Here is a 69,316-nt window from a genome sequence, read left to right as displayed (position 1 = left end):
TGCGGGGCTCAGAACAGACCAGGGGAGAATCCAAGTCCTCGCCCGCGGCATGGCCCCTCCGCACCCGCCGCCCCACGCACACAATCACCTCCTTGTACATGCCCCGCCGGAGGCCCCCACTCTCCTGCAGCCTCCCCTCCCCAGCCAGTTCCTTCAGCTCCAGCCGCGCAGCCCCAGAGAGCTCTGCAATGTCCGCCTGCACCTCAGCCAGCTCCTTGGGGGTCAGCAGGGCCAGGCGGACGTGCCCCAGCAATTCTGGGAGCAGTGGCAGGCGCTCGGCAGGGTCAGCCCGCACCCAGCACCCCATAAACCCATAGACAGACAGTTCGGAAGCCACCGCAAGGCCGTCTGAGGCGATGATGCCGATCAAGGTCTCGGGGTCCAGGCGCAGGAAGGCGTCGTGTTTGCAGAGGGACCAGAAGTGCAGGCTGACGTAGCGCCCAGCCGCGCGAAGCAGAGCCAGATGCTGGTGGGCGTGAGACAGTGCCTACAGCCGGAGGCAGGTCTCCAGGGAAATGGTCTCCGTGAGGAACCTGGCCAGGAGAGCCAAGGGGACATAGGCGCTGACTCAATGGGCGGCCAGGGACTGGAGCACCCAGGGGAAAACCTAGTGGGTGCTCAGTGCTCACCGGCCACCTGCCGAGCAGATGTTTGGCAGAGGGTGGGAGGAGGGGGTAGAGCAGGGGCAGGAAGAAGCAGGGCGAGGGCAGGCCCTTGGGGAAGGGAAGGAGTGGGGATGGGGCTTCGGGATGGAGCGGGGGTGGAGCATCACCCCGCTAGAAGAAAGTCGGTGTCTGCGTAAGGGGCCACCTGTCACGGGAAGCCCCGGGCAGAGTCCACCTCTCGCTCGAGTTAGTATTTTCTTTAACCTGGCCAGGCTGCTCAGCAGAGCTGCAATGCAGTGAGGGCCCTTCCGTCGGCCCAGGCCCTCAGAAGCCCGCCCCGGGGTCCATCTCTCTCTACGCCAGAAACAGAATGCTCCGGGTGCAAAGTCAAGCACTCCCAAGTTAGGAAATGCCAGAATTCAGGTGGCCCGTGAAACCTCAATTCTACCTCCTTGCGCCTCAGCGTCAGGAGAGTCACTAATCGCTCCCTGGGGCAGGTGCAAACTGAGATTTGCAGTCTTAGAAGGTGCCCAAATGTGGGCAGATTTTCCCAAGGCTCAGCCCTGAGCCTAGGCAAGCTCCCTGTAAAACTGCAAGTCCCCGCTCCAGGCAGGCAGAGCTTTCCTGTGGAATGGTTTGAGAGCTTTAAACTTATCACATCCCAAGGCAGATGGCTGGCCTGGGACATCTCAGCCCAAAGGGTTAAAGTCCGGTAAAGTTATAAACAGCTGAAAACTAGGGGCTTATAATGAAAAGGGTTGGGGGACCAAAGCTCCAGGGGGTGCTCCCATCTCTGCCTGTAGAACCAGGGCACTCTGGGGCTGTTAGGACAAGACCCTGTGCTGCGCGTCTGTGCTGAAACACAGGGGCACTCGTTCATTTTGACATTCCCTTTTTATCCACAGACCACAAGAGCGGCCAGACTGGGTCAGACCAATGGTCCATCTAGCCCAGTGTCCTGTCTCTGACAGTGGCTTGTGCCAGGTGCCCCAGTGGAAATGAACAAACCAGGGCAATTATCGAGTGATCCATCTCCTGTCGTCCAGTCCCAGGTTCTGTCAGTCAGAGGTTTAGGGACACCCAGAGCATGGGGTTGTGCCCCTGGCCATCTTGGCTAATAGCCATCAATGGCCCTATCCGTCATGAACTTATCTCATGCTTTTTTGACCCCAGTTATGCTTTTGGCCCTCACAACATCCCCTGGCAGTGAGTTCCACAGGATGACTGGGTGTTGGCGACAGAATTACTTCCTTGTGTTTGTTTTAAACCTGCTGCATTTGCCCCGGCACTGCAGGATACCTCCCCCACCCTGGCTGCCTGAGCCCACTCCTAGCTGTAAGAGCAGGATGAGTCTCCATGGGGGCAGGTTGTGGGCTGTCCCACTCAGAGCTGGGATGAGCCCCCCACCCCTTTCCCCAGAGGCTGGCAAAGCACTGCTGATGAGAGGGCTCCGCCAGGGGAGCTAGAAGTCGGTGGCCGGGGCTTCCCAGGTGACTGGGGTCCCAGTCTGGAACCCGCAAAGGGCCTGATTCTCAGAGGGCATATTCCGAGCCAGGCCCCTTCGAGGTGTGTCAAGCGGGGCCCCAGAATCTTTGGGGAGTCTTGGCCCACGGTCCCGTTGATCCTGTTTCCAGCTCCCCAAGGCCCCAGCTGTGCGGCTGCAGAGACCCTTCGTGCTGATGTGGCAGGTTCATGGAACTGATTGCGGCCTGGCTCTAGTGTGTTTCGTAGTAGCCAAGGAATACATCCAGCCCCTCGCCATAGATCCCCCCGACCCCACCCTCTGTCACTGTAGGTCCTGTGTCACCTGCCAACCATCTCCAGGAGTTGGAGGATCTGGAGCCTGCTGGCCATGACGAACAGCTCCTGGGTGCGCTCCTCCATGTACAGATACCGCAGGATGCTCTGGAGGACAGAGGGCGACACATCCTGCAGCTGAACCTCCCCATCCCGGGACTCCACGGAGGCCATCCGGTCCCGTAAGTAAGGGCTGACCGAGCCCAACACCAGCCTGCAGGGAGAGAGGCAAGGGCTACTCCACCAGCTCCTGGCATGGCACCATCCAGAGCCTCCGTGTGCTGGTCACCGCACATGCCAGCGGGCATGGTGTCCCCCGGAGAGCCTGCAATCCCACCGGGGCAGCCAGGGTGTGGCTGTGGGACAGGGATAAAGGGCCAGCTAGTGCTTAGTGTGATGGGTTCAAACCATCTCACAAAAATACACCAACGTCCCCTTATCTCCCCAACCGCAGCGCCTTGATCAGGGCTGTGATCCCGATGCACTCCTGGCCCAGACAGCACTGGGAGGGCCCTATGGAGTCATTCTGGGAGCGGCATCCCATACAGCGGATCGGGACCAGTCTCAGCTAATGTCACTGTTTGAATGGGGCATAGTCAAAGGAAAGCCCAGGGGCTGTGGAGAGCGGGGCGGCTCTCCCCTCACTGTCACTGCCCAGCACTGTACTGCAAGGAGCCATGTTCTCTGGGGAGATGTCCAAAGCCCTGACTGGGAGTGGGTTCCACAGGCACCAGCAAGCAGGAACCAGCTTTACTCTCTGACCCCAGTGCAGTTTGTGGCACAGCAGATGGGGGGGAAACACTCCACATTTTCCCTTGTAAATGGGGCAGATCTCACCAGCAGAGAGCCAGAATTCCTGGGGCCCCACAGGGCCAGCATGGCACGTAGAATATCAGGGTTGGAAGGGACCTCAGGAGGTATCTAGTCCAACCCCCTGCTCAAAGCAGGACCAATCTCCAATTTTTGCCCCAGATCCCTAAATGGCCCCCTCAAGGATTGAACTCACAACCCTGGGTTTAGCAGGCCAATGCTCAAACCACTGAGCTATCCCTCCCCCCCTTTTCAGAAGCAAAATTTTGCTTTAAAAGCTAAAGCCCCTTGTCTGCCTTGCACAGATATCACAGATCCCAGGGATCAGAAGGAACATTTTAGCCAAAGACAGAGACAATCTGCTATAGCAGGACTTTGTGCTTGGCACCCATCAGCTGCTGCCCTCCACCCCAGAGGTGGCTGCATTTCAGCTCCAGGTGAAGCAATCCCTGCAGAACCCTTGGGCCCTCCCATGCTGCTCTGGGCTCTCTGCACCAGGCCAGGCAGTCTCACCTTCCCAGGCAAAGAGCCTCTGCTGCCCCACAGCTGACACGGGGTGTCTGGTCTTTCTAGCAAGGGGGAGTGTAGAGCAGAAACCTACCTGTGAGAGGGGAAGCACCGTCCTGCAGCCACCAAGGCAACATCGCAGAGCTGCTGGGCCTGGTACAGCTCCTGGAAACCTGCAGGGATGGGGAGACAGAGCCCAGGCTCCTGTTAGACCTGGGGGGCGGGAAGCAGGGAGACAGCGCCATCAATGGGGTGGGGGCGTTGTCTCAGGGAGAGGGATGGATGGTGCTGTCACCATCCCAGAGGAGCCAGGGGTGGTTGTTCCCGTCCAAAAGGCCATGTGTGTGATGAGTTTGGGAGGCCAGGCCAGGAGAGGGTCACGTGGCTCATGCTGGTCCTCTCCTGTGTCTAGCAGAGCCCTCCAGACTCCAGGGCCACCAGCCGAGCTCCGGCACCAGGTCCAGGGGAGAAACAACGCCTGGAAATGCTGTTCCCCTCCCAGCAGCTCCCGGGGCGCTGGTCGCAGCTCCAGCCTCTCCCCTGCTATGAAGGAGCCCACGGAGTGCTCCTGCAATGCTCCAGAGCAGGGACCCATCCCCTTTCCCATCTCCCTGGACAGCAGCCGACCTACCCTGCCGCATGCAGCGCCCCAGGGACACAGGCGTCGCTCTGGGGTCGGCCTCGGGCTTGGCCATCGGGAATCCAGGATCCTAGCCACGGAACCAGGCTTCAGAGTTTCCAGGAAGGAGATCAGCCTCGGGGGGACCCTCCGAATCGGGGCCAATCCTGCAGGAGCGTCCAGTCACCCTGCCTGGCCCCAGGACAGACAGCTCCTTCGACACCCCCCCGAGGGCAGGTGAACATGGCAGCAGGTGCCCTCAATATCCCCCCTCCTTCCTCTGTCCCATCAACACGCTCCCCGCGCCCGCCCATGGGCTCAGCCCCCGCGTCTCCCCAGGGATCCTGCAGGGTAACGGGCAGCTCCTTTGATTCAGGATCGGACGCCAACTCGCTTAGCAACCAGCCTGGTCCTGGGCCTTGCTCAGGTCAATCCCCGGCTACACAACACTGTTGTCCAGTTGCCGCCAAGACCCGGCGCCCTCACTCAGGTGTTGGTGAGGGGCAGTGCCCGAGCAGAGTCAGGTGCTCTGGGTTTGGCCACGGGGCACTGGCGTCTGTGCCCACATCGCCCCTCGGGGCCACTCGAGTGATTGATTCTGGAGGTTGGGATGAATTTGCCGGGCACCTGCCACCTGTTCCCTTTGCACCCACGCTTGCGCCATCCCTGCTCGCTGGCACGAGGGCGTTGGGAGCCTGGACTGAATTCGCTTTCCGATGCTCCTCCCACATCCTGCGGCAGGCGGGTGGCGTGTGCCCATGTGCAGCGTGGCGGCAGGCTCTGCGACTCCGCCGGGGGCAGGGACATTCCCAAAGCTGGTGACCCTGCACCCTGTCTGGGCCCCTGCGTCAGGAATGGGGGTGACAGGTGCTAGGCCTGACACACCACCTGACCCCAGCCCTCACCCAGCACCTGCAATCGCCTATTGCTGCTGGGCCCCTGCACCACCTCCCTCTAGTGCAGGAGGGGACGTAACTGCCCGTCGCAGGCAGGTTCCCACTGCCCCCAATGGAGCCCCCAGCCTCACACTGCCTGGGTAGCTCTTAAAGCAACAGGGCCTCTGCCCTGACCCCCCACTGAGATCACCAGGCACTGCCCGACCATCACAAGAGATGCCCCTTCACCATACAGCCTGGACAGACACGGCAGAGAGAAGCGGGGAGCATGGTCACCCCCTTTCCTCAGAGCCCTCAGTGAAAGGGATTGGAGGCCCTGAGGAGGGGATTGCTGCAGGGTGGGGTGGCCCCAGGGCTCAGGCCCCCGCAACTCTATGCACCTACTGCTCCCCCCAGGAGGGCTTTTAATTCATGTTATCCCCCAGACATGGGTCCATGGCCACACACCAGCCACTGGGTTGGAGCAGTCGGGGGGGGGGGTTGGGGAGGCAGCTCCAGCCCAGCAGATGCCCTGCCCCCGAGGAGGAGGAGAGCAAGGAGAGTGTGGCAGAGGGGGAGAAAGAGGGGAGATGCCTCCCCTACTATGCCCAGTGCAGGGGCATGAGGGGAGCTGACCCCCACCCATAGCAGGCCTAAATGATATCAAGTTAGTTTGACAGGTTCTATTTACTATAAACCCCTGCTGATTGGCATTGATTATATCACCCTCCTTTGGTTCTTGATTAACCAAGTCCTGCATCAGCTGCTCCATTATCTTGCTCGGGATCAATGTCAGGCTGTGTCAGGGTTCCCTCCGCATTCTGAACTCTGGGGTACAGACGTGGGGACCTGCATGAAAGACCCCCTAAGCTTAATTCTATCACCTTAGGTTAAAAACTTCCCCAAGGCACAAATTCTTCCTTCTCCTTGGATTGTATCGCTGCCACCACCAAGTGAGTTAGACAAAGATTCAGGAAAAGGACCACTTGGAATTCCTGTTTCCCCAAAATATCCTCCCAAGTTTCTTCACCCCCTTTCCTGGGGAGGCTTGAGAATAATATACCAACCAAATAGGTAAACAAGGTGAGCACTGACCAGACCCTTGGGTTTTTAGGACACTAAAAACCAATCAGATTCTTAAAAACAGAACTTTATTGTAAAGAAAAAAGTAAAAGAAGCACCTCTGTAAAATCAGGATGGAAGATAATTTTATAGGGTAATAAGAATTAAAACACAGAGGGTTCCCCTCTAGGCAAAACTTTAAAGTTACAAAAAACAGGAATAAATCTCCCTCTTAGCATAGGGAAAATTCACATGCTGAAACAAAAGATAATCTAACGCCTTTCCTTGTAATTACTTACAATTTGTAATCTTAGATGCTTATTTCAGGTAGGATTTTAGGAGTTGTGTTTTTCCTGCCCTGGTCTCTTTTTGTCCCGGAGAGAGCAACAAAAGACCACACAAACAAAACTTCCCCCCCACAGATTTGAAAGGATCTTCTTCCCTTATTGGTCCTTTTGGTCAGGTGCCAGCCAGGTTATTTGAGCTTTGTAACCCCTTACAGGTAAAGGAGGGATTTTATGCTACCCTTAGCTATATGTTTATGACAGGCTGACAGGCCTATAATTACCCAGGTCACCCCATTTGCCCTTTCTAAATATTGGCACAAGATCCACTTTCTTCCAATCTCCTGGAACTTCCCAGTGCTCCAAGACTCACTGCAAATCCACATTACTGGTCCAGGGAGCTCCTCAGTCAGTTCTTTTAAATCTCTTGAATGTAAGTTATCTGGACCTTTTGATTTAAAAATGCCTATTTCGAGTAGCTACTGTTTAACACCCTCCAGAGATACGAGTGGAATGATGGACTGTATCATCTGTTCCCCCCTCCCAATACAGAACAGAAACATTGATTGAACATGAAGTCTGCCTTTTCTGCATTATTATTGATATTTCTCCCAGGTTCTCTCAATATTCCCCACCTCTTTCCCCTGTCTCACCATCTCACTCACCACTCCCTGCTCCCCTCCCCGCGAGTGGCTCAGTCCAGGGGTTGCAGCCACCTGGCCTAAAATCACACTTGGTTTTGCTAAACAAGAGCCAAGAATCCCAAGCCTGCATGAGCTTCAGGTACCACAAAATTACAAAGCTGTTTGCTTCGTCAATATCTAGGTACAAAACTTCAAAGTTCAGTTCTGATTTTAGAAGTTTATTGGCAGGAGACACCTGTTGCACCATCTGTGTGGGAATTAAATATTATAAATAAAACCCTGCCTTCTAGGTTGGCTTTTTTTAGATCCACAGCATCACCAGAACCTTGAACAGCGCTGCATGATAATTATAGAACAAATATGGTTTCAACTCCATCCTTAATAGCATGTTTTAATGAGAAGGTTAAGAGGTGACTTAAGTAGGTGGGAAGAGAAATTGTGATAGCGAAGGCTGTTTAATCTGCAAGACAAAGATATAATGAGATCCAATGGCTGGAAGCAAAAGCAAAACAAATTCAGATTAGGAATAAAGCCCTTTTTTAAAGCGAGGGTAATTACAGAACAACTTCCCAAGGGGTGTAATTCTCCATCACTTGTAATGTTAAAGTCAGGGTTGGGCTCCACTTCAACCCGAAGTTAAGGACTTGGTACAGGAATAAAGGTGAAATCCTACAGACTGCCCCGCAGTAGGTCAAATTAGATGGCCATATACTCCCTTCCGGTGTTCGAATCTATGAAAAATACTATGAAAATCAGCTGTCGCGAGACTCACAGGACCACAGGGGATGGCAGTGTGACATCCCCAGCAGTCATGGGCAGGGCTGGAACTAGCCCCCTGCCCCAGAGGCAGATTGTTCCAAGAGAGTTGTAAAGCCAGGCACCAGCATTGGGTAGGGCGGTAGCAGCCAGGGGTTATTGCTGTTCTTTGACTGCAAAGGAGTGAGGGGCCATTGGAGACCTCTGGGTCAGCCAGGCCCTGTCCGACTGATCTCAGCCCCAGCCCCCCAGCTTTGAGTTCTGCGTTTTGAGGCAGTAACAGTTCATGAGGAGGCCTGGATTTGCTACCTTAACACCAGAGCTGCTGCTGCCACAGCTCTGCAGGGACAGACCTCTCCTGGACAAGGGCCAGTCTCACCCAGTTGGGTTTGTAACAATGGTTATTTGCACACGTCCCATTAACGCCAATGTCACAACTGCCCCCCAGCCAAGGGCTCAGCCTGGGAGCCGAGTCAGGCCTGTGGCATCGGTGGAGGCCCCTTCTGGGGCTTTAATCAGGATTTACCTGGGATTGCTCCAACAAAAGCTCTGTCCAGCCAGCCAGCTGCTGTCCTTTGGAGTCAACCCAGCAGGGAAGGCCTGATCCCCCCACAGCAGGGGAGGGCCCTTATATAGCAGCGTTAGGAGGTGGAGTTGGGAGGAAAGGGAAGGAATCACCTGAGGGGGCAGAGCTGCAACAGGCTCATGATGGGACCTGGCTGGGGGGGAGCTTGGACTCCAGAGGTAGCAGTGGGGGGAGGCCCAGCGTCAGGCTCTGCAGACTCATCACATCACTCGCACTCGAGCCCCGTGTGCAAAGATCTCTCCGCAGCCCCGAGAGCAAGGAGCCCCTTTTCTTGTAACTGGAAGCAGAGATGCTGGAGCGTCTGAGCATGGGAGGCAGGGCACCGCGCAGGGCAGATCCGGCCCCAGGCCACGTGTCCCGTCCTCGCCGGAGGGCCGCTCTCACAGTGGCTGCCTCACCAGCCCAACCTGAACTGTGCCAGGAACGCCCTTGCCCCCTCATGGACACACATGACCCTATGCTCACGCAGCTGCAAGCTCTGTGCTCTGAGCTCCCCCAGCAAGAGCCGCCCACCTTGGGTGACGCCACCCCTTTCCTTCCCGCTCCACTTCTTCACTCTCCTTTATAAGTGCAGAGTGGGCCCCTTCCTCCCCTATTAGGGGAGTCTGTCTGTCCGTCCTGGTTGGGAAGGGCAGAGCCTGTATCCGAAGGAGACCGTCTCGCAGGTAGGAGTTGGCCTAGGGTGCCCCAGAGATTTCCCCCAGCCCTGCAAAAATGGCCTCTCTGCGGGATGGTCTGTGTCAATTATTTGATAGGTGTTTTTGCATAGAGACATAAACCGCAGCTTCTGGTCAATACAATCTGGCCCCAAGCCGGGTGGTGGGTGGCAGGGTAGAACTGGTCTCTCCCCTTGCTGCTGCCTGCTCTGACTGCCATGGTCAGGGAACCAGTGCGATGGGAGCCGGGAAGGCTACCCGCTCAGCAGCGGCCCCCATAGCTAACAGAATGCTCGGAAGGAACCAGTCGGAAAGGGACAGATAAGACAGTAAATATCATAATGCCAGGGATGGCAGGTTTGTATAATTTCTGGGGGTGCCCAGAACGGATCCAAGTCCTGCCTCCGCCACACCTGCCTAAGGCTCTGGGAAGGAGTTTGGGTGTGGGCTCTAGGAGGGAATTTGGGTGCTGGGTGCAGGCTCTAGGCTGGGACAGGGGGTTGGGGTGCAGGAGGGGATTTGGGATGCTGGGTGCGGGAGGGAGTTTGGGTACTGGGTGCGGGTTCTGGGAGGCGGTTTGGGTGCTGGGTGCAGGCTCTGGGAGGGGGTTTGGGTGCTGGGTGCGGGCTCTGGGCTGAGACAGAGGGTTGGCGTGTGCAGGGGGTGTGCGGAGCATGGGGCTGGGCCATGGATGAGGAGTTTGGGGTGCAGTAGGCAGGCTGCTCTGGGGCTGGAGTGGGGGGCCAGAGAGGACGACTCCCCCCCAGCCCTCTCCCTGCCAGCAGCAGAGAGCTCCGAGGGGGAAGGGGGCATCTCCCAGGTTACTGGGTGGGGGCTCGAGCCGGTTCTGTGTTGAATCAATGGAAAGGAACCCCTAGATACTGAACCCGGCCCTGGCTGCTGCTGGCTCCACCCTGCAGAAGGGTTACACATATGAGGAGAGATTAGAAAGACTGGGGCTGTTCAGTTTGGGAAAGAGACGACTAAGAGGGGGTATGACGGAGGTCTATAAAATCATGCCTGGGGTGAAGAATGTGACTAGGGAAGTGTCATGTCCTCCTTCACATACCATGAGAACTGGGAAATTATTAGGCAGAGGGTTTAAAACAAAGAGAAGGAAGTACATCTCCACGCAATGCACAGTCAACCTGTGAAACTCAATGCCAGGGGATGGTCAAAAGTATAACTGGGTTCAAAAAAACATGAGATAAGTTCCTAAGGACAGGTCCATCGATGGCTATTCGCCAAGATGCTCATGGATGCAACCTCATGCTCTGGGTGTCCTCAAGCCTCTGACTGCCAGACACTGGGACTGGACAACAGGGGATGGATCACTCACTAATTGCCCTGTTTTGTTCATTCCCTCTGAAGTATCTGGCACTGGCTACTGTCAGAAGACGGGACACTGGGCTAGCTGGACCATTGGTCTGACCCAGTCTGGCCACTGTTATGTTCTTAAGTAATTGCTGGCCATTCCCATGGCCCTGCTGTATGCTTGAGCTCTTGGCTGGCCTGGGGGATGTGACAGTACTGCCAAGCACATGCACTTGGGGATGCTGGAAGCTTGGCAGTCCTGGGTCACACCCAGTGGAATCCACTGTTTGGGATGGGTTGACTGGGATGGACCAGACTGAGAATGCCCACACAGGGCAGCTGTGTATCTTGGGCGAAGGTCCCGAATATGAAGCCATTCACTCTGCCTATGGCTCAGATCCCTGTGCTGACACAGAAGGGGTCAGAGTGGCTGGGGCTGGCATTCTCCAGGATATCAGCTTTGATGTCTCTTTGAGACAGGATCCAGCCCCTGCATCTGTAACAGCCAAGGATTTGAATCCAGGGAGCTGAGGCTGAGGATACCGGGTAGTGTCAGGCTGGCGGGGAGGGGACAATTTTTCCCCTGGCTGGTACCTAAAAGAAGAGCTGCTAAGCTGAAGCTCAAGACACCTGACACACCAGAGCCCCAGAGATATGGCCCGGTTAAGATCATACGCTGAAGGGATCACCCCCTATTCTAACCCCAGGATACCCCAGGCTGTGACAGGACCATTAACACATGGTGGGATGTGGGCTCGCAGCCCTACCACTAGCTGGCAGACAAGAGAGAGGAGGCTGTGGCAGGACCCTATCCCAGTTTGAAAACCAAAGGTTTTGGGGTGGCAATAGGACACAGGGCCTCATAAAAGCTCTCCATGTGTCCCCTGTGAGTGTCATCACTGGCAGACCAGACCTAAGGGAGGATGTGCAGCTGCTCTGAACTGTGTATTGTAAACTGGAATTGTAACTGCAAAGGTGCTGAGGAAATCTTGAAAGGGCCTGATATAACAACTGCCAAGGGAATGGGAAAGATGCTGTGGCATCTATGGGTAACATTGGTGGGTTTGAACTTCTCCTGGTCACTGGCTAAAGTGACCCTGCTCAGTTCAGTCTCAAAGGGGAGAGAGCTGCGAGAAAGTGGGATATTTTCAGAATATTTTGTATGAATATTGTGTGTGCCTCGGTTTCCCCTATGTGTTGCATGATTAACTAGGGGTGTAGGAGGGAGGTGTTTTCTTTGCAGAAGAAACCAGAGGTCCAGGTAGGGCCTGGGCCCAGACAATGGCCAGGGGATTTGTTACTTTGAAACTGACGACTCTGGCCCTCTGCAAGAAACCAACCAGTTTGAGCAGCTAGAGAACAAAGAACAAGTCAGGAGGCGACCAGGTGACCCTGTTTGCCCAGGAAGAGGAAGAAAAGGCTGAGCAGGAGCCGGGGGTGACGACGTATGGGCTATTGGCTGCTGGAGACACACTTCTGGACTGGGGGAAAAAAGAGGGGTCTGAGTACACCTGTACTCTGGACCCACCAGATGGACTTTGCTGTAACTTTTCCATTCTCTGTGTTAACCATTATCAGGGGCTACATGGAGGAACAGATCAGTCTGGGACAACCTCTGCAGGGTGAGGCCAGCAGAACAAGCCCAGAGCTGCTGATCCTGGAGCTGCTGCTGCGGCTGTTTGCTGGCAGGAACCGGGGGGCAAAATCCGTAACAAATTCTCTGATTCCATTTGCTACGGGGAGCCTGGAGCCTCCAGCTGGATGCAGTGCCAGGCAACCCTCCAATGGCCTGCTGGGACATATTCAGCCAGGCATGCAACTGTACATTTTGCATGCAAAATAGTGTCCTCTGCACAGCGTGACCTCACATTTCCCATCCATGTGAGGTCGTGCTGTGCAGAGATGTCCCAATGGGGTGCAATCCAGAGCAGCGAGGATTGCGTCACTGCCTGCCCTACAACCCTGGGTGCCTTAAATTGCTCTGCTGGTGCAGCGCCCTGTCTGGATGCTCCCAGTCAGCAGACAAGCATGCACCGAGTGTCTGGGTGATAAGTAAACTGGGCCCAGCAACTCTGATACCAGCAGCCTGCTAGTTGCACCCCAGCCGCACTCTGGTATCCACGAGCTTTTTGGTTATACCTGGCAAGGTGACCCCAGCACCGTCTAGTCCCGAATGTTCCCCAAACCCTGTGCTCTACAATGCCCAGCCCTCTGCTGGACTAATCAGAGGAATAATTTGTTTTGTTTGCTCCTCTAAAGAGACAAAGTGCACAACTTAGCACTGGAACTGGAGTTCTCCATCATTCGGTTCAAACCCAGCACTGGGCTGCTTTAGATTAAAAATAAGACAGGGTGTGAAGCAAGTTCAGGTATGAAGGACAGAGTTAGAAATGGTCACGAGCACCATAAAAGTAAAAAACACTTTCTAGAGACTAAGACATAACAAAACCACAGTCCTGGTTCAAGGTAAGATTCTTACCACATCTCCAGCAAGATGGCTGATCACCCTCACAAAGTGCTTAGTACCTTTGTTGTCTGAGGTGAAAGATAACTTGTGGGGGTTTGCCCCTCTCTTTTAGGGTCCAGGGAAGCTTTGGAATGGATTCTTCGGAAGGTTACCCCTACACAAGAGTAAAGTTCATTCAAGCTGTGAGGAAGGAGACTTGGTTTGATGGTCTCCGGGTGAAGGAAGTTCCAGACTGATTTCTTTCTCGCTGGTGTTTGCTAAAATGCAAAATGATTTGTTCCTGTAGTCTCCCTCCGCTGCCATGAAGTTGACTGGTGATCTCCTCCCCTTGTTAGCTTGATGGTTTTGTTTCCCTTTTATGTAAATGCATTCTCATTGCCTTTTAATGTATCTTGAAAGGTATCTTAAAGGGGGCAGAAGCAGAACCATATTTCTTTGTCTAGGGTGGGGTAACTTCAGAACTTCCTTTTGGACCCCAGTTTCAATAGTGAAACTTGAGTCCTGCTTAGCTCTACCTTAACCAATCGTTATACTAACCAATCCTAACACAGTGTAACAAAATTCTCTAACCAGTCCTACCCCACCACCTTAATTCATTTACACCTAGCAAAATTAATTGTGTAACAGACAGAAACAATCAAAGAACCAGACAGAGACCATACAGACAAACAATAGGGAAGTGGGGACTATAAACACAAAACAATAAAGAAATGAGAATTTCACAACCACAACTATAAGTGATTGCTTGCCAGACAGGATGCTATCAAACTAAGTTTTCTTTAACCGTCTTAAGATCTGTTTCTTTACCTGGTGATAGTGGGGGCCATTAGGACGGGGTCTCCTTCTTAACAGCCTGATATTACATTGTTTTAATGCAATTTAGATGGAATGTGAGGTTGTGACTTCCTGCTTCTCAGCTAATGGCTGCTGCTCTTGTAAACTGGCTGCAGACGAAGGCCTTACAATATGGCTACAGGAAAAGGCCTTATGCTTCCAAGTTTTCTATTGATTTTCTTATGTGATACCTTTTAGATACAGGTTCTGACATTAAGTTGGGGTACACTGAACTGGTCAGGCTAGTTGAAACTCACTAGCCAATAGCAATGAGCCCAATGCCCTCTTGCATTAGGATCCTGGTAGGGTCACAAGAGGGCGCCATGTTGTTCGTGCATTGAGGGGCCGGACAGAATCGTCCTGCGGGCATGAGCAGTCCTGGAGCGTGCAATGCATGCCTTGCATACGATATCATCCCTGTTGTAGTTGAGGGCTCCGACCCAGCTGGGGACACTGACAGGTTTGGATGTGTGGCAGCGTGCAGAACCCAAAAGCACATCCCCTCCCCTCTCCAAAGGCCGCCTGTAGCTGTTGTGGCTCCCAAAGTGGCAGAGAGCTTGCTGCGCTCCAGCAACACTCGCAGCCAGCACTGAAACGCCTTCCTAGAGATAATCCCTTCCTGGAGAAAATATCTGCCCTTCCTACCATGGGCCTGTTCCCCTGGGAGCCAGAAGCTGCATTTGAAAGGGAGAAACAGCCCAGTGCATCAGCCAAGGATAAACCCATCCCCATATGTTTGGACAGTGGCTTTATCTCCTCTAGCCCCATTAATTAAAGGATCCAGGCTTGGTCTCCCTCTTCCAACCTCCCTGTCTTTTTCTGTTCTCCCTCCCTGCATTTGAAAGGACAAGAGTTTCTGCATCAAATCCTCTCTGGTGTAACGGCTGTGAATCACCAGAGGTGAACTTGGCCCAGTATCCCCTGGGGCATAGCTTTGCTCCCCCATATCAGTGTAATTCTGTCTCTTGAAATGATTCCCAATAAAATCTGCCGGCTGCTCCCTGTTGGACCTTGTAGCTCTTGGGCCAAGGCAATGTCCGCTCCCAAGTGCTGTTGGGGATTCTGCTGCCCTGAGATACGAGCGCCCTGCCTCATAATGGTCAGAAATAAGGGTCTGGCAGGAGCTGCTGCTGCAAGGGTGCAGCTGAATAAAGAACATTATCGAACGGCCACGTCTCTTTACTTGAATCACGGCACTTTGGGAACAGGAGTTGGAGCCCTGCAGGACCTGCTTCCCCTGTGTGCCTGAACCACCAGGACTGAACTGGTCACAGAGGCCAAAACCTCTTTCCTGGCCTCTGCTGCATGCCCTGCCCATGGGAATAGGGGATCCACCAAGCAACAGCACATCCCACAGCGCCTCGGAAGGGGACGGCCCGTGCCTGTAGGGTCACGCCAACAGAGGCCCCGGGAAGAGACCTGGCCCGCGCTGCCTACTGGGAGCTGGCCTGCAGCTTCCTGGAGCACAGGGTCTCGGACGGGGGGTAGGAGAGTTGGGTGCATGGGGGGAAGTTGGGGTGTATAGGAGAGTTGGGGGTGGGTGCAGGGCAGTGGAACTGGCAGAGGTGTAGAGGGGAGAGCTGGGGGAGGGTGTGTGTGGTCTTGGGGCTTTTTGGGATGCTGTGGGGGAGGGGCAAGGTGGGGGGAGGAGTGCTGGGGGGTCTCTGGGGTGCTGTGGGGGAGGGGCAATGTGGGGGAGGGGTGTTGGGGTCTCTGGGATGCTGTGGGAGAGGGGCAATGTGGGGCAGGGGTGTTGGGGTCTCTGGTGTGCTGTGGGGGAGGGGTGTTGTGGGTCTCTGGGTGCTGGGGGGGAGGGGCAATGTGGGACAGGGGTGTTGGGGTCTCTGGGGTGCTGTGTGGGAGGGGCAATGTGGGGGAGGGGTGGTGGGGTCTCTGCGATGCTGTGGGGGAGGGGCAATGTGGGGGAGGGGTGTTGGGGTCTCTGGGGTGCTGTGGGGGAGGGTGAATGTGGGGGAGGGGTGTTGGGGTCTCTGGGGTGCTGTGGGGGAGGGGGAGGGACTTGTAGGAGGTCTCGGATGCTCGGGGGAGGGGCAGGGGGTTCATGGTCCCGCCGAAACCCCCGGAGCCTGACAGACCCACTCCGCTGCGGGGAGGGCGTCAGACCCTTTACGAGCCGGCGCAGAGGCCGGGCTAAGCCCCGCCCCGGCTGAGCCTGACTGGCAGCGGGTCGCTCCAATCGGGACCTGGGATCAAAGCAACGCGTGGCAGTTGGGGCCGAGGGGAGAAGGCCCCGCCCCGCCCCGCCCCGCAGCATGGAGCCGGCCGCACGCGCGGGCCCTCGCGCAGGTGAGAGAGCGGCCGGGGGCTGCGGTGCGCGGCAGCGTGACGTCACGCCCAGCGGTGGAGTGACGTGGGGAGGGGCAGGCCCAGGGAGGGTAGAGACAGGTAGCGGCCCAGGGGCAGGTGGGGATAGGGGCAGGCAGGGAGTAGGGGCAGGGGCAGGTGGGGATAGGGGCTGGCAGGGAGTAGGGGCAGGGGCAGGGGCAGGTGGGGATAGGGGCAGGCAGGGAGTAGGGGCAGGGGCAGGTGGGGATAGGGGCAGGCAGGGAGTAGGGGCAGGGGCAGGGGCAGGTGGGGATAGGGGCAGGCAGGGAGTAGGGGCAGGGGCAGGTGGGGATAGGGGCTGGCAGGGAGTAGGGGCAGGGGCAGGTGGGGATAGGGGCAGGCAGGGAGTAGGGGCAGGGGCAGGGGCAGGTGGGGATAGGGGCAGGCAGGGAGTAGGGGCAGGGGCAGGTGGGGATAGGGGCTGGCAGGGAGTAGGGGCAGGGGCAGGTGGGGATAGGGGCTGGCAGGGAGTAGGGGCAGGGGCAGGGGCAGGTGGGGATAGGGGCAGGCAGGGAGTAGGGGCAGGGGCAGGGGCAGGTGGGGATAGGGGCAGGCAGGGAGTAGGGGCAGGGGCAGGGGCAGGTGGGGATAGGGGCAGGCAGGGAGTAGGGGCAGGGGCAGGTGGGGATAGGGGCTGGCAGGGAGTAGGGGCAGGGGCAGGTGGGGATAGGGGCTGGCAGGGAGTAGGGGCAGGGGCAGGTGGGGATAGGGGCAGGCAGGGAGTAGGGGCAGGGGCAGGGGCAGGTGGGGATAGGGGCAGGCAGGGAGTAGGGGCAGGGGCAGGGGCAGGTGGGGATAGGGGCAGGCAGGGAGTAGGGGCAGGGGCAGGTGGGGATAGGGGCTGGCAGGGAGTAGGGCAGGGGCAGGTGGGGATAGGGGCTGGCAGGGAGTAGGGGCAGGGGCAGGTGGGGATAGGGGCTGGCAGGGAGTAGGGGCAGGGGCAGGGGCAGGTGGGGATAGGGGCAGGCAGGGAGTAGGGGCAGGGGCAGGTGGGGATAGGGGCTGGCAGGGAGTAGGGGCAGGGGCAGGTGGGGATAGGGGCTGGCAGGGAGTAGGGGCAGGGGCAGGGGCAGGTGGGGATAGGGGCTGGCAGGGAGTAGGGGCAGGGGCAGGGGCAGGTGGGGATAGGGGCAGGCAGGGAGTAGGGGCAGGGGCAGGGGCAGGTGGGGATAGGGGCAGGCAGGGAGTAGGGGCAGGGGCAGGGGCAGGTGGGGATAGGGGCAGGCAGGGAGTAGGGGCAGGGGCAGGTGGGGATAGGGGGCTGGCAGGGAGTAGGGGCAGGGGCAGGTGGGGATAGGGGCTGGCAGGGAGTAGGGGCAGGGGCAGGGGCAGGTGGGGATAGGGGCAGGCAGGGAGTAGGGGCAGGGGCAGGTGGGGATAGGGGCAGGCAGGGAGTAGGGGCAGGGGCAGGTGGGGATAGGGGCTGGCAGGGAGTAGGGGCAGGGGCAGGTGGGGATAGGGGCAGGCAGGGAGTAGGGGCAGGGGCAGGTGGGGATAGGGTATAGGTGCTGGCAGGGCTGTGGGGATAGCGGCTGGCAGGAGATGGGGTTGGGGTAGGGACATGTGGGGATAAAGGCTGGCAGGGGCTCAGGGGTAGGAGCAGGTATGGATGGGGTAGGTGGTGGCATGTGGGGATAGGGACTGGCAGAGGGGTGGGAGTAGGGGCACGGGCAGGGGCACGTGGGGATAGGGTGTAGGGGTTATGGCGTAGGAATAAGTGGAGATAAAAGCAGGCAGGAGATGAGGTTAGGGGTAGGAGCAGGTGGGGATAGGGGCAGGCAGGGCCCAGGAATAGGGACAGGTGGGGATAGTGGCAGGCAGGGATTGGGGTAGGGACTGATAGGGGCATGTGGGGATAGGGTATAGGGGCTGGCAAGGGCTCTGGGGTAGGAGTAGGTGGGGATAGGAGCAGGCAGGAGATGGGGGTTAGGGGTAGGGACATGTAGCAATAAGGGCTGGCAGGGGCTCAGGAGTAGGAGCAGATGACAATAGGGGTGGGTAGGGGCAGGCAGGGGCCCAGGGGTAGGACCAGGTGTGGATAGGGACTGGCAGAGAGTTGGGGCAGGGGGGTGGGATTAGGGGAAGGTAAGGGCATGTGGGGATAGGGTGTAGGGGCTATAGGGTAGGAGCAGGTGGGGATAGTGGCAGGAAGGGAGTGGGGTTAGGGGCATGTGGGGATAGGGGTTGGCAGGGGCTCCAGGGTAGGAGCAGGTGGGGATAGGGCCAGGTAGGGGCAGAGGCAGAAGGGATAGAGGCTGGAAAGGGCCCAGCCCAGGGGTGGGGGTATGTAGGGGCCCAGGGATAGGCAGGTAGGGGGCATGGCCCAGGGGAACACTGGCAGTCTCTGTGGTGGCTGTGCAGTGACTGAGGGGCGGCACAGGGCTCCCTGCTAAAGACTCCAGGGATGGTGCTGCTCCCTGGGCTGAGTCTGCTCCCCTTGGAACACCAGCTCAGCACCGGCCTGAGTGTGGAGCCCCCCCGCCCCCAACGCAAGCTCGGAATCTCTTGGACAGCAGCATTTGTAGGGGTTGCACATGCACTGTGCACTTGTGAGATCATAAAGGGTAAAGTGGCTACAATCGTTCCTCAGTTTCCTCTTCCCATACGTGGCAACAAGAAAGAGCTGTTGAGTTTGCCTACTACCCTGTAATAGGTTTCAGATTAGCAGCCGTGTTAGTCTGTATTCGCAAAAAGAAAAGGAGTACTTGTGGCATCCGATGAAGTGAGCTGTAGCTCACGAAAGCTTATGCTCAAATTTGTTAGTCTAACGTGCCACAAGTACTCCTTTTCTTTTTACCCTGTAACAGTTTTTCTCTGAGCTCTCTTTGGATCAAGACCTATCCTGTATTTTGTCTTCTGTTAATGATGTTGAATTGTGTTTTACTCTTTCTTTCTGATAATCTTAAAAACAAAACAAAATATCCATTTTTGTTTTGTGCCCTGTCCACATGTAATGGCAAACTTGCAGGCTTTGGGCTACAAAGCCTGTCCATCCTGTGATGGACTCATCCTGTTAGCTGCCAGCCACAGCTGGTCTTTTTTGCCTCAGGGAAATACATATACCTGGCCGGTGCTCAGTATGAATATGAAAATCCCATGATACCTGCCTCAAGTTTTACCTGCTGGAGAAATCCATGTGGATCATCTTCGTTCCAGAAGAGAGAGGATCTTCCTCTAGATTGAATCAGGCTCCCATGAAGTCATCCTCTGATAGTGCCCATACTTGCTGGCACACCACTCCTATAACCACTGTGGACAAGAAGTTGATACCAGAGAGAGACTCCGCACTAGTGACCTCTGCATTTGTGACCCTGGTTTCAAATCCAGCACCAAGAGACAAGGGAAGTCGGAGCACAGAGGCAGACATGGATCCAGGAACCACTCGGTGTCCTTCCATAAGGAGAGGTGGAGACAAGGATCAGCCCTCCAGGGAGTAGACTACTAAGCTCTCTACAATTGCAAAGGCTAGTGAACCTCTCTCAGTCATAAGCTTGGCTCTGGAGAAACATGTCCCAGTACCGATCTTAACACCATCCATAGGACTGGTACTGACATCAGCAACACAGTTGTGAACGGAACCTGCGGGCTCCTTATTAGAGGAACCAGTACTGACGATGTCCCAGGTACCACTGCCTCAATTGGCACCAATGGATACTCCCAACACGGCACTGAAATCGCTGAACAAGTTGGCACCAATCATTGAGGACATTTCTTCATCATCCCTATCTCCAGGGCACTCATGCTTGCTGATCTCATAAAGAACCCTTTCCTCTGAAAACTAAGGAAGGCTCTATAGAATGGTCTAGAGGCTTGTCCCTCCAACCTCTCTATGGGTGGCACTAGACTGGCCAGCCACAAGCAAGCTAGCCATATTGATATAACATGCCACCATGGACATGTTGGGGACCCCCATCCCATGCCTCTGGGAGCTGTTCTTCCCACCCTACAAAAAGGAAATTAAGGTCCGCCTGTGCACCCATAGTCAGATTGCTATCACCTTTCTTGGGAGAAAAGAAGCAAGGAGTTGAGGTGAGTGCATCTGAATGGGGGCACCCTCTCTTCCTGTCCAGATGAAGCTGTCATCTCTGCCAACATCAGCTCTGGACAACTTCAGGGCTTTCCAGGAGCTGCTTTCCAGAATTGCAGAGACCCTGGATACAGAAGTCTCTTTAGATGTTTGACAACCTGTGCTCAGCTACACCAACCAGAGTCACCCTTCTGATTAACGAGAGTATCCTAATAGTCACAAAGTCACTGCGACAAACACCTGCCACCGTACCCCACCCACAGCCAAACAAGCAGAAAGGCATTGTGAGGTGTCACAAGAGGGTTTTGAACAGTACTTTACGCACCCAGTGCAGTGACCCGAGCCTCAGCAAGTCTATGCCTACTGTGAGGTAAGTGGAGGCAAACCAACACACAGGAGGTTACCTTAAATTTTAAACTGTCTAACTGAAAAATCCCAGAAATTTGGCAGGAACAGTAATAGAATATAAATAATTAATGTAAAGTAGCATCAAATACTTGCTGAGGAAAATAAGAAACTTTAAATTACCATCACAATAAGTTTTTTTACAACATGCTGTGTCACTCCAAGAGGGAATTGATGACTCCTCTCCCTGGCGGCAAAGTCCAGCTTCACCCCAGCTATCCCATCTTTTCCTCTCTCTGGCTTTTGATGCTCCATTACTTGGATGCTACAGGGACTGCATTTCTTTCCAACAGATGCACCCGCGAACAACAGCTCCTCAGCTGGAGGGCCATACACCTTCCCAGGCACCCAAACAGTACCAATGTGGACACAAGAACAAATGGATATAAACTGGCCACCAGGAAGTTTAGACTTGAAATTAGACGAAGGTTTCTACCCATCAGAGGAGTGAAGTTTTGGAATAGCCTTCCAAGGGAAGCAGTGGGGGCAAAAGATCTATCTGGCTTTAAGATTAAACTCGATAAGTTTATGGAGGAGATGGTATGATGGGATAATGTGATTTTGGTAATTAATTGATCTTTAAATATTCATGGTAAATAGGCCTAATGACCTGTGATGGGATATTAGATGGGTGGGATCTGAGTTACCCAGGAAAGAATTTTCTGTAGTGTCTGGCTGGTGAATCTTGCCCATATGCTCAGGATTTAGCTGATCGCCATATTTGGGGTCGTGAAGGAATTTTCCTCCAGGGCAGATTGGAAGAGGCCCTGGAGGTTTTTCGCCTTCCTCTGTAGCATGGGGCACGGGTCACTTGATGGAGGATTCCCTGCTCCTTGAAGTCTTTAAACCACGATTTGAGGACTTCAATAGCTCAGACATAGGTGAGAGGTTTTTTGCAGGAGTGGGTGGGTGAGATTCTGTGGCCTGCATTGTGCAGGAGATCAGACTAGATGATCAGAATGGTCCCTTCTGACCTTAGTATCTATGTATCCCTCTGTCTGTGTCTCAATGGTCACCTCACTGGCCTTACGCTCTGTGCCCCTTGTGGCCAGGCTACTTGTACACTGCCTTTCATGGTCCAACTTCCTCTCCCCAGATTCCTCAGCAAATCCCGTGTTTGCCTCAGTGCAGTCTCTTTTTACCTCCTTCTTCTTGAACTGCCTTCCCACTGCCAATTCTACGGCAGATTCCAAGCCCCTTCTCAAGCTTGAGCAGCCCTCTTGTCGACTGTCTCTTCCCCCCAGGACAGCACTCTATGCTGCTGCGTAACATATGCAGGCCCTAACATTTCCCTGTTGGTCAAAACTGCAGCAGGTGCTAGTGCCAAGGCCAGGATTATTACATCCAGCACTAGGCTCATTGGTAGTATCTGCTGTTTGTGAAAAAATAAAAAAACAAACAAAAAGTAGCCCCCAAGATGAGGATCCAAAACAGCTGGACCTTTTTGGGAGGAAGGAGCATAGCTCTGCCTCACTCCAACTTCATATTTCAAACTGCCACTCCACACTTGGTACCAGGCAACAGGTTTGAAATGAGAGTTGAATGTCACATTCACACCAGTGGAGAGTTGACCCCTCCTTTGAATGTCACTTTTCCCCATTCCATTGAGTTTGGTCTGTCATAGCAACAGACAGATGGATGCCAGACATAGTTGCCTGTGGCCACTCTGTCCAATTCCAACCTCTGCCCCTTTCCCTGTCCTTCAGGGACCCGTCTCATAAGAATACTGGGGAGAGGGGGACCCAACAGATTGCCTCCAGCTTTGTCTAGAAGCCATAGATGAAGTACCTCGGGAGTACAGGGGAAGAAGCTGCTATTCCTGGTATTTTCTTATCCTGAAGAAGAAACGGGAGGTCTGTGTCCTATCCTAGACGAGAGAAGATTGCAGATGGTAACACTTGCCTTCCTTGGCCCATCCCTTCAGGCTCAAGATTGGTTTGTGGCTCTATTACAGTGTGGTCTTGGTCCATGATTAGGGATCTAGGTGCTACCATAAAACAAATTATAATAATACTTACAAAGACACTATAATAGAGGCTCAACTTAAATGTATGCCTCAAATTAAAAAAACACAGTAAAAGAACTAAAAAAGAGCCACTGTGGCTTAACAACCATGTAAAAGAAGCAGTGAGAGATAAACAGGCATCTTTTAAAAAATGGAAGTCAAATCCTAGTGAGGTAAATAGAAAGGAGCGTAAACACTGCCAAGTTAAATGTAAAAAATGTAATAAGAAAAGCTAAAAAGGAATTTGAAGAACAGCTAGCCAAAAGGTAATAACAAAATGTTTTTTAAGTAAATCAGAAGCAGGAAGCCTGCTAAACAACCAGTGGGGCCCCTGGACAATCGAGATACAAAAGGAGCACTTAAAGACGATAAAGTCATCACAGAGAAACTAAATGAATTCTTTATTTCAGTCTTCATGGCTGAGGATGTTAGGGAGATTCACAAACCTGAGCCGTCTTTTGTAGGTGACAAATCTGAGGAATTGTCACAGATTGACGTGCAACTAGAGGAGGTTTTGGAATTAATTGAGAAACTTAACAGTAACAAGTCACCGCGACCAGATGGCATTCACCCAAGAGTTCTAAAAGAACTCAAATGTGAAATTGCGGAACTATTAACTATGGTTTGTAACCTGTCCTTTAAATCAGCTACTGTACCCAGTGACTGGAAGATAGCTAATGTAACGCCAGTTTTTAAGAAGGGCTCGAGAGGTGATCCTGGTAATTAGAGACCAATCAGTCTAACATCAGTACCGGGCAAATTAGTTGAGACAATAGTAAAGAATAAAATTTTCAGACACATAGAAGAACATAAATTGTTGCGCAAAAGTCAACATGGTTTCTGTAAAGGGAGATCGTGTCTTACTAATCTATTAGAGTTCTTTGAGGGGGTCAACAAACATGGACAAGGGGGATCCAGTGGACTTAGATTTTCAGAAAGCCTTTGACAAGGTCCCTTACCAAAGGTTCTTATGTAAATTAAGTTGTCATGGGATAAGAGGGAAGATCCTTTCATGGATTGAGAACTGGTTAAAAGACAGGGAACAAAGGGTAGGAATAAATGGTAAATTTTCAGAATGGAGAGGGTAACTAGTGGTATTCCCCAAGGGTCAGTCCTAGGACCAATCCTATTCAACTTATTCATAAATGATCTGGAGAAAGGGGTAAACAGTGAGGTGGCAAAGTTTGCAGATGATACTAAACTGCTCAAGATAGTTAAGACCAAAGCAGACTGTGAAGAATTCAAAAAGATCTCACAAAACTAAGTGATTGGGCAACAAAATGGCAAATGAAATTTAATGTGGATAAATGTAAAGTAATGCACATTGGAAAAAATAACCTCAACTAAACATACAATATGATGGGAGCTAATTTAGCTACAACTAATCAGGAGAAAGATCTTGGAGTCATGGTGGATAGTTCTCTGAAGACGTCCACGCAGTGTGCAGCGGCGGTCAAAAAAGCAAAGGGGATGTTAGGAATCATTAAAAAAGGGATAGAGAATAAGACAGAAAATATCTTATTGCCCTTATATAAATCCATGGTGCACCCACATCTTGAATACTGCATACAGATATGTTCTCCTCATCTCAAAAAAGATATACTAGCATTAGAAAAGGTTCAGAAAAGGGCAACTAAAATGATTAGGGGTCCCATATGAGGAGAGATTAAAGAGGCTAGGACTTTTTGGCTTGGAAAAGAGGACACTAAGGGGGGATATGACAAAGGTATATAAAATCATGAGTGGTGGGGAGAAAGTGAATAAGGAAAAGTTATTTACTTGTTCCTATAATATAAGAACTAGGGGTCACCAAATGAAATTAATGGGTAGCAGGTTTAAAACAAATAAAAGAAAGTTCTTCTTCACTCAGTGCACAGTCATCCTGTGGAACTCCTTGCCTGAGGAGGTTGTGAAGGCTAGGACTATAGCAGGGTTTAAAAAAGAACTGGATAAATTCATGGATGTGAAGTCTATTAATGGCTATTAGCCAGGATGGGTAAGGAATGGTGTCCCTAGCCTCTGTTTGTCAGAGGGTGGAAATGGATGGCACGAGAGAGATCACCTGATCATTACCTGTTAGGTTCACTCCCTCTGGAGCACCTGGCATTGGCCACTGTCCATAGATCGGATACTGGGCTGGATGGACCTTTGGTCTGACCCAGTCTGGCCTTTCTTATGTTCTTATGCTGCCATCCACCTGGCTCACAGGAAGTACCTAAGGAGACCAGTCATTACAAGTGAAAGGGGCCAATTTTATGGCTTTGCTGAAGTGGCAGGTAAATGTTAAAGCTGAAATCTAACAAATTAGATTTGCCAATTTGATAAATGTTATGCCAATATTTTAATGGAATCTAATGAAGATAACTCCTTTTCATTGAGTCTGGGATTTACTAATTTTAACATTGGGTTTTTCTCAGATCTGTATTTACCTTGTACAGTACTTTTCAAGTCAAGACACTTAGTTATTCTTAACCAATCAACAAGTTCATTAATTCATCAACAACCACATAGATATGCAATCAATAGTTTTGTAGATTAAGTTCAGATATCAGAGGTTCTAGGCATATAATGAATAAAACAGACTCTCCTGCAAATGTTTTATATAAACAGCATTGAGGCCATGCAGTTATAGTAGAGAACAACACAAATCACTAAGATATCTTATTACATTTATTTATCAGCAATCAGTTCTTTAGTATCTCTAATATGTTTATCACACTTTAAATAGTTCTCCAAGGAGTAAGGATGCACTTAGGGCACGCTTATGGTGAGGTCCTTGCTATTTCTAGTGTTTGGTTTGGAGTAGTATAAAACATCGAAAGCAATTACTTAAAATTATTGTTTGTGGTTTTTGGACCAATTTACTTGGTCTTACAAAGAAGAAACATACATAGCATTACTTAATTAAAATCCAACATATGGTTCTTTAGGGTCTTACTTGAAAGAGAACATATTGCAGCCTGCATATATGTGATGCTGCTTGGCAGACTTCATTTGAGGCCATTGCAGGCCTGGTTGAGATCTGCCTATTTTACTAAACACAGCATGAGGAAAAGGTGTTCCCCCACATGTCCTGTCAGCCTTCCCCAAATAATTCCTAGAGCAGCTCTTTTAGAACAACATCCAATCTTGATTATAAAATTGCCAGTGATGGAGAATCCACCATGATCTTTTGGTGAATTGTTCCAGTGGTTAATTATCCTCATTGTTAAAAAATATATATATATATATATATACACCTTATTTCCAGTCTGAATTTGTCTATCTTCAACTTCCAGCCCTTGAATTGTGTTATAGATAGGGCCCTACCAAATTCACAGCCATGAAAAACGTTTTCACGGACCATGAAATCTGGTCTTTTGTGCAGGGCTTTGGAGCAGAGCCCGGAGCTGGAGCACAGAGCAGCTCCAGAGCAGTGGAGCTGCAGGTTTTTGCCTGGAGCTGGAGCGGAGCCGGAGCACAGCTCCAAAGCCCTGCTTTTGTATGCTTTTACCCTATACTATACAGATTTCATGGGGAAGACCAGTGTTTCTCAGACTGGGGATCCTGACCCAAAAATGGGGTTGTGGGGGGTTGCAAGGTTATTTGGGGGGAGGGTCATGGTATTGCTACCCTTACTTCTGCCAGCAGCAGTGCAGAAGTACGGGTGGCAATATCATATCATGTGACCCTTACTTCTGCGCTGCAGTCTGCAGAGCTGGGTGGCCAGGGAGTGGCGGCTACTGACGAAGGGCCCAGCTCTGAATGCAGTGGCGCAGAAGGGTGGCAGTACCATACCAGGCCATTCTTTCTTCTGCGCTGCTGCTGGCAGCGGTTCTGCCTTCAGAGCTGGGCTCCCAGCCAGCAGCTGCTGCTCTCTGGCTGCCCAGCTCTGAAGGCAGCACCGCCGCCAGCAGTAGCGCAGAGGTAAGGGTAGCAGTACCGCAGCCCCCTACAATAACCTTGCGATGCCCCCATCACTCCTTTTTGGGTCAGGGCCCCCTGTAATTACAACACCATAAAATTTCAGATTTAAATGTCTGAAATAATGAAATTTATGATTTTTTAAATCCTACAACTGTGAAATTGACCAAAATGGACATGAATTTGGTAGGGCCCTAGTTATAGAATCAGGGTTGGAAGGGACCTCAAGGGTCATCAAGTCTAACTCCCTGCCAAGATGTAGGATTTCTTATGTCTAAACCATCCTATCCAGCCTCTTTTTGAAAACCTCCAGTGAAGGCGTTTCCACGACTTTCCTAGGCAGTCAGTTCCCTTGTCCTTCTGTTCATACAGTTAGGAAGTTTTGCAGCTGGAACCAATAAATTGACAAGAATGACAGCCAACAACCCATGTAAGTAACGCAGTGTCTACACAGACACTGCATCGCCCTACCTACACTGATGGAAGCCCTACGCCTCTCGTGGAAGTGAAGTTATGATGTCAGTGGAGTAGGGCACTTACATCAGCAGGAGAAGGCTATGGTGTGGGCACTGATATAATTAGGTCAATGTAAACTGCCTTACATCAGCCTAACTCCGTAATGTAGACCCAGTCTAAGTCTTAAACTGCTGTGCTGTAGTTTGAACCCATTGACTCATCCTGCGAGAGAGGACGTCCAAGAGAGAATAATTTTTCTGCATCTTTTTTATTGCAGCCTTTCAAATACTTGAAAACTGCTATCATGTCCCCTCTTAATCTCCTCTTTTCCAGACTAAACATACCCAGTTCCTTCAGCCTTTGTTCATATGCCTTGAATTCCATCCCTTTGATCATCTTTGTCGCTCGCCTCTGGAGCCTTTCCAGTTTCTCTGCATCCTTTCTATGCATTGGTGACCAAAATTGGATACAGTACTTCAGCCGAGGCCTAACCAGCACCTAGTAGAAAGATACTGTCACCTCCCGTGACTTGCATGCTATGCCTCTGTTAATGCAATCCAAAATTGCATTTGCTTTTTTTGCAACAGCATTGCCTTGCTGACTCATGTTGAGGTTGGGATCCACCACAACTCCTAGATCCTTCTCAGCAGTGCTGCTGCCAAGCCAGTTATCCCCTATTCTGTATTTGTGCATTTGGTTTTTCTTCCCTAAGCGTAGCACCTTACAATTGTCTTTGTTGAATTTCACTGTGTTGTATTTAGCCCAGTTTGCCAATTTATCAAGATCCCTTTTAATTTTAGCTCTGTCCTCCAAAGTGCTTGCAATTCCCCTTAGCTTTGTGTCATCTGCAGATTTGATGAGTATGCTCTTTAGCTCTACATCCAGGTCATTAATAAACGTGTTAAACAACATCAGACCCAGAACAGATTCCTGAGGAACCCCGCTTGAGACCTCCTTCCAGTCTGATATCATTCCTTTGCGGTTACTCTTTGTTTGTGATTGTTTAACCAATTATGTATCTACTTAATGGTAGTTCCACCAAGCCCGCATTTCTCCAGCTTACTTATCAGAATGTAATGTGGGACTGTGTCAAAAGCCTTGCTAAAGTCCAGGTATATTATATCCATTGCATTCCCCATGTCCTCCAAACCAGTTACCCTGTCAAAGAAGGAAATTAAGCTGGTTTGTCATGATTTGTTCTTAGTAAATCCGTGCTGGCTGCTATTCATCACCCCTTCATTCTCCAGGTATTTGCCAATGGAATGTTTTAACATTGCTCTAGTAGATCCCAGGTATTGCAGTCAGGCTGACTGGTCTGTAGTTCCCTGGCTCCTCCTTTCCCCCCTTTTTTAAAGATGGGCACCACTTTAGCCCTTCTCCTGTTTTCAGGACCTCTGCTGTCATCCGTGAGTTTACAAATATTATTGCCAGTGGCTCCGAGATTTCTTCAGCTCTTTCCTTCAGCACCCTCGGGTGAATAGCCTCAGGCCCTGCTGACTTGAATTCATTCAAATGAGTCAGAAGATCTCTGCCATGTTCTTTATTTATCCCAATCTGCATCCCTTTCCCTTTATTGTCTGTGATAACTTCACTAATCATCCGGTCACATTATTTTTTGTGTGACGACTCAAGAAAAGTAGGCATTGAGCAGCTCTGCCTTCTTATCATCTTCCATTACCAGTTCACCTTCTCCATTGAGGAGTGGGCCCACACCATCCCTGATCTTTCTTTTTGACTGACACATTTGTAGAACCCCTTCTTGTTGTCTCTAATATTCCTTGCCAGCTGTAACTCATTCTTTGCCTTGGCTTTCCTGATTTTGTCCCTATATGCTCATGCTATTCCCATATATGCTTCCTTGGTGACATGTCCCTCCATTTCCTGTAAACATCCCTTTGGATTTTAGATAGCTAAAATGTCCTTGTGCAGCCACATTTGTCTCCTGTGGCTGCTCTTATCTTTCCTTTGCATTGGAATAGCTTGCTGTTGAGCCTTCAGTATTACATCTTTTAGGAACTGCCAACCCCCCTTTGACTCCTTTTCTTCCTAATTGATCTTTTCTATTTCTCTCAGTTAGTTGAAATCTGCCTTTCTGAAGTCCAGTATCCTTGTTTTGCTGTTTTCATGTCTTCCTTTCCTTAGGATCTTGAATTCTATCAGATCATGGTCACTTCCTCCCAAGTTCCCGACCACCTTCGTGTTCACAACTAATTCATCAATGTTGGTCAAAACCAGATCCAAAATGCATGACTCCCTAGTTGTTTCCTCAACTTTCTGAATCAGAAAGTTGTCCCCTTTCTTTCTCTGCTAGATTGAAGAGCCCATTATCAAATACTCATTCCCTGTTAGTTCTCTCGTACTTTTGTTCCAGGGACTCAGTGGTTTTTACTGCTCAATATGAGATCAACATAGATTAGTTATGTTGCTGTGGTATTATCACATAATATAATTGGAGTAGGCTTGTTTATTTTAATTTAATTTTTTTCAATTGTTACGGACAACTCCTACTTATTACTGCTTGAAACGTTGTATCTTTTTTAAATCAAAAGGCTTCCTGTTTGTGTTATAATAAAATAGTTTTATACTTAGACACAAACCCAACACAATTGTAATAGATCTTGTACAAAGTATGCCTTGTAAGGTATCAATGGGAATGTTATAGTCTGCTAAGTATTATTACCCTGTTTATATGAGTGTATTATCATTGCATATGAAGTTATGAATCTTTGCTGTGTCTTTGTATCTCAAACATGTTGTGTTTTTGGGTAACACCCGCAAGACAGATTTACATCAAGACCAGCCAGCCATGGTTGATGGGCCATCAGGGAGAATCAACTCTTCCAATGGGCTTCTCCTGAAGATGTCTCAGAGAGGACATGGACAATGGAGGCCCAGTGTCTCAGCAGGGCACATAGGACGTGTGATCCATGACTCCATGTTGGAGACAGTAACTTTCCATGCACATGCACTGAAGATACAAATGGAGACTTTTTCCTGCTTCACATCTCTGGACTATGGTTTCTAACAAAAGGAAGCTTTGAACAATGGGCTGAGAACCCCCAGTCTTTTGGGTGATCTAGTGAGACTTACTGCAAGCTAGCAGATTTAACATCACTGCTGTTATCCTGATCTACAAACTCTGAAATCAACTGTAATGTATATGATGCATTTGAGTCTTTTAATAACTCTCTTCTTTTATTATATGAATAAATGTTTAGTTTTTAATTTACTAAAGGATTGGCTATCAGCGTAGTTTTTGGGTAAGATCTGAAATATATTGTGACTGGGGGTGAGTGTCTGGTTTTTTGGAACTGGAAAAATCTAATAGATGTGATTTCTGGTTTTAATCATCATTTATCACAGAAGTCTGGTTTGTCTGGTAGTGCATGAGGGCTAGAGGGCCTGAAGGGGACTGTCTGTGGCTCCTCAATAACTAGTAGAGTATTTGGAAGCACACATTTGTTACTGCCTTGGTGACATCTTGTAATAGAGTATCCACCAGTCTGGGGTCTGTGCCCTGTATTTCAGCAGTCTGACCTGAGATAGGCGCTCTTAGCTGTGTCCCATGCCAGGCAGCATGACGTTGGGTTTGTGTCAAAGAGTAAAACTATTGAATTACAACACAAAGAGGAGACATGTTGTTTGTGTACTACTTCTGTATGGGAAATAATGTAAACATTAAAAAAATGAAATTTCCCCAAACAAATTCTCAGAAATGAAAAAAAAATTGTATTGAAATTCTTTCCCTTGGGACATTGAGTTGAAATTGACATGCTTTAGCATAAATAAAATTGTTGAAATAACTTTTTCTGGCAAAAAACTGACAAATATCTAGCCAGCTCTTGTCTTCTGTGCCGTACAAGCGAACAGTCCAGACTAATAAACAGCTGTGTCACTCCGGCCCTGTAATGTTGTGTGTCTTACAATGCTTTGCTGAAGTAGCCCCTACCTGGGCCGCTCTCAAACAGCCTTCCAGCTTGCAAGCCACACCCTGGTTCTCACCAGCTTTGGTTATACTGCAGGGTGACCCCAACACACCCCCAGTCTTAAATTTCCCCCCAGAAATATATGTCCTGTACTGCCCTGCCTTCTCCTGGACAATACAAATTATATTAAGTCTGCTGTTTCTTTAATAGAAATAATATGCGCATAACTTGCCACCCCAAATGCAGATTCCCAGACACTTCAATTTAAACACACTGGATTAGATACAATGATAAAGCAAATTTACTAGCTACAAAGAATATAAATAATGAGACATAAAAGTCAGAAATGGTTATAAGAAAAATAAATATAAAACGTTTACTAATATCTAATTTAATGAATTATCAGATTCAAGCAGTTTCTCACCATATGCTGTTAGCAAGCTTACTGACCAAATTCTGCAGGTTAGAACCCCTCCACCAGATTCCAACAAAGGCTTCCTTTGTTGTTTCAGGTGCATTGAATGTAATGGGAAGGGAGAGAGAAAGGGGGGTGCCTTGGGGTATTTGTCCATCCCTTTTATAGTTTCAGTCCCTCTCTTGGGAGTCATTTCCAGCTGGGCACCAGGAGCAGTGTTCCCACCAAGAAACAATCAAGTGCCGCACACTGATTAGCAGAGCCGCGCGCATCCGGCACGTGTTCAGGTGCGCCTTCCCCTGCTGCTCCGCAGCTGCACTGCTCCTGCTCTCTGCCTTGGAGCCATCTGATCCACCAGTTGATTCCAGGACCCTGCTGCTGGCTGAGCAGAGCAGGGGAGCGGGGGAGAGAGGTGCTGACGTCAGGGTTTTCCCTTCTCCTCACTTCCCTCTGCCTGTGTACCCCATTTCTGCAGAGCTCGGGAGGAGGGACAGGGCTCAGGAGCAGGACGGAGCTGCTATGGTCTGAACGAGGCTTCGGGTGAGTGCCTCTGTGCTTAAAGACAGCACACGGTCTCTCATATACTTCCCCAGCAGCCAGCACACACACACACTGTCTCTGTCACACACACACACACACAGAATCTCTGTGTCTATGTCTCTCTCTCACACACACACTCTGTCTCTATCTCACACATACACACACACACACTGTCTCTCTCACACACTCACTTTCTGTCTGACACACACACACACACACACTGTCTGACACACACACTCTCTCACACACACACTGTCTGCCACACTCACTCTCACATACACACTGTCTCTTTCACACTCACCTCCCAACACATACTTGTGTTGTTGTTACTTCTTGGTACATCCTTCAATGCACATATATTCTGTTTCAGAGTAGCAGCCGTGTTAGTCTGTATTCGCAAAAAGAAAAGGAGTACTTGTGGCACCTTAGAGACTAACAAATTTATTAGAGCATAAGCTTTCGTGAGCTACAGCTCACTTCATCGGATGCATTTGGTGGAAAAACAGAGGAGAGATTTATATACACACACACACAGAGAACATGAAACAATGGGTTTATCATACACACTGTAAGGAGAGTGATCACTTAAGATAAGCCATCACCAGCAGCAGGGGGGGGAAGGAGGAAAACCTTTCATGGTGACAAGCAAGGTAGGCTAATTCCAGCAGTTAACAAGAATATCAGAGGAACAGTGGGGGGTGGGGTGGGAGGGAGAAATACCATGGGGAAATAGTTTTACTTTGTGTAATGACTCATCCATTCCCAGTCTCTATTCAAGCCTAAGTTAATTGTATCCAGTTTGCAAATTAATTCCAATTCAGCAGTCTCTCGTTGGAGTCTGTTTTTGAAGCTTTTTTGTTGAAGTATAGCCACTCTTAGGTCTGTGATCGAGTGACCAGAAAGATTGAAGTGTTCTCCAACTGGTTTTTGAATGTTATAATTCTTGACGTCTGATTTGTGTCCATTCATTCTTTTACGTAGAGACTGTCCAGTTTGGCCAATGTACATGGCAGAGGGGCATTGCTGGAACATGATGGCATATATCAATTGGTAGATGCGCAGGTGAACAAGCCTCTGATAGTGTGGCTGATGTGATTAGGCCCTATGATGGTATCCCCTGAATAGATATGTGGACAGAGTTGGCAACGGGCTTTGTTGCAAGGATAGGTTCCTGGGTTAGTGGTTCTGTTGTGTGGTGTGTGGTTGCTGGTGAGTATTTGCTTCAGATTGGGGGGCTGTCTGTAAGCAAGGACTGGTCTGTCTCCCAAGATCTGTGAGAGTGATGGGTCGTCCTTCAGGATAGGTTGTAGATCCTTGATGATGCGTTGGAGAGGTTTTAGTTGGGGGCTGAAGGTGATGGCTAGTGGCGTTCTGTTGTTTTCTTTGTTGGGCCTGTCCTGTAGTAGGTGACTTCTGGGTACTCTTCTGGCTCTGTCAATCTGTTTCTTCACTTCAGCAGGTGGGTATTGTAGTTGTAGGAATTCATGATAGAGATCTTGTAGGTGTTTGTCTCTGTCTGAGGGGTTGGAGCAAATGCGGTTATATCGTAGCGCTTGGCTGTAGACAATGGATCGAGTGGTATGATCTGGATGAAAGCTAGAGGCATGTAGGTAGGAATAGCGGTCAGTAGGTTTCCGATATAGGGTGGTGTTTATGTGACCATCGCTTATTAGCACCGTAGTGTCCAGGAAGTGGATCTCTTGTGTGGACTGGTCCAGGCTGAGGTTGATGGTGGGATGGAAATTGTTGAAATCATGGTGGAATTCCTCAAGAGCTTCTTTTCCATGGGACCAGATGATGAAGATGTCATCAATGTAGCGCAAGTAGAGTGTTTGTCTCTGTCTGAGGGGTTGGAGCAAATGCAGTTATATTGTAGCGCTTGGCTGTAGACAATGGATCGAGTGGTATGATCTGGGTGAAAGCTAGAGGCATGTAGGTAGGAATAGCGGTCAGTAGGTTTCCGATATAGGGTGGTGTTTATGTGACCATCGCTTATTAGCACCGTAGTGTCCAGGAAGTGGATCTCTTGTGTGGACTGATCCAGGCTGAGGTTGATGGTGGGATGGAAATTGTTGAAATCCTGGTGGAATTCCTCAAGAGCTTCTTTTCCATGGGTCCAGATGATGAAGATGTCATCAATGTAGCGCAAGTAGAGTAGGGGCATTAGGGGACGAGAGCTGAGGAAGCGTTGTTCTAAGTCAGCCATAAAAATGTTGGCATACTGTGGGGCCATGCGGGTAACCATCGCAGTGCCGCTGATTTGAAGGTATACATTGTCACCAAATGTGAAATAGTTATGGGTCAGGACAAAGTCACAAAGTTCAGCCACCAGGTTAGCCGTGACAGTATTGGGGATACTGTTCCTGACGGCTTGTAGTCCATCTTTGTGTGGAATGTCGGTGTAGAGGCTTCTACATCCATAGTGGCTAGGATGGTGTTTTTAGGAAGATCACCAATGGACTGTAGTTTCCTCAGGAGTCAGTGTGTCTCGAAGATAGCTGGGAGTGCTGGTAACGAAGGGCCTGAGGAGGGAGTCTACATAGCCAGACAATCCTGCTGTCAGGGTGCCAATGCCTGAGATGATGGGGCGTCCAGGATTTCCAGGTGCTGAATTGGAATTAATTTGCAAACTGGATACAATTAACATAGGCTTGAATAGAGACTGGGAATGGATGAGTCATTACACAAAGTAAAACTATTTCTCCATGGTATTTCTCCCTCCCACCCCACCCCCCACTGTTCCTCTGATATTCTTGTTAACTGCTGGAATTAGCCTACCTTGCTTGTCACCATGAAAGGTTTTCCTCCTTCCCCCCCCTGCTGCTGGTGATGGCTTATCTTAAGTGATCACTCTCCTTACAGTGTGTATGATAAACCCATTGTTTCATGTTCTCTGTGTGTGTGTATATAAATCTCTCCTCTGTTTTTTCCACCAAATGCATCCGATGAAGTGAGCTGTAGCTCACGAAAGCTTATGCTCTAATAAATTTGTTAGTCTCTAAGGTGCCACAAGTACTCCTTTTCTTTTTACATATATTCTGTGTAATTTTATTCTTTCAAGGTGCTGATGTTTTAGTTTTTTGATTGGTCATAATTTTATTTCTAATGCTTAAATTTAATTCTTTTGAGTAGTGAATTCTAAAATGCCTAACTTGTCTTGGCTGCAGTAATTATCCCTATTAGTAACTTTTTCAAAAATATATATTAAATCTAGGTTTTCTGTTTCTACTGGTGGCACACATCCACACATTACCATTGGTGCACATAACAAAATTCATTCTGCACATGGATGGAAAAAATTAGAGGGAACATTGACCAGGAGCGAAAGAATCTATGTGGAAAGATGTTTCCTGCTGCATTTTTTCTCCTATTTGAGCTTTCTTTGTTTCCCTTCCTGCTTGATGACTCTGTTTACTGATTAAATGCAAATTAAGCAGAGCACATGTTCCTTTGTTTGAGACAGACCTCTTTCACAATCTTAGTTTGGGCAGGGCTGTGGGTTTGGAACATGTCATTAACACCACACAGTGGAATCTAATAACTTCACATACAATATTGCCACACACTTTTTATCAAGGTGATAAATTAGCAAATTACAAGTTTTCAAATGATACCCTACCAGGCATACTTTGTACCAAGTTTATTACAATAGTATGTAGGATATGAATACAGAGCTACATTCTGTCACACCTTTACATTGACTAAAAGCATCAATGAACCTCATGCTCTCATGCCTTACCCTCCTCATGCAGCCTGTCACAAGGAGCAGGTGAAGCCGAGACCTCCTCTGAAGTTTATCCCCAATGTAGTCTCAAAATTTCATCTGAACTAGTCTGTCGGTTTACGTGTGTCCTCTCCCAAACCCACTCTCTGGATACTTCAGGGGACTTACAGCACTATGCAAACAGAACAAAATCATCCATCTCCTTGTCTCTTCATAGCCATCTCCGGTGCTTTGAGAGGGCAGGCTTTTTTGCCCCAGAGGATAGCCGCATAGATCATGCAGTGCATCTTGATGTATTGCCAGATGGCTGATGGGCCTCTCCCTCCAGCCATTGAGGCTCACTCTGCCGCAGCATAATTCACATCATCTGCTTGTATCTGAAAACTGCAAAGCGCTGTGCTCTTGACCTAGCTGCAGGTCAGATGCCAAGGACTGGAGAACAGTGCTACAATCTCAGTTCAGCTAGATCAGCTGCCTTCCAGATGGAACATTTCTTGCCAGCCACTTACAGCGGGATCCACACTGATGTGTATTTGAAGCAGTAAGAACGGTCACTTACCCTACGGTAACTGGTTCTCTGGGATGTTATCAGTGTGGATCACATGATCCACCCTCCATCCCTGCTTATTTGGAGCCCTCCACCTACAGGATTCTGAATAAGGGAACTAACGGATGGTTGCTGCCTCTCCATGCTTTACGGAGCTCTCAGATTGGAACGCAAGGAAGTGCATGGTGCATAGATGGCCCTGACGGACACGGCTGTTCAAGTCTCATCTCCTGCACACCTGCACTAGAACTCACATTGACCACAGGATCTCAAAGATCCGCAGTTACGGTAAGGTAAGAAATGGTCCTTTGCATGGAGGGGGCCATTAGTGCCACGATTTGAGAATATTTTTTTAAAGCCTTCAAATGAGGAGGCAGAGAGTAGGAGCCCTGACAGCTGCTCCCCAGGCCCCTTCCTAGTGTTAAGTTGTTTTCTGTCTTTGTACTATCCCCTCCCTGTACTCTCATCCAAGGAAGGATTGAGAGATTCACCGCTTTGGTTTAAACTCTTATGATTAGTGATTTATTGGTTACAAACCTTTCCCAAATGTGTGTGTCTCCAAAGCCCAGGGAATGACTTGTGTTTGGATTCTGTTTTTCTTGCAGATGAGAATGGGATGGGGGCTGACAATGAGGAGGCCGGGCTAGCTCAGAACGCTCCTAAGACCGTGGATTCTCTCATGGCATTAACAGAAAGATTCAGAGAGAGTGATTCCCAGGGTCCTGGCAAAGAGGATTCCTCTGGGAGTCCGAGCGGGACACAGTGGCAGCAGGGGGACACTGTAGGGAAGAGACAGAGTAAATCTGACTGGGGCCAGCCAAAGAGCCAACCAAGAGAGAAGCCCCATCAGTGTCCTCAATGTGGAAAAAGATTTGGACACAGTTCACACCTTATTACCCACTGGAGAGTCCATACAGGAGAGACGCCCCATCAATGTGCCGAATGTGGGAAGAGGTTCAAGCACAGGTCCTCCCTCAATACACACCAGAGAGTGCACACAGGAGAGAGGCCCCACCAGTGTCTTGAGTGCGGGAAGAGCTTCCGGCACAGCTCCCACCTGATCACACACCGGAGAGTCCACACAGGAGAGAAGCCCCATCAATGTGCTGAGTGTGGGAGGAGATTCCGGCACAGCTCTTCCCTTAATACGCACCGGAGAGTGCACATGGGAGAGAAACCCCATCAGTGTGCTGAGTGTGGGAGGAGATTCCGGCAGAGCTCGCACCTGATCACCCACCAGCGGGTCCACACTGGAGAGAGACCCTACCAGTGCGCTGAATGCGGGAAAACCTTTGCTGGCCACTCCGCGTTTGCCACCCACCAGTGGATCCACACCGGAGAGAAGTCCCATGCGTGCGCCGAGTGTGGGAAGCGGTTCCGGCACAGCTCCTCCCTCCATGCCCATCGCAGAGTGCACACTGGAGAGAAACCCCATCAATGCACTGAGTGCGGGAGGCGATTCCGGCAGAACTCACACTTAATCGCGCACCGGAGGGTCCACATGGGGGAGAGCCCCTTCCGCTGCCCTGGGTGTGGGAAAGGTTTCAGCCACGGCACAGACCTTATTCGACACTGCAGGAAGGTGAGTCCCCAAGCTGCCAGGGCAGGGGCGGGTTACAGGGACGCTCTATGACATTACCCAGGGTACAATCTGGACTGATGAACAGCTGTGTCATTTCAGTGCTCCAACTTGGGGAGCCTTTTACACTCTTTGAAAGCTAGCACTCCTGGTCCGCTCACACAGAGCCTGCAGCATGTAAGTTACTCCCACTTATAGCATGTGAGTGCTGCAGCTAGCCACTTTCGATTTACACTGCAGAGCAACACCAGCAAACTCCCAGACCTGGACTGTCTCCAGAAATGTATGCCTTGGACTGCCCAGCCCTCTCCTGGACAATACAAGTTCATACAAACCCCTCATTTTATTAATAGAAAATGATAGGCACAAATCCTATTATCCCGAATGGAGTTTCCCAAACACCTCAGTTCGAACACACTGTTTTAGATAAAACAATGAACAAGTTTATTAACTGCAAAAAGATTTTAAGGGAATATAAGTCATGAGGCATGAAGGACAGAATTGGTTACAAGAAAATAAAAGTAAAACACAACTAATGCCTAATTAAAGCAGTCTCTCTCACCACATTACAGCAGTCTTACTCACTGAATTTCTTCCCATCAGGATCCCTCCTCCAGTCCAAAGCTGTTTCCTTTGTTCTTCAGATGTTGTGGATGCCATGGATAGAGAGAAAGGGAGGAATAATTTGAGGCATCTACTCTCCCTTCTTATAGTTTTTTCTTCTTCGAGAATCATCTCCAGCTGAGGTTCAGAACAGAAAGTCTGTGTGGATGGAACCCCCAGCTGTTTCTTTATCAAGATGTAGATTTTTCCCCACACCTTCTTTCCTGCCAAAGAATGATGACTTTACCAGGTGATGGTCTATTTGATTTTTTTGACACCTGGCTGAAGTGTTGGATAGCCTTTTCTCTCTGGGGAACTGGTTTGTGACTGCTCCCCAGACTTCGAACATGTCTTAGTAACATCTTATAACTTTATATGCGCACATATTTTACCAGGACAATAATTGTCAGCAAATTATGAGTTTTCAGATGATATCTCACAAGGCATACTTTGTACAAAATTTATCATAGCCCTGTAAAAGGGGTGAACATAGTGGTACAGACTATCACACACTGTCCTCCCCCAAGTGGTAAACCTGTTCCTGGGCCTTAGGGCTTGTCTACATAAATGTTAATCCATAATACAGTAGGGTGTGAATTTAAATGGATTAACTATTTCAGATTAACTTGACATGTGGATGCACTTATTCTGGAATAAATGTGCTTTATTCTGAATTAGTTTAATCCAAAAGTGAATTAAACTAATTTGGAATAAGGCATGCCTATTCTGGAATAAGAGCCAGAATAGTCTAAGCCCTTAGAAAGGCAGCTTTCTCTGCTGTAATATAACAGTTTCTCTGCCTGTCTTGTCCACTTACAGTAATAAATATTTAAAACGAAACCAGGGTTTGGACAGGGCCAGAATCGTCCTGTCTCAGGGCATGAACTGCCCGCTAAAATATTGGGGGAGAGGAGAAATTTCCCTGGGGGCAGGACTCCCATATCTGCCTTCTGCAGGGTTTGGGGCACCTTCTTCCAGACTGCTGTCAGAGACTGGATACCAGGCACCAGGCTAGAGGGAGCCCCAGGTGCCTTGAATCCAAGGCCAGAGCCACACAGGCATCATGCCGTCTTGCCTTTTTCCTCTCAACAGAAAGCAAAGCTGCACGGAACACGCAGTGGAAGCCCCTGCTACTCCATGGGTGGATGAGCAGTGGGACAGGCCAGGGAGAGGCAGGCACTGAGGAGGAGGTGTTTGTTGTTCCAGGTGCCAGTGACGTTTGCGGATGTAGCGGTGCATTTCACAGCGGCAGAGTGGGCCCTTCTGGGTGAGAGGCAGCGGGAGCTCTACCGAGACACGATGATGGAGAACTATGGAAACGTGGCCTCTCTGGGTAAGGGATTTGCTTCTCCACATGTGTTAGAGTCCAGGCCTTGGCTCAGGGTTTCTCATCATCCCTTAGCATTCCTAGGGCTCAGCTTCTGTAGTTCCCAGAATCTGTGTGAGGAGCTACTATCCCCCACTCCCAGGGCCGCACCAGCAGGAGACGGGACAGACCAGCTTTCCTAGGTTCATAGCGTTTAAGCGCAGATGGGTTCATTAGATCATCCAGTCTGACTTTTTGCATGTCACAGGCCCTGACATGTCACCCCAATACCCCTGTTTTGAACCCTGTGATTTCAGTTAAACTAAAGCCCTTGAGACACTCCACCATTGTTAATCACGGGAAGAGAACAGGAGAGATCAAGGCATCACTAACACCTGAGGCCCCTGCAATGGCAGGGAATTGGTTAGGAGTGATCTGAGCAGGCGACCCTCGTCCTGGCTGCAGTGAAAGGTGAAAACCCCCTGTGGTCCCTGCCAATCTGACCAAGGGGAAGATTCCTTCCCAATCCCAAATCCAGCATCAGTATGACCCCAGGCATGTGAGTGAGGGACCAGCCGGGCATCTAGAGAAAGGATTCTCTGCACCACGTCAAACCACCAGCCCACCCCAACCAAGATCCTGTCTCTAGCTATGGCCAGATTCAGTTGAGCATCAGTGGGGGGAAAATCCTTCCTGACCCCTTCGGGTGCTTGTCTGAAGCCACGCATCTTGACTGTGGATTATAGTCATTAGGATCTCCAGTACGTGTCCCCAGAGCACAGCACTGTGCTTGGAAGAGGAGGCTTCTGGGTATCTTGCCTACTGTCCGTATTCAGAAAATCTCTAGCTGTGTTTTTGGGTGGGGTGGGGAGCTAGGGGATAAACACTTGCTCTGTGCCAGAATCACAAAGCCTCTCGGGGTAGGGTGGGGATACCCTGGCCCTCAAACGGGCCAGTCACAAAGAAAAGTGCCCTGTAGCCTGGGACTGGGGTTTCTCAACATCCCGGTGGCAGTGACTGCCATGGAAACCCAAGGAGAATGTTTCGAGTTGCAGTGTAAAGCTGTGAGTTGGAGGGGAAGCGCTCACTCTGGGTTGGATGGATGGATGGATGGATGGATGGATGGATAGGGGAATTCTGGTTAATTCCTGCAGGGAATGGCCCTGAGCACCTGCGGCCTGTTTAACTCTGAGATCCTCTTTTCTCCGGTCTGACTTGCCTCTGGTTTCAGCCTCCAGTCTAGCAATGGGGGGTCCCTGCACTCCTGACCTGTGTCTCTTTACACCGACTGAATGAGTCTCCCTGCTACAGGGAGGCAGTGTACACACTGCAGTGCTAATCGCTCTGGGTTAACCCCATTGTGTTTGGTTGTCGTGCAGCCAGGTTGGCTCTTGATTCCAAGAGCCTCCCAGAGGTGATGCGTGGGGAGGGGGCATGGGGAGTTCAAGTGCCCCCAGATTGGCCTGCCATGAGCGAGGAGGGAGAGGGGCTCTACCTTCCCCTCCCTGACCTTCTCCCCCTGTACCTTTGGCTAAATTGGCTGCGCTCCCTGGCAGCCGGGCAGGGAGCAGGACAGAGCCACATCTTCCTGAGACAGCCTGGCTGGGAGGCAGAGTGGCCCACTCCCTGCCTGGGCTTGGCTGCGGTGCAGGGGGGAGCCCCTCACCGAAGGTAACATGGGACAGGGAGAACGTAGCAGCCCCGGACTCTGCCGGGGCGGGTGTCACTCAACAGGAGAGACGTGTGGCGGTCACATGTCCTCCCCTTTAGCTTGTGCCCCCAGTCATAACTTGCCCTGAGAGGGGGAGGGATTGGATTTAGCTCTCTGAGTTGGAGATAGAGGGTCCATTGGCATTTAGCAGAGGCGCTGGTGTCTTAACAGGGGCACATCAACTCCCCTCGCAGACACTTCGCCTCCCCAGAAGGCTTCCGTGGTGTTTCCCCAGCTCTGCGGATCCCATCTTCTTGTGGGCACGGGAAGGGTGGCTGGGGTTAAAATAATGGAACAATAAATGCTGAGACATTTGGCTTGTTGGGACCTTACCTTTGGACTTTCCCATGAGCAGGGATTCCCGTTCACAAGCCTGACATCATCTCCTGCCTGGAGAGGGGGGAGGAGCCCTTTGTCCCGGCTGCCCAGGGCCTTGAGGAACCAGGGATCCTGAGAGGCATCTACACAGGTGAGGGATGGGATGAAGCACCTCCGAACCCATGGACGAGTGAAATGAAATGTTGGGACCCTGGCAAAGCGGCGCGAGCGCCCCCAGCTCTGCCTCCTCTGGTAAGCTCTGCGGAGGCAGGTCTTGGCCGGAGATGTGCAGTGTTTGTCATGGCTTTGAGCAGCCTCTTTCTGCCTGGGGGGATTCGCCCCCCAAGTACCAGAGAGTTCTGGAGCCATGCTACAAAATGTAAACGTAGAGTCCTGAGGCCAGAAGGGACCATTAGCCCCATCCAGTCTGGTGTCGTCAATCACCCAGGCCAGAGAACCTCCCTTGGAGAATCCTGCATCCAGCTCCGTGGCTAGTGACTGAGCCAGAAAGGATCCTAGGGATCCAGAGAGAGAGACCCCTGCAGCCCCCCTGCTCTGTTGCCTTCCCTTCATTATTCCCTTTCCTAGCTGTCCTCGCCCATGTCCTCCCCTCGGCAGACGGATGTTGTGCATTCAGCTCTGGGGTTCCTGCCCTGGGAGCAGTGGTTATCGGTGACACACCTGTGTGCGGTTCCTATTCACAAGGTTCCCTGTCTCCCACCCCCAGGTGACAACTCATACCCAGATGGCCTCTTTATCCCAGATAATGACAGGATTGTGTCTCTGATTCGAGAGTCCTCACCTGGGAATCCTGACTGGAGAGCAAGCGAAGCAGTGGGCACGTTTTGGAGCTGCACAGAGACAAATCCGCTCTGTGCACTGACTGGGGGGGGCGTCACAGCTGGTGTTGCATCAGAGACACCCCGCCGGATAGAAACCAGCAGGGCTCCGTCCCCTGGGCCCAGGGGGCCCTGTCCCACAAGACACATTCTGCATCACACGCCATTCGGGGCATGTGGGGTCAGCCGTGAGTTGTGGTCTCAGGGGAAGGGAGCACATTCCTGGGGTGATTAATTGCTTGGGAATCACATAATGGGGGGGGTATTGGGGTAGAAACCAGAGGGGAAGGATTCCTGGCTGTATCACTGGCCTGCTGGGTGACCTTGGGCAAGTCACTGCCCTGCTCTCTGCCTCAGTTTCCCTATCAGTAAAATGGGGATAATGTTACTGACCTTTGTCAAACACTTTGGCGTCTAGTGAAAAAAAAACCCACTAGACAAGAGCTGAGTTTTATTATTTTATTTATTTTATTTTATTATTAAGGAGTATCTTGGGCTTATTGATCATTGCTTAGGTGCCAGTGATCATGACTTGATTACATTTGTCATGTGCAAACAGAATAATGTCCAAACCAGTATAATTATATCTACACTTGTACTTTAAAAGGGCAAGTTTCACAAAGCTGAAAAAAGTGACTAGTCAAATGAGCTGGGAGAAAGCATTTAATCAGAAAATTGTGAATGCTGTTTTGGAGTTGTATAAGAACATTGTACTAGATGCCCAAAAAAGCCCAGATTCCCCAAGCAAGAAATAAAGGCTATTCAGGTGGAAAAAAACCAACAACCTGGCTTAGAGATGTGAAAGCAGCTATAAAAAAATACAATATGTAACATCTGGGGGAAAATATAAATTAGATGCTAGGAATTGTAGAAAATTGCTAAGGGAAGCAAAAGGACACAAGGAGATTATCTACGGCCAGCCGAGTTAAGGACAAAAACTCATTTTAAGAATACTTAGAACAAAAGGAAACCTAATGATAGTATTTGTCCATTACTGAGGCAGGATACTTGGCTAGCAGGACCATTGCTCTGACCTAGTATGGCCGGCCTAATCATAGAATATCAGGGTTAGAAGGGACCTCAGGAGGTCATCTAGTCCAACCCCCTTCTCAAAGCAGGATCAATCCCAACTAAATCATCCCAGCCAGGGCTTTGTCAAGCCTGACCTTAAAAACTTCTATGGAAGGAGATTCCACCACCTCCCAGTCTACACCCCCTATCTGGCCTCCTGCATATTCCCACCCCCCCTTACTCCAGGGGTGACTTGGGGAAGAACAGGTGTTACCTAGCAGCTCTGTTCTTGGGGAACCAGGGCACAGTACCCAGCCTGTCTGACTCATGAAAGACACCCCTCCTGCCTCATAGAATATTAGGGTTGGAAGAGACCTCAGGAGGTATCTAGTCCAATCCCCTGCTCAAAGCAGGACCAACCCCAAATAAATCATCCCAGCCAAGGCTTTGTCAAGCTGGGCCTTAAAAACCTCTAAGGATGGAGATTCCCCCACCTCCCTAGGTAACCCATTGCAGTGCTTCACCACCCTTCTAGTGAAATAGTGTTTCCTAATATCCCACCTAGACCACCCCCACTGCAACTGGAGACCATTGCTCCTTGTTCTGCCTCTGCTTAAACCAAATCTGCATCAGAAGAAAGACGTACAAAAAGCAATGAAAAGGCAGTGTGGGACACACCTAAACCTCTCTGGACAAGGGTGACAGGATTCAGGAAACTCCCCTAGCCTCATTTGCATGGACGATGGGACAAGGAGGCATCTCTGTTAGCATACAGAATGGAGAACAGAGATTCCAAAGCAAGAACTGCACAGAACTCTGGGACCAGGGAAGCACTGAATGATGGGGGATCTCTGCTCCAGATGTTAATGAACCCATGCCTGCACACACCAAGCTCAGTAGTTATCAGACCAATTCTAGTAATAAATCCTTTATTGGTATCCAAAATAGTGAAGCTCTCTAATTGCATTGTGAGCTCCCTCTAAGGAACACCGTCCATAGCCAGGAATGATCAGCTCCCCTATCTAGCCTGAACAAAACAACTTTGATAGTGTTCCTTGTTTACACATAAACAAATCTAGTCTTCTCCCTTGAACCATTGTTGTTTCTCTACAAAAAAATCCTACTCATGCTCAAGAAAGTGTTCTGATGCCTGGATCCAAAATCTGCATCCGTTCCATTGGGACTTTATCTTCTCCTGACTGATCATGCTGGGGGCTCTGCCTGTCCGCAGCACTCCAGACCCTCACTTACCCACCACCACCTGGGACCCCTGATCGATTCATGCTTCATGGAGTGGTGAGAATTCAGCGTGCTCTCTCTCCCCCGACCTCGTGGGTGTTTTTTGGTTTCCTCATTTGCTCTGCAGCAACGCTCCTCGTACCTAAGCTAAAAGATCCCTGCAGCACCCAAAAATCCTGTGGGGTTTGCTCATCAAGTGAGTCACTACCAGAACAATTGTAATGTGAAAGTGGGGGTAGCGACGTGCTGAACCAGAGACATATGAAGGTGACAGCTTGGAGGTGCAGTTTGACCCACTCTGCTGAGTCCAGGGACATATAAGGCGTCTGCTGGGGAGTGCTGATTAACCCAGTGCTCTCAGACATGCTCTATTAGTGTGTGTGTGTCTGTGTCCGTGTGTGTGTTTGTCTGATTCTGGGGCTGGAGGAACCCAACCCTGGGGAATCTAGGTCCCACAGGATAGTTCAATTGGGAGAGAACTTGCAGCAGGGAGAAGTAGAGCTCCGAATGAGAACAAGTGATACAAGCAGTACATTGATAGAAATACAGAACCCCGCCACCCCGCCCCGAAGAGTTATCCTAATAAATGAGCATGCCCCAAAGCTGATAGCACAGGGACATTCTGCTCCAGCATGTGACATTCAGGGAGTTGGGGGAGAGCTTTCCCCAGACTCTCAGGCTGAGTGGCTGCAAATGGCTCTGAGGACAAACTGCCCAGCCCTGAGGGGGCAGCAAGATGGCATCACACCGTAGCACCGGGCCTGTGCTGGGGTCAAGTCAGAGCCCACGCCACAGTCTGTACTGCATGGACCACACCTGCCTCCGCCAGCCAAGTCCTGTTCTGTCCTTCGACAACACAAGTAGCGTGTGCTGAGCCAGTAACGTGTGCGCACGTGCATGTCCCTCCACCTGTATTGCTTTGTGTGGATCACGTGAGTGTCACCCTCCATGTCCACGTTCGTTCCTCCTCCGTGTCTCTCTCTCTCTGTGTATCCACTTGGGTGTCCCACTCCATCTGTCCCCCTCCATGGGGCCTGGTCTACACTGAAAAATTAGACTGACCTAAATCACTCTGGCCTGTGAAAAACGTCACGCTCTGAGCACCATCGTTAGGGCGATGAACCTCCCGTGTAGCCGTGGCTAAGCACAGGAAAGGATTCTTCTAGCGACCTGGCTACAGCGCTGCACAAACCCCTTCCGTCAACGGAGGAAGTGTCTGCACTGCAACGCTACCGCGACAGCCTGGCTGCGGCACTGTGCAAGCAGCCGCAGCGTGGTGTCCGTGTGTCTGTCCCTCAGTTCGTCCATGCGTCAGCTGCACCGTTCCAGACGCCGGCCAAAGGATCCGCGCACTCATGCCTGCCCAGCCCCAGGCACTATTTCAGCTGGGTCAAAATGCCCCAATCATCCCCCCTGCCCCCAGAGGCCGATGTGGTGGGGAGGGTCACAATCTGCCCCCGCCACTGCTCAGGGGGGGAGCGTTCTGCAGCTTGCTCTGTCACAGCGCGGTGCAACCCCAGCAGTTCCACCTGGAACAAAGCAGGCGGGGGGGACAGGATCCTTCCCCCACCCCCTGCATCCTCCCCCCCTCTCGGGGCGGGCGCAATGGGCCGGTGCTGGGACCAGATCAGCTGTCTGAGCTGCCCCATCTGTCTGCGTGGGTCAGGCTCAGAGGCTGGGCCTGCTGGTTCTCAAGGCACAGGGGTAGGAGCTAGTTTGGGGGAGACCAGGAAGGGATTGAACCCCAAAGCTGAGGCCATGCTGTGCCCCCTGATGACTGTACAGATGGGGGCAGGGCGGTCCTGTGCCATGAGTGGCATTTAATAAATGCTCTTGGGGTGTGAAACCAGGGAACCCACATCTGTGCCAACATAACCTGGCAACCCAACCCGGAGTCCCCAACAGCCTCCACCTTTCCCCCCACGACAGAGCAACTACCTCTTCCCTCGCCCAGCCTGCTGCCAGGATCTGTGGGTCACACCACCCACCCACAGGGCCCCTGGCATCATGTCACAGGTGTGCTCGTTCTGGGGGTCTCTGGGCTACCCCCCTCCACCCATCCATCATGCACCAGTGGAGCTGGGGCGTCAGCCAGGCGAGGAGACACTCACAACAGGGCAGGGAGGAGAGGGGGTTTATTGTGGGTTCAGTATCTGTGCATGGGTTATACATGAGCTCTCTGCAGCCTAAGAACAGGGGAGGCCAGGCTGGGCGTCGCAGTCCCCCAGAATTCACCGGCTCAGGAGCTGAGCAGACGTGGCCCAGGAACGCGCTGCCCAGAGCATCTCGCTACGGGCGGCTCCTGCGCCCATGCGGGGGACCTGGCTCCTATCTGGGAGGTGAGGGGGCTGGATCCTGGCCTCCCATTGCTGGAAAGGGGTGTGGGACCAAACCCCCATCTACACACCATCTGCTCCTGGCCCTGGGGCACCTGGCCTGAAGCTCCCTTTGCCAGCAGTTCAGGTCCTCAATTCCCCATCCTGCCTACCCCCCCGACGTCAACCTGGGAGCCCCTGGCCACCCTGGGCAGAACTCCCTGGAACAGCAGCCTCTTGAGAGCAAGTCCCCTCCCGCCACTGCCCTAGAGGCATCACCCCTTGCCCCTCTCATGTGGGGGGTCACCAGCCCCCCAGCCTGGGCGCTTCATGTGGGCTCGTTCACTGGGTGCTGGAGGTGGTCCCAGCTCCAGTCTGCATCGAGGGCTGCACCCTGTACCCCCACCTGGGCGCAGGACCGGTTCCTTCACCCCGGGCCTTGGCCTCAGCTCCTTGGCTCCCTCTGCAATGGGGGCTGCCATCTGTGGGGGAAACACACACAATGGCCTCATGCAGCAGACCCGGACCAGGGGGAAGAGGGGAGGGTGGAGCGTGACGAGGACAGGGCCTCCCTGGGGTCCATCACCCCCACCATCCGCCCCGCGTGTGCCCACCCCCCCATTGGAGAAACGCCCCCCGCGATCCGCTCACCCCGATTCCCGAGTCGGCTGGGACTCACCTGGAGAAGCTGAGAGCCCCAGAGTGCAGGGCCCAGGGAGAGAGGCTGGGCGCCTTGGCTGGTGTCCCCCCGTGCTGGCCAGACTCCGTGGGATGGAGGGAGAGTGAGTGAGGGCCATGGGGGCTGGAGCCCAACCCCCCTGAAACCACAGCAGTCTCTTCCCCTCCCCCCAACTCCCAGCAGCCTTTGCATTCCAAGGTGCCCACACCATTGCCCCCCATACCAGCCCCTCTGTCCCCCATGCCCTGGTGTGTACATACAGGGGGGTGGGGAGGGGCACAGGGCCCGGCTCCCGAGGTCTCCTCCTGGCCCCTCTCTTGCTGTCTCTGGAAGAGGTGGGGGGAGTTACTCTGCATGCCAGGCTACCTGCCCTGCTCTGAGGGCTCCCTTCCCTCACCCCACATCCTGCAGCTCTGCCATGCCCCCCCCAAGGTTTGGGGCACCTGCCCAGGGAACTTAGGGCCCAGAGGGGGAATGGCACCTGCACCCCAAAGCTACAGATCATGGCACCCACTTGGCACCAGCCAGAGCCCTGAGGTCCCAGACATGGCCCTAGCCCTGCACCAAAGACCCTGGCCATGCTAAAGTGTAGGGTGGGGGAAGGGGGATCCCCCTCCCCGCTATTTCCTGATTTGTGCTCACCCTCTCTCACCGTGTCTGTCCATCTCTCCCCTCCCCCCACTGCGGCTGGGAGTCTCTCTCCCAATTCATCAAATTTTCTAGGGAATCTCCCCATCACCAAAGAGCCCAATTCCACCTGCTTCCCTCCCCGGCCCCCGAGGAACCTGTTGAACCCCCCCTGCTTCCCTACCCAGCCCCCCAATGAACCCAGTACACCACAGGGAGCCCCCCGTTTCCCTCCCCACCCCTCTCAAGGAACCACTGGTGCCCCAGGGAGCCCCCCCCGGGCTCTCCCACCCCAGACCAGCACCTACCTCTCACTTTTCAATCGTTTCCTCCGAGGCCTGAAAGCAGAGACACGCTGGTAAGGGGGGTAGGGAGCCGAGTCCAGCCAGGGACATGTCTCCCTGTGGGGAATGGTGCGCAGGGTATGGAACCCCCACCCCCAGGGTCCTGGAGCTGGGACCCCGACTGAGCTCTGGTGGGACTCAGGACCAGTCTGGGAACCAACAGCGAGTCCTTGAGGGGGGCTGAATGAACAGGGCAGCTGCCCTCTACACCCACAGGCTTCCGTCCCCTGCACTGGTCACAACCCACCCCCAGCACATGCATCGGCACCTTCTCCCTCACACAGGCACTGACCCCCACTGGCCACACTGTCCACCACCCCAGACAGAGAATCATAGAAGATTAGGGTTAGAAGGGACCTCAGGAGGTCACTAAGTCCAACCCCCTGCTCAAAGCAGGCACCAGCCATGTGCCTCTACCCCCCCACAAGCTGCACCCCCCCCTCCTCCATCTACCTGTGTTCCACCTGTGCTTGTACCCGGCCACAGGGCTCCCTCACCTGCATATGCTGGCCATGTGCCCCCTCCCCTGAACGTGCCAGCGATGCCCCCCCTCATCTGCACATGCCAGCCATACCCCCCCCACCTGCACATGCCGGCCGTGCCCCCCCTCACCTGCAGGCGCAGCGGCTGTGCTCTGTGAACCTCATCTCCTCCTGCTGACTCTTCCCCTGGATCGGGCTGAGGCGGACGACCTGGTGGGAGGATGCAGCTCACTGGTACCCTGTCGCCCAGCCCGCCCATGCCTGCCCCTGGGCCGGCAATCAGCTGCTCAAGCTCAGTTCTCCTGGGCAGCAGCAAGGCCAAGTACTGGCCAGGCTGGGGGGCTACCAGGGACAGGGAGCTGGTGGGGGAAGTGCTCCAAGGAATCTGCCCGTGGCCCCTAGGCCCTACCATAATACAGAGAATACATACAGTAACTCCGCACTTAAAGTCGTCCCGGTTAACGTTGTTTCGTTGCTGATCTATTAGGGAACAGGCTCGTTTAAAGTTGTGCGATGCTCCCTTACAACATTGTTTGGCAGCCATCTGCTTTGTCCACCGCTTGCAGAAAGAGCAGCCCCTTGGAGTGAGCTGGTGGGGGCTTCGAACCAGGGTGGACCGGCAGCCCCCCCATCAGCTCCCCTAAGTTCCCTGTGCGCACCCAGCAGGCTACCAATTGCCAGCGGTTCAGCTGTCCCTCCCTGCACTGCCCTGTGCTGCTCCTGCCCTCTGCCTGGGAGCTGCTCTGGGAGCCTCCTGCTTGCTGTACAGAGGTGGGGGGAAGAGGGGTGCTAATGTCAGGGTGACCCCCTCCCCCCACTCCTGTACCCCATCTCCATAGAGCGGTGGAGGGGGGCGGGGAACACAGACACAACAGGGATCAGGAGGGAGGGAGCTTGCCGGCAGCACCTGCTGTCTCAACTTGCTGATCTACTTAAAAGGGCAATGTACTTAGAGTGGTGTCAGCCTCCTTAAAGGGGCAATGCCATCTCTCTCTCACACACAGGGTGTCGGTCTCTCTCTGCCATGCTGTCTCCCGTCCCTCCATTCGTGCCCCCTTGTAGAGTGTGAGGCTCCATTAACAACAATGCGTTAACCCTGGAGGGCTCAGCCGAATGCTAGTTCATCAGTTAGCAGTAAGCTAAATGCCCAAATAAATGTGTTAGTCTCTAAGGTGCCACAAGGACGCCTCATTGTTTTGATTTAGCAGGAAGGCGTTCCTGGGAAATATCCCACCCTCTGACCTCAGCACCACAATCAAGCTTCACAATCATCATTGCTGTGTACAGGATTAAATTGCTTGTTTAAAACTTATACTCTGTGTGTGTGTGTGTGTGTGTGTGTGTGTGTGTGTGTGTGGAGAGAGAGAATGTCTTTTTTTCCTGCAAAAAAATTTCTCTGGTACCTAACCCCCCCATTTACATTAATTCTTATGGGGAAATTGGATTCGCTTAACATCATTTCGCTTAAAGTAGCATTTTTCAGGAGCATAACTACAACGTTAAACGAGGAGTTACTGTCCCATGCTAGGGCACCAGCAGCCTGTAGAACTCACCGCCACAAGGTCTCAGCCAGGCCAAGAGCCGAGCAGAAGCCAGAGCTGGCCAGACGTGCCTCTGGCCCAGGGAACAGCCGGTTACACTCCACAGGGTCAGAGGATGAACCGCCCTCACTCCTGCCCTCCATCCTCAGCCAGATTATTCCAGAATTAACCACCAGGGGGCTCTGTGCACCTTCCCCCAAGGCAGCTGGGACCAGTCAATGCAGGAGGCCAGATACCGGGCTAGATGGGCCTAGTAGAGCCAAGGTCTCCTGTCCTGTCAGTACTGGGCGCCGGCACTCCCCCGTGGTTGGGGGGGGTCATTTGCCAGCCACAGCCCTACACAGGACAGGGCCAGAGCCTGGGGGTCTGAGTGCCCCTCCACCCCCAGGCCCACCTGCATGGCCACGGGGCGGGTCTCCACGGCGACGCACTCCAGGTCCTCGTCGCCGCAGCAGCCCGCGCAGCGCCGCAGCGGGACACAGGACGGCTTGAACACGTGCTCAGCTTCTTGCGGGAACTCGCCCAGCACGTCCACCAGGGTCTCCAGGGCACGGCAGTAACTGCGGCTCCACACCTCCTCGAAGGGGACCACTGCGGGGAGCGGTGGAGGGGGGGTTACCAGCACTGGGCTGCAACTCGGCCTTCCCCCACTGAGCCACAGGGCCCCACTCCCACCTTCCACTCACCTTCAGCCCCTCCTCAACCCCCCCCCCACAGCTGCCCTGTCCTCCCCCAGCCCCTCCTCCAAACCTCCCACTGCCCTGTCCTCCTCCAGCCCTCTTCAAAACCCCCCACAGCTGCCCTGTCCTCCCCCAGCCCCTCCTCAAAACCCCCCACTGCTGCCCTGTCCACCTCCAGCCCCCACCCCCTGCCCCTCCTCAACCCCCCCACTGCCCTGTCCTCCCCCCGCCCCTCCTCAAAACCCCCTACCACTGCCCTGTCCTCCCCCAGCCCCTCCTCAAAACCCCACAGCACTGTCCTGTCCTCCTCCAGCCCCCCACCCTCGACCCCGAGTCCCCTGCCCCTCCCAAAAGCCTTGCACAGCTCTTTCTCCACTGTCCCCTCTGCTGCCCCGCCTTGATGCCCCCCCGCCAGCACACTCTGAATGCGGGGGCAGCAGAGCTGGGATCAGGCAGGGAGCCAACAGCTGCAGCCAAGGGGCTGGGACACTCACCTGCTGCCATCTGGCCCAGTGCAGGTGCCACCTGCAAGACAGAGACCTGTTAGAAACCAGCCCCCCAAAGCACCCCTATTCCTGCCCCTCCTCCAGCCACCCCCAGCTCTGGTCCCCCAGTCATTGCCCCAGCCCCTAGTCCTGTCCCACCCCCTGCATTACAACCATCCCCAGCTCTGGTCCCCCAGTCCCTGCCCCTAGCTCCGCCTCACCAGTGACCCCCAGTCCCTGGCCCCCTCCCCCCAGTCCCTAGCTCCCCCTCACCACAGTCAGCTCCAGTCCCTCTCTCCCCCTAACCCCAGCCCCTAGCTTCCCCCAGCAACAGCCCCCCAGTCCCTGCTCCTCTCCCAGCCCCTAGCTCACCCTCACCACAGCCACCCCCAGCTCTGGCCCCCCAGTCCCTGCACCTAGCTCACCACATCCCCCAGCTCGACCCCAGCGGCTCCCAAACTTTAACAACCTGTGAACCCCTTTCACTAAAAGGTCAAGTCTCACGAGCCCCCTCCTAAAAATGAATATCTCCAGGGATTTTCTCCTTTACCCGAGTATAAATGATAAAAGCCGTGACCTTGGAAATATAAAATGTGTTTTTATGACATGCTTATTACACACTATTCATTACTAATTCTTATTTATCATGACTGTGTTTTTATTACATTATGAAAATGGCAACACTCTTCCAAGATCTCACGTTCGTAGCTTGTATCACTTTGAGTAAGCCTGTTATAAGCCAAGGCTCCTACGTTTCATCAGGGACCATCAGATGTGAAACAGCAGGAAGGGATTTAAGAAGCCAACTCAAAGGGTTCCTCCGACACAAGCATTCAGGTCCTGAGCAGTCCAGGCAAACAACACACGTTACAACAAAGCTTAACCTTGTTCTTGGTAATAAGTTTAAAAACAGCAAAAAAAATCCACCTCCCTTTCCATTTCTTATAAGGAGTCTTGAAGTTTAAATCTCCTCGGAGTGATAGAGATGCTTGCTTTGATCTGCTTAGCTCTTGGAAGTCCAGGGGCTCTGGGCTGCTGGCCCCGGGCTGCCCAGGGACAGCTCTGTCTGCTATTAGGGATTTCCCCCCCCCCCCCGAGAACCCCCTGTAACATTTTGTGAATCCCAATTTGGGAACCACTGCTCTGGCCCCTGCCCTTGCCCCACCTTCACCCCCTAGTTATCCCACCTTCTGGCTCTGGAGGGGGGCAAGCAGAAGTCTGCCCCTCTCCATCACTAGATATTGCCCCAGGGATCAGAGTTAAGGCTGCTGGTCCCTTAGGTCCCTGTGTCCTGGCTCCTGTCATGGGATGTGGGGGGGAAGGGGCATGTATGGCTTCTGCCCCACCCCTCCTGGCTGCAGCCCCAGGCTCTGTCACTAGCAGAGCGAGCTGCAACAGCAGAGAAGCCCTGGGTGAGGGGACAGGCCAAGAAAGCAGCACCCAGAGGGGTCATGGTGAAAACTCGGGGGCCTGCTATTCCCAGACAGCCACCAGAGGGCGCCCCAGCTCCATAAGAGCAGGTGGGTGCCCAGCCAGGGGCCTTGGGGGTCACCCAGAGCAGCTAGCAGATCCTGAAGCTCCTGACTTGGGGTTCTGGATTCTAATCCCAGACCGGGCAGCCCCAGTCGCCTCTTCGCAGAGGGCCCGATTCCTACAAACAGGGCTTCCCGGCCTATCCCGCTGCACCAAAGAGCAGCCATCTCTGGGGTGGGGTGCGGGGGTGTGTATGTGGGACCATCTAGCCCCGTATCTGGTCTCCTGCATTCACTGGGCCCAGCTGCAACAGATTAGGACAGGAAGTGAGGAAGAATCTGGGGCTTGGGGATTAGCAGAGTGGGAACGGGGCAGATGACTGGGGCTACACCCCACCCTCCCCATCACAAGCACCCAACCCACTCCCCCTCCCCTCACAAACACCCCACCCTCCCACACACATCATCCACTCCCCCTCCCCTCACACCACACAACCCTCCCTATGACAAACACCCCACCCTCCCACACACCACCCACTCCCCCTCCCCTCACACCACACAACCCTCCCTATGACAAACACCCCACCCTCCCCCACACACCACCCACTCCCCCTCCCCTCACACCACACAACCCTCCCTATGACAAACACCCCACCCTCCCCCACACACCACCCACTCCCCCACAACACACCACCACCCTCCCCCTCCCAAACACCCCACCCTCCCCCACACACCACCCACTCCCCCACAACACACCACCACCCTCCCCCTCCCAAACACCCCACCAACTGACCCCCCCCACAAACACCCCACCCACGCTCCCACACATTCCTCTTCCCCCTGCCCCCACATCATCCCCCACTCCCCATCCCATCCTTCCAGCCTCACCACCCACTCCCCCTCCCCAATACCACCCCCTCGCTCCCCCCACCCATCTCTCCCCCTCACGCACGCCCAATCCCACCGCCCCCACACACCTTCCCTCGCTCCAAGGGCCAGGGGAGCTTTAATGATCTCAATGTACCAATCTCGTCCCGCGGGCGGGCGGGCGGCAGGGGACACGACTGGCGGCGCTATAACCCAGACCAGTGCGGGGGGGTCTGAATCTACGAAGCATCCCGGTGGCTCGCCGGGGGGAAGGGGACGCGGGTCTAAAGGCAGACGGGCTGCGGTCGGGGAGGGGGCATCTGAGCAGCCCGGACTCATGGGGGAGAGGGGAGCCGCTCGACTGAACCCGTGGGGCAGCGGGCTTCGGGGGGGGGGTGTCACACACGCCCCGCACCTCCGTGAGTGGGGGCTCAGGGCCAGCGCCGGGAAACGCAGGGAAGGGGGGACACGGGGGTGCCGTCCGGGCCGGTGTAGCTGGAGCTGGAAGCCCCGCATGAGGCGCATGGGCCCCGCAACCGGGGGAGGGACGCGCCACAAGCAGGGCGCCTGGAGCAGGCTGCGGGGAGGGGCTGGATCGGGGTGGGGGGGGGGGCTGCAGCAGGCTGTCCGGAGGGGGCTGGATCTGGAGGGGCTAGAGCAGGCTGCGGGGAGAGCTCCTCTGCCTACGGGACCGTGTCCCACAGAGCCGGGCTGGGCGCGACCCCCGAGCAGAGCCTGGCTCAGCCGCGCGGCGGGACAATGGCCTCGGGGGCGCCCCCAGGCGGAGGGGCCTTGGCTCCATGTACCCGAGGAACCGCGGCCACTTCAAACTGGGTCCGCCCAGTCTCCAGCGGGCTCAGCCCGGCCCAGCTCCGAGCCGGGACCTGGGGGGCCGGGCACCGGCCGCGCCCCCCGCCGCGGGGCAGCAGGTGCCCGGTGAGCAGAGCGCAGCTGGCCAGGCTGGGAAAGGCCGGGGCAGCCCGCTCCCCTCCGACCCAGCCGCTGGCAGGAAGCAGGGGGGAGCCAAGCCGGGCACAAACCGGCCCGGGGCAGAGCGCTGCACCCCAGCTCTGCTACCCAGCCCGGCCGGGCGCGGTGCCTGGCCCGGGGCGCTGGGCACAGGGCTGCGCCGCTCCCGGCGGGCGCCCCGTCCACCCAGGGCAGCAGGCGGGCCGAGCCCTCCCCGCAGCCCTTACCTGGCAGCGGGCTCCCCAACACAGCAGGGCGGCCGCCAGCAGCCACCGGCTTCCCTGCCCCATCCCGGGGGCGGCTGCGGGGAAGCACAGGCAGGACGCTGTGGCCCGGCCCGGAGTTTCTGCCCCCGGGCGCGCAGCGAGCTCCGCCTGCTGCCCGGACCGGAGCCCGGCAGCGTCTGACGCTGGGGCTGGGCTGCGCCGCGGGCTCCGGGCTGGGGTGGGGGGGGGGGCGATGGGCAGAGACAGGAACCAAGGACGTTCCAGAGGGAGGGTCCAGCCCCGGAACCGGACCTGCGCTCCCGCCCCAGCCGCCAGCGACGGGGAACCGGGGTGGGGTTATTTCCAATATAACCCTCTCATTCCCCCCCCCAGCGCCCCGTGCATCGCCCCCAGCACCACCCCATCCATCACCCTCAACACCCCCTCCCCTGCACCACCCCATCCCCCATGCATCTCCCCCAGGGCCCCCCTCCTTGCAACACCCCTAGCCCCCGATGCATCACCCCAGCGCTCCCTCCCCCTGCATCACCCAGCCCCCATGTATAACGCCCAGCGCCCCCTCCATCACCCCAGCCCCCCATGTACCCTCAGCGCCCTCTCTCCCTACACCATCCCAGCGCCCCCTCTCCCTGCATCACCCAGCCTCCCCATGTACAACTCCCAGTGCCCCCCTCCTTGCAACACCCCCAGCCCCGCCTGCACCACCCCGGCGCTCTCTCCCCCGCATCACCCAGCCCCCATGTATAACCCCCAGCGCCCCCTTCACTATGAATCCCCCTTCCGGAGTCCCTGGAATAAATCCCCAGCTCTCTCTCCCTCCCGCCCCATGCTCCTCCCGCCGGCAGGCCACTCTGGGCCCCCCCGCACACCACCCCGGAACCGCCACCTCTCAAAATTCCCGGGGAACCTCGTAAAGGGGCAAGCGGTGCGGCAGAGAAAGAGCAAAGTTGGTGGCGAGCGAGCGCTGGAAAGTGGGTCCCACAGGCTGCCCATGGCCCGAGCCAGGGGGTCCCTGCTGGGGACAGCAGGTCAGGGGCGCTCCCGACCTCTTAAGGTGGCATCTGCTCCCAAGGTGGAGGCAGGGGGTTGGGTGGGGAGCGGCGCAGGGTTTGTCCGCTGCCTCCCCCTCGCCACGCCCAAGTGGGAGCTGGAGGGTCGGTGGCTCAATCAGGGGCTCACAGGGGGTGGGGGCGCTTCAGCGAGGCAGGGCAGGGAGCATGTGGGGGGGCTCAGCAGGGGGCAGTCACTGCTTACACCAATGCCCCTGTGCAGGGCTAGGGGGGCGCTGTGCTGCAGGGAGCCCGGTGGGCGTTCAGCAGGGGGCGCTGTAGCAGGGATGGGGCGGGGGCTCAGCAGGGAGGCTGTAGCAGGGAGGGGGCGGAGGCTCAGGAGGGGGCGCTGTAGCAGGGAGGAGGCAGGGGCTCAGCAGGGAGGCTGTAGCAGGGATGGGGCGGGGGCTCAGCAGGGGGTGCTGTAGCCGGGAGGGGGCGGGGGCTCAGGAGGGGGCGCTGTAGCAGGGATGGGGCGGGGGCTCAGCAGGGGGTGCTGTAGCCGGGAGGGGGCGGGGGCTCAGGAGGGGGCGCTGTAGCAGGGAGGGGGCGGGGGCTCAGCAGGGGGTGCTGTAGCCGGGAGGGGGCGGGGGCTCAGCGGGGGCGCTGTAGCAGGGAGAGGGCGGGGGCTCAGCAGGGGGTGCTGTAGCCGGGAGGGGGCGGGGGCTCAGCGGGGGCGCTGTAGCAGGGAGGGGGCGGGGGCTCAGGAGGGGATGCTGTAGCAGGGAGGGGGCGGGGGCTCAGCAGGGGGTGCTGTAGCCGGGAGGGGGTGGGGGCTCAGGAGGGGGCGCTGTAGCAGGGAGGGGACGGGGGCTCAGCAGGGGGTGCTGTAGCAGGGAGGGGGCGGGGGCTCAGCAGGGAGGCTGTAGCAGGGAGGGGGCAGGGGCTCAGCAGGAGGTGCTGTAGCAGGGAGGGGGCAGGGGCTCAGCAGGGAGGCTGTAGCAGGGAGGGGGCAGGGGCTCAGCAGAGGGCTGTCAGGGCTGACCCAACGCGGCACTAGGGGAGGTGCTTCCATTCAATTGTGGTCTAACCCCTGGGGGTCCGTACGGATCAAGTGGCGCTGAGTGCCGAGGTGACCCACCTCCAGCCAAACCCCAAAGGGGAGTTTCAGTTGTATACGGGCCGGGCCTTTGCTTCCTTTCCCACGCTGTCGCCAGGCTGGGTGGTGTCACAGCCATTGTGTTCCACCTCAGAGGTGGCTGCATTTCCCTGGCAAACAATTGGCTCCCCAGCGCTTTGGTATCCTGGCTCTGCGGTGTTGACTCAGGGCTTGTCTACACTGGCAATGTACAGTGCTGCAACTTTCTGGCTCAGGGGTGTGAAAAAACACTCCCCCCCCCCAGCGCAGCAAGTGTAAACAATGCCCCTGCACTCCCAGCTATGCCCCAGCAGTTATTTTATCCCGATGCTGCATTACTGCCCTGCCTGGGATCTGTCTGGGGGCCTTCAGGATGCCTAATGCCCCCAGCCCAGCCCCTGGGAGTGAACAGCTTGGTCGGACAGACACGGGTGGGATTATTCCCGCTGCGGCTAATAAACACATTGGTGCTCCAGAAGAAGTGTGCACGGGGTCTGCCTCTACGGTGATTAGTTTATATCCTCACTCGGGCCTGTCTACACACAAGAGCTAGTCCAAATCAAGGGGTGAATGTAAAGTGGCAGCAGCCCGTGGGGACTCACAAACTCTAAGGATCGCTGCTGGGAGTTCACCACCCGCCCCCTTTTCCCGGGCAAGGCAGAGTCAGGAATCGAACCCAGACTTCCTGAGTGCCAGCTCCAGCGCCGAACTGCCCTTTCCCCCCATGACTGTAGTGAGACGTTTCCTGCCTCGCCTCTCTTGGAAGCTGTGGCTGGTTCGAGGGGTGATGAATCCTGGCCCTGGGGCTGGGGGAGGGTCTGGGAAGGATGAGAAGGCTGGGGTGTTGGGGGTGGAAATGGGGAAGGGAGGGGTTGCACCTGCAGGGGTGGACTATGGGGCTGGAGAGTGGCTGGTTGCCTGGGGGCAGGGAGAGAGGGGTGGAGAGGGACTGAGGGGTTGGGATGGATGAAGAGTCTGGCTGGGGAGGTGGGATGGGGTATGGAGGGGGGCAGCAGTGGGATATGGGGCTGGCAGTGAATGGTTGCCAGATGGGGAGTTGAGGTGGGGAGGAGGTGGGGCAGTGGGGCGCTGGGGTGGGGGCTGCGGTGGGCTATGGAGCTGGGAGTGGATGGTTCCCTGAGGTCAGCGGGGGGCTGAGGGACATTGTGGGGGATGGGGGCTGGGACCTGCAGTCTCTGGCTCACTTAGCGCCCAGCCCAGGCTGCGGCTTCTGGGCCGGATCCTGCCCGGCTGCTCCCCAGGACAGAGGCCACCGAACAGGAGGAAGAGCCGAGCCGCAGGGAGCCTGCAGGTGGCCGGGCATGCAGTGTTGCCCCCTTAAGGGCACGATTGCATCAGCAAGCTCAATTCCTGGATGCAGCTGCTGTGACACTTGCTGGGCTCTGGCAGCCTCCAGGCAGCGCAGCGCACGGATACAGAGCCGACACTTGGCAAGGAAACGGCCGAGCTCCTGGGTCATCGCCTGCCGTGTGCAGTGCAGAGAGCCCCAGCGTGAAGACCAGCTGCATTCTCAGCTCCTGGGATCCCAAAGCTCCACAGGCCAATGGACAGGCCATGTTATGCACAGGGTCCCCTCTCCTGGAGCTGAGATGCAGCCACCTCTGGGGTGGGGCGCAGGGGCTGCTCATACTTGGATCCCTCGCCCAGTGCTGAGATCATAGAATACCAGGCTTGGATGGGACCTCAGGAGGTATCTAGTCCAACCCCCTGCTCAAAGCAGGACCAACCCCCAATTTTTGCCCCAGATCCCTAAATGGCCCCCTCAAGGATTGAACTCACTACCCTGGGTTTAGCAGGCCAACGCTCAAACCGCTGAGCTATCCCCCCACCCCGTGCAGGTGCCTCCATAGATTCCTGGAGTTTAAGGCCGGAAGGGCCCATTAGATCATAGGCTGCCATCCTGTGTAACAATGCAGGGCAACACAGCTCACCCGGCCCCTCTGTCCGTCAGAGCCCAGTCAGTGTGTTTGGCTGAAGCCTCTTCCCCAAAGAGAGCCTCGTCCCACCAGTTAATCCCCCTCCCTGGGGAAGGTTTAGGCCTTATTCCCAGCTGGAAAGTGTCCGGCTACAGCTCCCGGCCCTGGGCTCGCTTCCTGCCTGTCTCCGGGAGATTGAAGAGCCCGGTATCACCTGGATGTTCTCCCCTGGGAAGGGGCATAGACACTGGGGTTGTCACCCCCAAACCCGCAGGCTGAGCTCGGCCCACCCTGCCCTGGCAGCCATTTCTCCAGCCTTTGAATCAGTTTTGCGGCTCTTTTCTGCCCCCTCAACCATTTTTCAACATCCTTTTAACACGTGGCCCCCCAGAGCTGGGCGCAGGATCCGGCATCGGCCACAGCACTGCCAGGTACAGAGGGAAAAATCCTCTCCCAGCTCTAACCCCCGGCTCCCCTGTTTATCCAGCCCAGGATCCCGTTAGCCCTTTGGAACCCAGTGTCGCCCTGGGAGCTCGGGTGTGGCTTGTCCACACTGACCCCTCGATCCTGTCCAGAGCCCGGCTCTGGGGTCCTTCCCCGGCTGGAAGTGGGGCCTGCTCCGCGGCCCTCGTTCCTTGACTGTAACTGTGCGGGTGGCTGGATTAGACACGCTCTGTTTGGACAGGCCCAGCTTCCCTCGCGCCCCAGCTCGCGCTGACAGACAATCCTGCCATCAAATGGTAGCCACAGCGATTTTATCTTTACTGCCAGATCATGGGTGAGAACCTCGAACGGCGTCAGGCCCAGAACCGAGCCCAGCAGCATGTGCTAGAGCTGCCCATTCCGGGACGATTCCCCACAGTCACTTACCCAGACCTTAATCCCCCCGCTGGTGTTGGCTAGGGCGAAGTGTTCAATCAGGCTGTCGTGCGGCTCTAAACCAAACACTGGGCAAAAGTCTAAGTCTGTTATCGCATCTAAAGTTACCTTTATCAACCAGACACCATCTCCTCAAAGACTGAAATCAGCTTCATCTGATGAGACCTATGTTCCATAAAGCTAACCTTGGGTGGGAAACGGAGGCTGTGTATAAAGGGATCTCTCACCCGGCGCTGAGATGCAGCTGCCTCTGGGGTGAGACATGGGACCTGTTTGTACAGGGATTCCCTCACCCAGCGCTGAGAGGCAGCCACCTCTGGGGTGAGATGTGGGAGCTATTTGTACAGGGATCCCTCACCCGGCGCTGAGATGCAGCCACCTCTGGGGTGGGGCAGAGGGATGTTTAACAACTGCACAATAGCATTGCACAACAGGTCAGGAAGGGAAGGGAAATCCTGCACCCAAATGACATGCAGTGGGGAGTTGACGGGGGAGTGTGCCACGCTGGAATAGGGCCAAGGCCTGAGGGGCTCTGCTGTCCTTCCACTGGGCTCAGTTTGGCTCTGTGTAGGGGCCCTTTGCAGTGAGAGGCCCTTAGCTCTTGCTGGGAAGGTGGCATGACCCAGCCACGTAGCTCACGTCCCAGGATGCCCCTGCTTGATACCATCGCAGCTGGCATGCAGGGCACAAGTCCCCTGTGTCCATCACCACTCGCTGCCCTGGCATCGCCAGAGCAAGTAGGAGAGAAAGTTACTGAGGAGATACACCCCCACCCAGTCCAAAATCTTAGGCACCAGGTGCTTGTGCCAGTCACTGCCCAGGCCAAGGGCGATGCTAGTTACCAGGCGCTGCGGCCAGAGCTCCCAGGGCTTCAGGGCCCAGCCCCATTTGATGAGATCTGGGGGGGGTCTGTGGACTAGGCAAGGCAGCCCTGGTCCATGGTTCTCAAGGTTCTGTCACTGCCATAGGCCAAGGTTTACCAAAACGGCCACTGGTTTGGGGAGCCCCATTGATCCCCTCCCCTCCTCACCCCACCCCACCCCAAGACCTGCCTGCCAGAGCCACGAGCATCTGCAGCTTCCACATGGAGCTGACTTTGGGCCCCAGAAACAGGCACCTGAAATCAACAGCCGTTGGCCTGGGGTGTGACCAGGGATGGCGGGGGGAGGCCTCAGTTTCCCCATGAGGGGGGTGCAGTAGGTGCTCAGATAACAGTGCTCAGTGTGTGCTGTGGTGGGCAGACACGGCAGGGTGTGGACAGAGCTATAGGGGAGCGATGAGTGTACCCCCCGCCCCCCCAATGAGCTGGAGGGGACTGCAGGCTGTTCTGGGTGAGTCCCCGGCCAGTCCATGCTCTGTGAGACTGAGACACCAGGGAAGGGGGGGCTGGGCTCAGGGTTGGGTGCAGCCAGGACAGGGAGGCTGGGGCTGGCAGCAGTAGGCAGCCCAGCACGGGGGGGAGGGAGGGCAGCAGGGCAGCACAGGGGGGCCCTCAAAAGACCCCAGACTATGGGACTGAGCTCTGCCATGAGGCCAGCGTGCAATCGCCCTGGCACAGAGGCTGGGGAGAAGGGGCAGAGGGGCACCAGGGCTGAGGTGCCCCAGGGGGGCAGTTCCCCTGTGCGCCTCTAGTGGGCACCCCCTGGGCTGAGTTCAGAGTGGCCTTGCTTGAAGGACACACCCTCCAGGGATCCCTGCCATGCTGACATCCTGTGGGAGCGTCTGGTGGGTGCCAGGCCCAGAGCCTGCAGACCCCAGGAACTCTGCAGGGCTAGCCTCCACGTGGTTGGTGCCCAGCGCAGGGACTGAGGGGTCTCACCACAGTGCAGGGATTGAGAGGTCTCACCAGCCCCACCTGATGGCTGGGGTTGCCCCTGCCATTGTGAGCTGCCCCAGCCAGGGCTTGGTCCTGGTTCTGCGGTGCCACCTGCCCATTCCCTGCTGCCCACCTGCAGGGGCTGGTGATCTGGGGTGGGTCCCTGAGGCTCACGCCATCCTTGTCTGGCCAGAGACAGGAGCTGAACCCAGGTGTGCAGAGGTGGATGGGCAGGTGCAGCTGGGAGCCAGCCTGGCCTGCGCTGGGCACAGCACCTACGGGAGACGGCTGGGGCAATGCAGCATCCTGTGCCCTTTGCACACAACGCACGATGCCCTGCGTCGCCGGCCAGCCAGAGGATCCGCTCCTGCAGCCTCAGGCTTCGCTGGCCGGGACATGTGCTGGGGCAGGGGCAATCAGTCGCGGGTCCTCGCTGCATGGACCTGCTAGCCCCGGGCATGTGCCCTGCACCCCTCTCTGGTCCCAATGTCCATGCTACACAGGGCCTGCAGAGCGCCCCAGGAACAGCTCCTTTCCCAGCTGGCTCCAGGATGGCCTGTTGTCCCTGAGGCACACGGGTGGAGCAAACTCGGGCCAGGAGATGGGGACATGCCCTGCAGGGACAGCCTGGAGCTTCTGCAGCCTCTGCTCCGCCACTGGCCACTCATCCAGCCCAGCTGGGTCCAGTGCCAGGCCTGACACCCCCGCCCCTGATATCAGCCTCCGGCTGCATCTGCCCCACGGCCCAGCCCAACGGTGAGGAGTGGGATGAGTGTCATACCCGCACTGGGGCTGGGGAGAGAATCACCCATGCGCTGGGGGAGGCTGATGGGGGAGGGTCGAAGGCTTGGCTGCTGGGAAGGAGGGATGGGCTGAGACCCCTGGGATCCTTTGGGGACACCCTCCACAGAGTGAATCCGCCCCACAAGCTTGGCCTCTGGGGGGCGCCCCTTGCAGGAGATGGTGCTGCAGCACATTTGCAGAGGGCCGCTCCCCTCCCGTCCTGCAGGCTGGCCCCCGGGGAGCAGGGCCGGCGTGGGAATGGCTGGGGAGAGCAAGACTATTCCCCTGGGGGGCTGCGCAGCTCTGAGAAATGCCGGAGGCAAAAGCTGATCTGACATTAATGCGAAGGGTCGGGGTCACATGCAGTGTAAACATGGCACAGGGTTATTCCTGGACGTCCTGATCCCTCCCTGGGCCTGGGATTCCAGCCCAGCCCTGGCCCCAGGCCAGTCCCCTCACCCCACTCACCGCCCGCCCCAGCCCCCGCGGAATGGGCTCCTCCAGTCCAGGCCCCAGGGAGCCCAGGGGGCCATGCTGGGACCAAGGAGCCAACAATGGCAAGGGGCCCTGAGTACGAGGCCAGCAGCTGGGCCACGCAGCAAGTGCAGAGCCAGGGGGTCCCCCAGCCTTGGTCAGGGTCACGGAGAGTCGGCCTTGTGATGGGTTGGGTCACAGAAACCCCCTTGGGAGCTGCCACCTGATGTGCTGAGTCTACCTCTGAGCCCGTTTTCCCTGTCAGCTTGGGCCTCCAGAACTCTGCCTGGTTGAGCCAGACACAGCAGCCTGCTGCAAACACAGACCCAGGTCTGAACCACACCCCCCAAAGCTGCAGGATTAACTGAAAACCACTTAGCAGGTACTCCTGTCTCCAGCACCCAGTTCCCAATGGGATCCAAACCCCAAATAAATCCCTTTTACTCTGTATAAAGCTTATACAGGGTAAACTCATAAATTGTCCACCATCTGTAACACTGATAGAGAGATATGCACAGCTGCTTGCTCCCCCAGGTGTTAATTACTTACTCTGAGTTCAGCGGCCTGCATTGTGCAGGAGGTCAGACTAGATGATCATAATGGTCCCTTCTGACCTTAATATCTATGAATCTATGAATAAGCAAAAGTGATTTTATTAAATATAAAAAGTAGGATTTAAGTGGTTCCAAGTAAAAACAGACAGAGCAAAGTAAGTTGCCAAGCAAAATAAAACAAAAACACGCAAGTCTAAGCCTAATACATTAAGAAACTGATTACAGATAAAATCTCACCCTCAGAGATGTTCCAATAAGCTTCTTTCACAGACTAGACTCCTTCCTAGTCTGGGCACAATCCTTTCCCCTGGTACAGTCCTTGTTCCAACTCAGGTGGTAGCTCGGGGATTTCTCATGACTGCAGCCCCCTTTGTTCTGGTCCACCCATTTGTATAGCTTTGGCACAAGGTGAGACTCTTTTGTCTCTCTGGGACCTCACCCCTCCTTCTAAATGGAAAAGCACCAGGTTTAAGATGGATTCCAGTACCAGGTGACATGGTCACATATCCTGGGAGACCCTAGCCTTCACTTTTCCTGACCAGACTCACAGGAAGACTTGAAAGTAAAACAGAGCCATTTACAACCAGTTGTCCTAGTTGATGGGAGCCATCAAGATTCCAAACAATCATTAATGGCCCACACTTTGCATAACTACAATAGGACTTCAGGTTTCAGAATAGCAGCTGTGTTAGTCTGTATCCACAAACAGAACAGGAGTACTTGTGACACCTTAGAGACTAACAAATTTATTAGACCATAAGCTTTCGTGGGCTACAGCCCACTTCATCAGATGCATAGAATGGAACATATAGTAAGAAGATATATATATATATATATATATGTATATATATATATATATATACAGAGAAGTCGGAAGTTTCCATACAAACTGAAGATTCCATCAAGGATCTACCAACTACAAACTGTAAGAGGCTAATTAGTTAAGATGAGCTATTATCAGCAGGAGAAAAGAACTTTTGTAGTGATAATCAAGATGGCCCATTTAGACAGTTGACAAGAAGGTGTCAGGATACTTAACTTAGGGAATAGATTCAAACCTCTCCAACACATCAACAAAGATCTACAACCTATCCTGAAGGACGACCCATCACTCTCACAGATCTTGGGACAGGCCAGTCCTTGCTTACAGACAGCCCCCCAATCTGAAGCAAATACTCACCAGCAACCACACACCACACAACAGAACCACTAACCCAGGAACCTATCCTTGCAACAAAGCCCGTTGCCAACTGTGTCCACATATCTATTCAGGGGACACCATCATAGGGCCTAATCACATCAGCCACACTATCAGAGGCTCGTTCACCTGCACATCTACCAATGTGATATACGCCATCATGTGCCAGCAATGCCCCTCTGCCATGTACATTGGTCAAACTGGACAGTCTCTACGTAAAAGAATAAATAGACACAAATCAGACATCAAGAATTATAACATTCAAAAACCAGTCGGAGAACACTTCAATCTCTCTGGTCACTCGATTACAGACCTAAGAGTGGCTATTCTTCAACCAAAAAACTTCAAAAACAGACTCCAACGAGAGACTGCTGAATTGGAATTAATTTGCAAACTGGATACAATTAATTTAGGCTTGAATAGAGACTGAGAGTGGATGGGTCATTACACAAAGTAAAACTATTCCCGCATGTTTATTCCCCCCCTCCCCCCACTGTTCCTCAGACGTTCTTGTCAACTGCTGGAAATGGCCCGCCTTGATTATCACTACAAAAGGTTTTCTTCCTTCCCCGCCCCCGCTCTCCTGCTGGTAATCGCTCACCTTAAGTGATCACTCTCCTTACAATGTGTATGGTAACACCCATTGTTTCATGTTCTCTGTGTATATAGATCTCCCCACTGTATTTTCCACTGAATGCACCCGATGAAGTGAGCTGTAGCTCACGAAAGCTTATGCTCAAATAAATGTGTTAGTCTATAAGGTGCCACAAGTCCACCTGTTCTTTTTGCGAATACAGACTAACACGGCTGCTACTCTGAAACCTGCTGATAATAGCTCATCTTAACTAATTAGCCTCTTACAGTTTGTATTGAAACTTCCACCTTCTCTGTATCTATCTATCTATCTATCTATCTATCTATCTATCTATATCTTCTTGGTATCTGTTCCATTCTATGCATCTGATGAAGTGGGCTGTAGCCCACGAAAGCTTATGCTCTAATAAATGTGTTAGTCTCTAAGATGCCATAAGTTCTCCTGTTCTAAATAGGCCCTCAGAGTTATAGTTCTTATTTCTAGTTTCAGATACAAGAGTGATACATTCATACAAATTGGATGACCACACTCAGTAGATTATAAACTTTGTAATGACACCTTACAAGAGACCTTTTGCATGAAGCATATTCCAGTTACATTATAATCAAACTCATTAGCATATTTTCATAGACTCGTATGGAGCGCAATGTCACAGACCTCAGCAGCGCCTCCCCCTGGGCCAGCTGGGGCTGGGCTGAGCAGCTGGCCTGTCCCTGTGTGAACGGATGGGAGCCAGCACCCAACCCCGGGCTGATCGGAATGGCAGGCTGGGGAGTGGATGGGGCGGGCTGGGATTGGCCTTCACCACCCCCCCCAGCCCCCAGCCCCTCGCCCTGGCAACTGGCTGCTTTGCCCAGAGGAAAGCAGCTTCTCTCCTCGAAGTGGCCTTCTCATGGAGGGTGAGGGAGGGGGGGCATTTCCCCTGGCCTGACCCCAGACCAGGCTCACCCCTGCCCGGGGAGCGGAAGGGCAGCCAGAGACCTGGGCCCCCCTCACTTCCTCTCTGGCCTCAGTCCGGCTGTTTACAGGGGAAGTGGTTCCCTCCAGGGAGGCTGCGGTTTGCTCCAGGGCTATGCAGAGGGTAGTGGCAGGGGAGAGGGGGGGAAAGAGAGAGAGAGAGAGAGAGAGAGAGAGAGAGAGAGGAGGAGGAGGAGGTGTATGGGGATAAATAGATAGATGTGTACAGGGATGGATGCATGGAGGGGTGTGTGGCGGGATGGATGGAGGGGTGTGTATGGGGATGGACAGATAGATGGAATGGTGTGTATGGAGAAGGATGAATGGATAGAGGAGTGTTACGGGGATGGAAGGAAGGAGGGGTGTGTACAGGGATGGAGGGATGGGTGGAGGGGTGTGTATGGGGATGGAGGGATTGATAGAGGGATGTCTACAGGGATGGAGGGAGGAAGGGAGGGGCATGGGTGGGGATGGATGGACGGATGGACGGATAGGTAGAGGGGTGTGTACAGAGATGGATGGGTGGATAAAGGGGTGTGTTTGGGGATGGAGGGATCGATAGAGGGGTGTGTAGAGGGATGGATGGATGGAGGGAGGGGCATGGATGGGGATGGATGGACAGATAGGTAGAGGGGTGTATAGAGGGATGGAGGGAGGGAGGGAGGTGCATAGATGGGGATGAATGGATGGATGGACAGATAGGTAGAGGGGTGTATACAGGGATGGATGGGTGGATGGAGAGATCGATAGAGGGCTGTGTAGAGGGATGGATGGGTGGATGGATGGATGGATGGATGGATGGATGGATGGATGGAGTGAGGGGCATGGATGGGGCTGGATGGATGGATGGATGGATAGGTAGGGGTGTGTGTACAGGGATGGATGGGTGGATGGAGGGGTGTGTATGGGGATGGGTGGAGGGAGGGAGGATGGGGTGGGGCCCTGGGGATCGCTGAGCTAGTGTGGATCTGGGGTGGGGAAGGGGGCCTCCGGCACAGCCCAAGACCCCTGGTAGCGATAACCGGGGACCTGGGGACTGGAGCTCTGCACCCTGGCTCTGTGCCAATGGCTAGGTGTGGGCAGCTTTGCTCATTCCCCCCCCATGACAGCCGGCTTTGGCAGCCCCAGATGGGTTCCTGGGCTGGGGGTGGCAACACCCCCTGCTTCCTGGGGAGCCGAGCCCTGAGCCGCCCCCACAGCCCTGCTGTGTCTGTGTCTCTCTGCCCATTGTGGGCACGGTGCCCACTGCCTGGGACACAGGAAAGCGCCGACACCACAGGCTCCAGCCAGGCTTCCTTCTGGGTAAACAACCCCCTGGGAGCCAGGGCAGCCTAGAGCCTGCAAGGCCCCTGGGGCAGGCCTGGGAATGAGTGTGTGCGGGGGGGGCACCCCGGACACGTGGGTCTCCCTGGGACAGGCTTCCTGTGCTGGGACTGCAGGGGGACACCCTGGACACCTGGGTCCCCATGGAGCAGGCCTCCCACACTGGGATGGGATGGGGGACACCCCGGACACCTGGGTCCCCCTGGGACAGGACAGAAGTCCTTTGACTGGGAGGTGGGGAAACAGAACCACCACCCAGCAGACCCCCTGCTCACCCAAGGCTGTTTGAGGTGCTTTTCGGCCAGTTAAGCGCTAAGGGTGTTAACTCTTCACTTGCTGGGTTCCATCCCAGCCCGCAGCCCCTCCCCATGGGCTCCCGAAGGCCTGGCTCTGTGCCCCTCAGAGGCTGGGTGCTGGGCCTGGCACAGGGATGGGTGGGGGACCCAGCACATTCATGTCACGCGCAACCTCACCTCCCATGCCACTCACAACGATCCCCTTGACCCCAGCCAGGCCTCTGCCACTGGAGCTGCAGGAGGGACTCCACCCGGCAGGAGCAGTAGTAGGCTCTTATCCTCCCCGTGCACCAGGCATTACTCTAGCTGCGGCCACAGCTACAAGCCAGGCCTGGCTAGCATGTGCTGGGTGCATGACAGGAGCAAAGGGAGTGGGGGCAGGGCAGAAGTGGGGCAGCCAGAGAAGCAGGAGCCAGCGGCAGGACTGAAAGTTCCTGGTCCAAGGCCAGGCCACCTGCAGAGAACACCCGACACAGCAGCAGAGGGTGCTTATGGATTGTTCACTCTGAACCCTAACGATGACAGACTGTCCTCAGTGTTCCTCCAGGGCCAGGTGTTGGGGATGGGGCTTGTAGCTGTGGCCGCAGCTAGAGTACAGTACTACCCTCTCACCCGGACCCTGTGTCACTGCAAGGCAGTGACTGTGTGAAGGGGCCGCACACTGGGTCTAGCCCTGCCCCTTCCCCCTGCCGGGGCCAGGGGACGTGCTGGGGGCCTGACACCACCAAAGGCAGCAGGATGGGCCCAGGTCTGGGCCCTGGCATGGGTGCTAGCATGGAGCCAAGGGCTCTTCACCCCGAGCCAGTGAATGGGAGCACATCAAGGGCTCCTGTCCACAGCCTCCTGTCGGCTTCACTGGGCACGAGCTGCAGCGGTGGGGCCCTGGCATTGGCCCAGCCCAGCGCGGGCTGGAGCAGCAGGCCAGCTCCTGCCACGGGGGTGGGGGTGGGGCTTTTTCTGTCCCTGTCTGCCC

General features: G+C 54.0%; 3 protein-coding genes across 6 annotated transcripts in view; 1 reads left to right on the top strand and 2 right to left on the bottom strand.

The window, feature by feature from the left end:
• The window catches only part of LOC119847411 (kelch-like protein 1), a 5,448-nt gene extending 1,034 nt beyond the window's left edge, over positions 1–4,414 (bottom strand). Inside the window, exons 1-4 of the mRNA XM_038382194.1 lie at positions 4,351–4,414; positions 3,814–3,892; positions 2,421–2,616; positions 1–487 (exon numbers count right to left, since the gene is read on the bottom strand). The exon at positions 1–487 is cut by the window's left edge and continues 1,034 nt beyond it. Of these exons, the coding sequence (XP_038238122.1) occupies positions 1–487; positions 2,421–2,616; positions 3,814–3,892; positions 4,351–4,414 (826 nt within the window). The remainder of the gene's footprint in view (positions 488–2,420; positions 2,617–3,813; positions 3,893–4,350) is intronic.
• An 11,492-nt stretch (positions 4,415–15,906) lies between these two features.
• LOC119847484 (zinc finger protein 696-like) lies at positions 15,907–43,838 on the top strand. Of its 3 annotated transcripts, none has more exons than XM_038382314.2 (5): positions 15,907–16,123; positions 36,716–37,692; positions 39,499–39,625; positions 41,665–41,778; positions 42,355–43,836. In XM_038382314.2, the coding sequence occupies exons 1-5, from the start codon at positions 16,090–16,092 to the stop codon at positions 42,699–42,701; spliced, it is 1,599 nt and encodes a 532-aa protein (XP_038238242.1). In that variant the 5' UTR covers positions 15,907–16,089; the 3' UTR covers positions 42,702–43,836. The 3 variants fall into 3 exon arrangements, with proteins under 3 accessions (XP_038238242.1, XP_043357633.1, XP_043357634.1); XM_043501698.1 differs by having other exon boundaries at positions 15,990–16,123; positions 42,391–43,838; XM_043501699.1 differs by lacking the exon at positions 15,907–16,123 and adding an exon at positions 31,209–31,839.
• Positions 43,839–46,834: 2,996 nt separating this feature from the next.
• On the bottom strand, positions 46,835–55,695 carry LOC119847257 (snake venom vascular endothelial growth factor toxin ICPP-like). 2 transcript variants are annotated; one of them, XM_038381871.2, is made up of 7 exons: positions 55,405–55,695; positions 51,879–51,909; positions 51,099–51,295; positions 49,294–49,373; positions 48,646–48,675; positions 47,971–48,036; positions 46,835–47,513 (listed from the first exon to the last, which is right to left on the bottom strand). In XM_038381871.2, exons 1-7 carry the CDS (start codon positions 55,465–55,467, stop codon positions 47,477–47,479), a joined length of 504 nt encoding a protein of 167 aa, XP_038237799.2. In that variant the 5' UTR covers positions 55,468–55,695; the 3' UTR covers positions 46,835–47,476. The 2 variants fall into 2 exon arrangements, with proteins under 2 accessions (XP_038237799.2, XP_043357419.1); XM_043501484.1 differs by lacking the exon at positions 55,405–55,695 and adding an exon at positions 52,570–52,730.
• Positions 55,696–69,316: the final 13,621 nt, after the last annotated feature.

Source organism: Dermochelys coriacea, chromosome 23 (genome assembly GCF_009764565.3).
Source record: "Dermochelys coriacea isolate rDerCor1 chromosome 23, rDerCor1.pri.v4, whole genome shotgun sequence".
Classification (NCBI taxonomy): domain Eukaryota; kingdom Metazoa; phylum Chordata; order Testudines; family Dermochelyidae; genus Dermochelys; species Dermochelys coriacea.
Note: the sequence above shows the minus strand (reverse complement) of the source record. Positions and strands in the feature narration are given on the sequence as shown.

Coding starts and splice junctions, on each gene's coding strand:
- LOC119847484 (XM_038382314.2), top strand. CDS start 16,090: ATGGAGCCGGCCGCACGCGCGGGCCCTCGCGCAG. Junction 16,124..36,715: donor ACGCGCGGGCCCTCGCGCAG/GTGAGAGAGCGG, acceptor TTTTTCTTGCAG/ATGAGAATGGGATGGGGGCT. Junction 39,626..41,664: donor TGGAAACGTGGCCTCTCTGG/GTAAGGGATTTG, acceptor TCCCATGAGCAG/GGATTCCCGTTCACAAGCCT.
- LOC119847257 (XM_038381871.2), bottom strand. CDS start 55,467: ATGGGGCAGGGAAGCCGGTGGCTGCTGGCGGCCGCCCTGCTGTGTTGG. Junction 51,910..55,404: donor GTTGGGGAGCCCGCTGCCAG/GTAAGGGCTGCG, acceptor TCTGTCTTGCAG/GTGGCACCTGCACTGGGCCA. Junction 49,374..51,098: donor CCCGCCCCGTGGCCATGCAG/GTGGGCCTGGGG, acceptor TCCTCCCACCAG/GTCGTCCGCCTCAGCCCGAT.